Source organism: Xiphophorus hellerii, chromosome 3 (assembly GCF_003331165.1).
Source record: "Xiphophorus hellerii strain 12219 chromosome 3, Xiphophorus_hellerii-4.1, whole genome shotgun sequence".
In the NCBI taxonomy this organism is placed as follows: Eukaryota; Metazoa; Chordata; class Actinopteri; order Cyprinodontiformes; family Poeciliidae; genus Xiphophorus; species Xiphophorus hellerii.
Genome location: NC_045674.1, coordinates 4,932,793 through 4,993,740, shown reverse-complemented (window position 1 = coordinate 4,993,740; position 60,948 = coordinate 4,932,793). Strand labels below are relative to the sequence as shown.

At 36.4% G+C, this 60,948-nt stretch overlaps 1 long non-coding RNA gene across 1 annotated transcript; it reads left to right on the top strand.

The window, feature by feature from the left end:
• Positions 1–23,422: 23,422 nt before the first annotated feature.
• On the top strand, positions 23,423–40,600 carry LOC116715312 (uncharacterized). Its single transcript, XR_004338180.1, has 3 exons — positions 23,423–24,236; positions 27,582–27,586; positions 40,590–40,600. It is a non-coding gene; the product is annotated as an uncharacterized LOC116715312 (long non-coding RNA).
• The last annotated feature ends 20,348 nt before the right edge of the window (positions 40,601–60,948 follow it).

Below are 60,948 nucleotides of genomic sequence, written 5' to 3'. Positions count from 1 at the left end.
AAAGCTATCCTGTCAGATCAATTAGCTGTATTGGTCTTTCTACAGAATGCAGCAGTCAGGATTTCCATTTAATGTGAGCTTTACAAAAAGGGCCCCATTGCTGCAAAATAGCTGAATTACTGCACTGTGTATGTATCGTTTTTTTGTCTTTATTCTCTCAGTATTGCATTCTTAATGTTGTCTTTCATACTCAAATATCTAAAAAATGATTCCAGGTTATTATATGTAGATTATTTAATAATAAATATTAAAGATTTCTGCCATCAGTCACAGCAGGTCTCAATTTAAACAATGCAGAATGAGCTGGAGCATCTGGCCACCAAACACAGTTACATAAATAAGACAGTAAAACAGCAGCTGCAAACATTCCAGGGATGAAGCCCAGACCGAAACCAATATGTTTTATGTTGTCCTGGTTTCGGACACAGTTGACTGCAAAATGTTAATTCACATAGGTGTTTTTTTAGTTTTGTAAAAAACTAGTGTACAGTAAATTATTCAACTTGGGAGAACGAATTGAATGCACATTACTCAGTCCATAAGATATGCAATTGCTCAGGTCCAGCCGTGCATCCACACCGCAGTTGTGTTTTGGCATAATTGATGCACTTTAGCATGTTATTTATTTAGTTTTCATAAAACTAAATAACTTAAATGCAAGTTAAACTTTTGTGTGATAAGTCTAATGCGTAACCACAGCAAATCCAAAAAACGCTGAGAGAGGAAGTTCAAACGGCCACCAGAGCAACAACAGCCCTTGAAGCACCAAATAATTAGTTAGGACTCAGCTTATTTGAATAATTTCCGACACTAACTGCTGAAAACTGTCTATTTATTCTGCTGAATAGTTGTTGGGAAGTTACAATATAGCTGATCAACAAGGCAACAACAATGTATAAAGTTGTTCTCAGCTCTTGTGAAAAATCTTTGAAGTGCCTTATTGAAATGAGTGAGACAGGTCTCAAATACTAAAAGAATCAAACATTAATTTGCAAAGATTTGTAGAAACTCCATCGAAACTACTATATCGTCAAAAGTATGGGGTTAATTGATTTCAGGTGTTACAATCGCTTAAAATTGCCCTCTGATTTGCTGAGAAACAGTGTGTTGAGATCTCCTTATTATGGGTTTCCATGGCTGAGCAACTGCATTCAAGCTTTTATCTTGATGCAAAGCAAAGCGTTGGATGTACTTGGGTCAAAGGCAATGCCACGTTTAATGGTGCAGCAAATCATGCCTCTCTGAGTTCAGCACTAGTCTGGAGAATGACACTTGCCCAATTACACTGTTCAGTGTAAACCTTGGTGCAAAGGGATAACAGTATGAGTTGTTTTTTCATCAGTTGAGTTTCAATGAAAAACCCTCCACATAACGAGATATTTTTGATAATTTTGTGTCCAATAGGATGGGACTAGTTTGGACATGACCCCTTGATGTTCCAACATGACTGCACACCAGTCATGTTGGTGTTAGTGTTATTAACAGCAACATATGTCAATAACACCAACATACTGGCCTCCTTAATGAGAGCAATAAGGACATGATGGATTGGTGAAAATTAAATTAACTAATCTGCACCGAGCCCTGACCTCAACACCTTTGTCATCAAGCCTTCCTATCCAACATTAGTGTCTGACCTCACAAATAAGCTTCTTGGAAGAATGGTCAAAATCTCCATTTTAAAAAGTCTTTTCAAGAGTTGAAGGTGTTTCAATTGCAATCCATGAGTGAAACTCATGGATTAAATGTATCCATGAACACCTGCGGGTTTCAAGAATAATACCCAAGGGAAACTCAAAGATGCTCATCCCTTTTGTATGCATTTAAAAATGCAGTTCCCTACCTCTACCAATTTGACCGCTAATCAAAACTTGGAGTCCAACCAATGCAGTTGGTAAGTGTGCTTAACACCCACATTTTCACTTAGAATTTCTTGATTGCCAAATGAGTGGCCATCCATGTTCTTCATATATCAAGTGTGTAGCTTGCCTTGTGTGACTAATCCACTACAACGTGGCTCTTGCGTAAAACAGCTACACAACAATAAGGACCACTACACAGTCTGCTAAGCCTCTTAAATCTGCAAAAGGTGGTAGGCAAGAGCCAGGATTTTATGGTGCTGTTCATTTATTTAGCAGTGAAATGTAACCATTATGAGCTGGTGACAGGGAATGTTACTGACGAATACATCTGCAGAAGGAATGAGAGAGAAAAGAGACATATTATATTGAACTTGACATTTATTCTTTAGCTTGGCAGTAAATAAAGAAACATCTGCTCTGGGTTCTGATGGCCTTCTTTTGAAGGAATGCACAAATACGTACACCTTTAGAACATGCATTAAAGCTTTGCACGATAAGTTCCCATTTGCCATCTTTACATTAAAAAAGAGAAGACAAGCTCAAAATCAGGCACATAAAAAGATGATGAATGAAGCTTTGTCAAAGCTATCCTTAAAATATTTACAAGATGCCCTAAATAGCTGTTGCCCTGACAGTAGTCAGAAAGCAACAACAAAATGGAAAAATAATTTAAAAAATAAGCAGCACTGTTTATTCATTTCAAAGTAGATGTAAGTAGGATAGAATTAAATCAAGCTCACCTTAGATTAAAAACCAGTCCAAACCAAATTTTCACAGTTGTAATACACATTTCATCTCCCTTTAATTAATCTCATTGTTAAATTAGTAACTTCAATGGTTCAGTTGAATTTAGGAAAACACAGTGCTCTTGTCACAGTAACAAATTGATAGATGTTGTACATGTAGCTCTTGACTCCAGCTGTTTTGGGTTTTAGCCCTTGAATTTCTCTTTAAAGTTGTGGAAAAAAGACTTCGGCACGCAACCTTCACAGGGGAAAACAACTCCAGGCAACTCCAACAGAAAGGTTCTGGCAGTGCTTCTGTTTGTGTATTAACAGAAACGTGTCCATCTCTAGAAATGTAATAGATTAGGCTGCAGGGGTGGCCAAAGTCGGTCTTCAAGGGCCAGCATCCTGCATGCTTTAGTTCTCTCCCTGGTGGTAGTAACAACCTTTTCAGCATGTCAGTGTACTTCTTAGGCCTTCTAACAAGCCATCATTGGATCCAGGTGCGTTAAACCAGGGAGAGAACTAAAACATGCAGGATGCTGGCCCTTGAGGACCGGCTTTGGGTCCTCAAGGGCTTTCCACTTTCACCCGGACTCTTTTTTTGGGAGGGATAGTCTTAACTAACAAAGAAAATGGAGTTAAAAATCAGGTGCGCTGTGGTGGCGCACACAACCCATGTATTGAGGCCTTCATCCTCAACACAGAAGTTGCAGGTTCAAATCCTGGCCTGATGACCTTTGCTGCATGTCTTTCTCTCCATTTGCTCTCCAAAGGTTTGAGCCCAAAATAACTTTTAAAAAATCAACAATCCAATTTATTAAAGCAAAAATATGTAAGAATGTACAGAAACAGAGAAATAGTTTACCATTGACCACCACGAGTCTTTAAGGGAGCAATCACAAAGTGGCCCTGGACATTACTGTTCAATTCCTTTTCGCTGTTAGATAAGCTATGGCCAGAAGAGGGATAGCTGTGAAGTCATTTCCTTAACCTTATGTGTATTTGCGTGCACAGATAAAAACAAAAACTTTCAAAATAAACACATAACACATTAAATCAATAAAAAGCAATTCTGATTAAAACAAAAAAAAGTAAAAACCTTAACATGCAAATGCAATCTTATAACAAAACAACTAAAAAAGGCACATGAACACTAAAGTGAAGCTCTTGCAGCTCACACATTTCACTATATCAAATGGATGCAAACAAGTGCAGACACATTGAGTTCTTAACTGTAGAAAAACTTTCCATGACATAAAAACCCGTTACAATGTTCCTTTGTTGCAGTGAGGTGGTTGGGCCATTCTAGCAGCTTTATTTTATTTTTCTGAAACCAATAGTGGCTATGTGTTTGGGATCATTGTTTTGCTGACACACCTCCACTCTGGTTTCATAATCTTTCTGGTAGATGGCAGCAGATTTTTATTGAGCGTACATTTGTTTATTCACTCTTTCCACTTTCGACAAATGGGCTTGACGGTGCCTTCAGTAGTTTGGGAGATCTTCTGTAGCCAGTGTCATAAATGTGTATTCCAACAATTATGCTGCAAAGGTCTTGTGAGAGGCTTTTTGTGTGACACCTTGGTAGTGAAAGAGCTTTTTTGTTACCCAATGCTTTGGTTCTGGACCAGCTGATATCAATTCAGACTAAGTGGTGGGATTGCTTCCTAATTACTGACAGATTTCAGCTGGTGTCATGACTTTCCATGCATTTTATACCTCCCTTTCCCTTTTTTTGCAGAGTAGCCTGGATGAGTTTTTATTAATATTTGAAGAGAATTTCATGTAAACGACATAAGAAATATTTTTACTTAGAAGAAAGTAAATAGTAAAATCAGCCAATAGGCACAAATAGGTTTGGACAATGATCCTTAGCATACCACCATGCAAAGGTATTCAAGGACAACAAAGCCGTTTCTTTCCTTTTTTTTCTGGAGTGGAGATTACAAACCACATATTGCAGTCCAATAGAAATTTTGGGGGCGGAGCTAAAAATGGTGTGAGAAAGGTAGCTTACAAACATCACTAAGTTAAATCACTTCTGTGGAAGAAAACCCAAAACTTTTAACAATTCAAAGAAGTTAAATGTCAATTTGACCAAATATGAATAGAATTTCAGTAAACTTAAAGTATTTTAAAAATGTTGAAATGGCCCAATATTTTTACACATTGGAAACAGAAATATTTTTTTGCCCCGAAACAGGAACAGTTTGAATTAATTTAATACCACGCAGCAAGAAAAATAATAATAAGACATTGTATGCTTCTAATTATTCAAGCATATTTTTCTTTCTTCCCCTCAGTGTAACTGTACCAAGAAGGAAAACTTCAATAACAAAAAATATATTAAAACAACTATTTTCAGTTTATTACTGTCAAATATTTATTTAAAAAGCCCATCAAACTTCCCAGTTCCTTATTTATTCTTCAATTTTTAATCAGAGTTTGGGGCATCTCTGTCTCACTACACAACGGTGCTGATGATAAATTGTGAAGTTTGTAAAAGAACATCAAGTGTTCCAACTTAATGTCATACTTAGACTGTTGAATTGATGAATAACTAAGAAGTTTGCCATTATCCAATGGACCCTGTTGACTTTGCAACAAATAGCAACATAAAATGTAAAAAAATCCATTTGGTAGGAACTGTCCCAGATTTGCATAAAACTCTGAAATACACTAAACATCTTCTGTGTTTATGTCATATGGATGTGGTCGCTTTTGCCCACCCACACACTGGCTGCAATTTCACAAATGATGTTCTGCCTCCACTGTGTTGTTTATGTCCTAACCTGCAGGTTCTGCCAAACTGAAGTGTCTCTTTTTATGGGCAGAAAACAATGTACAGTCAGCTGTTTTCAAAAGCAGCAAGTGTTTATGCCTTTATTGTTCAGGCTTTGATGTCATGTCAGCATGATGAACACATAGTGTTGCAAGCACTCATGAAAGAGAACGAGAGAAGGAAAGCACAAGAGACAGAGGAAATCACGTTGTAATGTATGTGGACGGCGTAAATAGATTTTTATGAGTGAGGTAGCAGGAAGAAATGCACATAGACAATGACAGAGGTCTAAGGCAACATAGGGGATGCCAAAGAAAGCAATCACAAGTAAACACATAAAAGTGACAGTCGATAACTGGAAGCATTGTTTCTATTTCATAAAAAAAAGGTATTACTTTACAAATAGAAAACAAGGTTGCATGAACCACAATTTACCTTAATATCTCAAATGACTGTAGTAGCTCAGACTAATCAATGGCATGTCTCTGAAATGCAATGGATATGATGTTGGAGAAATATCCTTCATCTTCTGCTTATTTATGATTTAAACAGGTGCTTCTACTTCTAGGTGAGCAAAGCAAAATGGACAAAAGCAGACTCAAAGAACATGAGACAAGATTGTCTACACGTACAATTAGGTGCCAATAAACTATAAATCGCATCTTTTTTGTGTGTGTTTATTTTAAATGGTGGAAAATATAAAGCATTAACAGACTGATTCAGACATCGTTATGTAGTCATGTGGTCAATTATGACTCTATTGTTTGTAAATTCACTTTGGTTTACTGATAAGTTGTTCAGTGCGATTTCAAAGTATTCACACCACTTCACTTTTTCCACATTTTGTTGTTACAGCCCTATTGTAATTGTACTACGTCAATCTCTTTTCTGAAAGTTCAAGACAAAAGCTCTATTCTGACTTTGTGGAAAAAGATTTTTGAGATTTTTGCTAATTTATTGCATTCACTCATGCACACATTCAGACATCGGATACTTACTATTTCATAAGGCATGTATTAGTTTACAAATAAGATGGAGTAAGATGGGGTATGAGGGCATTTCTTTGCAGTGGATTTTATGCAGGACTTTAAGAGTAAAGGGGGATACATAAGACCCCTTTTGGATATTGCATTTATAAAACACTTTGGAAATAGTTATTTTTTCTTCTTCTGGTTCACACTTACTGTATGCAATACTTTTTTGTCATAAACAATCCTTTTTGTCATAAACAATTCTTAATTTATGCTTGATTGTAATGAGACCAATTGTGAAAAAGTCTAGAGGGAACAAACTTTCAAAGACAAGTTGTCTTCATTATTTGTTTTGCCTATTCTTCTTTGATGGATAGCATCATTTACTGTGAAAAATATAGTCTTTCATCTGCTTCATTTTTTCAACGACTTTGTCTGAATAGAGTAAACTAAAGTGGAAAATCTTGGTAAAGCCAAATGAGAGAAAAAAGAATCGGCGAGTTATGTAATCATGCTATATCATATGGGCGCCACAATATTGCTCCTTTTTTTGTTGAAAACAAAAACCATAACTATACTCAAGCAAATGTCAGGAATAAGTTGCGTGGTGGGATGATGCAAAGTAACGTGTGGGTCCAGGGTTGGGTTGCAGAGGTAGCCTGAGGTTTTTGTTATGATTTAAATGAACTGAGAGGCTTTGGGAAAAGAACAAAGCCAAATGCCAGAGTGGAATATTTTGACATTTTCACACATATCACCAACTTCAAGGCAGGCTGGTTTTATTCACTGGGATATTTAAAGTGTTTTGGCTTAAAGCAAGAGATTATTGTAAAGGCTGTGTAATTCCCCAAACTACGACCCTGAACTAAGCCAGTCTGATCCAGTGTCAAAGGACAATTAGTATACAGCAGCATAGCCATAAAAAGATTTCCTTCTTTTCTATACATAGATCATTTGAAAGCTTGCAAGATGAACATTTTAGTGGTTGGTTGTTTACAGGAGATGAACATCATATTAGAGCCAAAGCTTAAAGTTTACAAATAAATTGAGTAGGGAATTAAAAGTGGTAGGAAATCTAAAAATTATTTATAACTTTTTCAATGTTTCACTTTTGTAGTTTTTATGAATCAAACTATGATCAGTGCTGTATATTTCATCTTTTCTTTAACAAATTCTTGACTGAATGAAAATGATTTTAACTAACGTTGCCAGGTGTATGAATAGTTTTGAACCAAGCTATTCAATGTTGATCATGTAGTTGACATAATTTTCATAAATTTAAAATTTAAAAAGAAGATTGCAAAGCTGGTTAAGTGCCCCTTAAGTTGCACTTTACACAAACTGGACCTCTAGATGCAGTAGCAAAGAGTAATTTGTTAAAATCATTAGTGTTAATGACATTAATGATTTTTGTTAACACTGCAAAAACAAGCAATTTTTCTTTAGGCAATAAATGAGTTGTGTTCAGTTCTGTTCATTTTAATTCAGTTGAAACTGAGCAACCTGCAGCTGCTAGATTATGTATTGATTTATGCAGATTTTCATTCTGACTCACTAACATTGCATAAAGAGAGAAAAAAAGTAACAAGTTGATTTGTTTCAAGTGCCTGCTGTCAAACAGTCGAGTCTACATGCTGGACATTTGTGGAGTTAATCTATAACCCAAGGAACGGTCAATATTTGTGAGGCTTGAAAAGAAGTTGTCTAATTTTTATAACACAATCTGTTGGTACATCAGTGTACTACACACAGCAAAGCTTTTGTAAAGTGTATGCTTTATTCCGTCACATCATTGTGACGGTATAAAGCAACTCATGCAGATTTTACTGTAAGTTTCTGAGTTATCCTGTCTTACTTTGAAATTTAATATTAGTACAAGATATCAGCTGATATGGAAGTGGAGTACAAACTGATTTTATGTAGTTAAAAAAAAACATTTCCAAAACTATTGCTTGAAGGAAATGTGTCACATTGGTTAGGGCCTGGCTGCTTTGGAGAACAAATTCTTTGCAGCAATGCCTCCAGTACTTCCTCTCTAACTGAACTTTTTGTGACCGTATACAGAAGGACACAGTTGTGCCTCCAGATGGAAAGTCTAAAAATACTCATTCTGAACACATCTTTATGTATGTAAGACACTGCAGGGGAGTGGAGTGTTGGTGGGAAACTTCCACACTATCTAGTTAAAAGTCGTACCGCTCACTGCACCAAAGAAATGACAACCTTCCCGTGAAATCTCACTGCAGTTCGATGCACCCCTGGTAAGAATTTAAAACTACTGCTTCTTGACCCAAGAAACTTTTTTCCCCCAAATCTGATGCATAAAATTAGACTGCAAGGTGGGATTTTCACTTAAATATCTTTTAGCAAACAACTGACATACAGAATATGGTGTACAAGTAAAACTAGTCCTACCAAGGATCCTTTTCCAAGGCCTCAACAAAGATTATGAAAGGTTTCTAATAAATATCCCTCCACTCAAATAAGACAAAATTCAAAGCAACAGGTTGACGATTGATAAACCTCTTCAGATTGAGCTTTGATTGCTATTCAGAACAATATTTGGTTGTTGTAGAAGTCTAACTAAGCATCTTCTATTGTCAAAAGTGGGTTCAAATGAGCATACACATTTAGCTTTTTCTAAAAATACTCATTCCACTTCAGTTTATTTCAAAGTTTTGTGAAGTTTTTAATCAGAAACCAATATTTTACCAGGTGTTGTGATATGGATGTTTAAATCTTGGAGATCTGAGTCTTGGGACTGAGATGAGGATGGAAAGGGACTGAGTCTGTGTTTGGTGAAATATTTTTGTTGATTTGCCCTATTGTTTTGGACCAAATATGGCAAATGCCCTTGGATTTTTATTTAAAATATCCTGGTATATGACAGCATGTACTCTACTGTAACAGGGCTCCCTGGGCATCTGACTGAGAAATAAGACCACGGCATCAGGGGTCTTTCACTGTACTTAGTGAATACTTTTACTTGTTTCTCCTTTGTTTTTCACAAGATCCTTCTGACAATACTGACAATCTGGACAGGATTGCCAGTATTTACAATAAACTTGTCTATCATTGTTGACTCCATATCTTATCTCTCACTGATGCTTGTATTGATGTACAAAGAATCTTGCTCAAATTTGCCAATAAAAATAAAAATAAAATAAAATAATATTTTGATAACTGAAAACACATTTAAATAATTTCTTGGAGGCAATGTTAGTAACATAAAATATTTATAGAATTGTGACTACTGGCTTTAGGAAAGTATATTCAACTCCTTTAAGCACAGCGGTATATTTCTAAACTGTTTGTGTGCTTTTCAAAATGGCATGGGAGTCTTGTAACAGCAACAAACTTTAAAAGTTCTGATTTTATATTCATTTTTTGGCAAGGTTTACAAACACTTTAAATTGCTGAATGCTTTTTAAACAAACCCTCCTGTCTAAATGGGTTAAGGTTGTTACAGATCATTATTCAAAGCTTCAAAAAGCAATACTGCATTTACATAATGTCACTTCATTGCATCTTCCATTAGACTCTCCCTTCATCACAAATGTGTTATTCCTCTAAACCCCTCTCATGGTTTGTAACATTAAAGACTCAACATCAAACAGTCAAAATGCACCAATAATAACAAATGAACATGGATAAATTACAAGGAGTAAGGAGAAAAGGTTTGTTGTGCCATTTAATAGTCTTTGCTGCTCTTTTAAAAAGCTTCTGTAACATTCTGAAGAGCAGCCAACGTCTGGTTATCCTGAGGCTTGCTGACTATGACAGTGCTGCTGCTGATTCTTAATTAGATTATATAAAGTGTTATATGTAGAAAAAGGCATTAAAAATATCCTGATTTGGGTCTTAAATGACTCATGCTGGGACCACCATGGAGCAAGGGGGGCTTTCTAGTGATGCCATCGCCTCCTGTGGTTCTTATATTGGAAGTCCTTGGCTGTAGTTATTGAAGGGAAACCAGAATAGCACCACTGACATGGTTTGTACAGGAATTAATGGTTAAGTGATATAAAAATATCAAAAATATTTCATCACCTTCAACAAATTTTGGGACACTGAGTTTTTCTCGTTTCAGTTTTCGCTTTTCATAGGAAATGTGAAGTTGACATGGATTTAGTGAGTTAAGTCAGAATATAAATCTTATAGATTTTCACTTCTGTATTTAACATACAGCTGAAAGTTGACATTTACAGTGTATAAAGACATTTTTTTCAGTCTTCAATTAAGTCAGACAAAGTTTTTCCAGTATTAGGTCTGTTCAGATGACCAACATTTCTGTTTTTCTAAATTTCTGAATAAGTATTTTTTTCAGATTTGTTAAAAGCTGACACTAGCTTCATAAGGTTCTGAAAGGTACCAACAACAATTGAGCTAAACACGGATGTTTTAGAGCACATCTCAAACTGCACTGCGAAGACATGACATCATAGATACTCTAGAAGCAATCTCACCCACCCTGAAGACATTCAGACATTTGCCCCATGTTATAAGCGAAAAAAAATCAACCATGGGGAACTAGTACTTTTTCATCAATGTTAAGGAAATATTTACCTAAGCCCAGCTCCAACATTGCTGAAAAGTTACTTGTAAGTCAGTTTTGTCTTATTTCAAGTGTAAGATATTTGCACCATAAACTAGACCAGATTTTATAGACCAGTAAGATTTTGCTTGCAGTGCACTTTATTATAGACAGGGCATCGGTTCTTCAAGAAAACAGACCCAAACACATTTCAATTGTGTCTTGAATTTTACCTCCACTGCACCAAAGTGCTGCTGTCTGAAATGTGCTCTGTAATAATGTTTTTGAAGTGTTATGGTTTTGGACCTTATACAAGTCACAGCATAGTAGTTTCATTTTAATTAGCAGCATTGCACAACATCTGCAAGTTAATTTGCTTCAATAATTCAGCTCTAGAACTGGAACTCATATACACTCTATAATGTACATTCATTACTCACAGCTATGTAGTGATATGCAATAAATTGGAATATTATTGAAAAATTAATTCATTTCAGTGACTTGTTTACACACAAGCTGATGTTTTCATGCCTTACTTTGTTAATTATACTGGTTTTCTGCTTACACCTCATGAAAACACATTTACGATTAGACTATTACATCAGGTCTATAAGAAAAAACATCTTATTTATTTATTTACCAATAAATGCGGGCTTAATGATAAGATGTGTAATGCTTTAAATGATAATGATATCACTGTCTGATTGGCCAGCAAACTAAAGACACTCAACAGAACATTTGCTTTACGGTCAAAAGGAAGATGAGCCACCCAGGCCAACATCACAGGCAGGATGAAGGATGTCACCACAGCGACTTGTGCTTTACTTTCATGACATAACACAATGATGCAGTTATTCATACAAAAGGAGCCCCAACTAAGTATTGACTCAATTAGTACTGCAGTGCATTGACAATTGTTGCATTAAAAATGCTTAAAAAGAAAAGTCAGCTATTTATGAGAAACTGAATTTGGGGTGTTTCATCTTTTCCAAGCCTCAATCATCAAACTTATTAGAACAAATACATAAAACTTGTCATGCTGGGTAATAAATCTACATAATTCAAGAGTTGCACTTTTGGATTTCAAATGACTTAAACAAATAGGGTGCTTTTTAGATGCATCTATGTAGTCTCAATTGGATGACCACTCCCATATTTACTGCAAACAAAACCTGAAATCTATGTTGGGTAAAAAATATCATCAGTGACTCAGGAACCAGAACATTTTCACAATTAACACTTGGAACAATTTGTCTGCCATGAAAGCTATTAAAACCATAAACTTGACTTTCAGTTGATGTACACAACTATCTGAGAACAAAGTTAATTAAAGCTGTTTTTTATTGTGTCTAAAATGACATTTGGGAAACAGGATGCCCTCCTATAGTGGTGGATAAGCTCTATAAATCACCTTTCTGCCCACAGAAGTGTAGATGAAGCTGATAACTCATGAGCTGTTAAACCAGTGGTGGGAAAAGACAAGACAAATTGTCACACAGAGGTCTTCACGTTGCAAACCTATCAAACTATTGGATCAGCATGCTATTTTAGGAAAAAGACAACAAAACAAACCCTGCATTGGATACAATTAATATTGTCCAATCATTCACCTCAATATTTAAAGGAGCAGCATTATGCAAAATCAACTTTCCTGAGCTTTACATCATGTTATTATGTTGTCCCCTCATCAAAAACATACCTTGAGTGTTGCTTTGATTCTTTCATGCATGTTTGAAAATTCTATAAATCCCCATGACAACCATTCAGCTGTGCAAAACGCCCAGGTTAATCTAGCAGGATGAAACTCCTTATCTGAGCTGGAATTTTAAAAGCTTCCTAGTTTCTGCCTCTCAGAGCAGCCTTGCCCTGCAACTCCGTCACTCAGCTCCTTCAGACTAGTCAGCAAAGATTAGCAAACACTTGGCGGAACTGCACATTTGCTGAGCTCATTAAATAAACTATTTCTCAGTGCAATGTTCCTAAAAACATTGGTAAAAGGGTAATAGAAGGGCGTTGTGATGATTTCCTGGAGGTGAAGTTTCAGAAAGAGCAGGAGTTTTTAAAGACACAGAGACCCAATTTCAATTAAATTTTTAAATTAAGGAACTAATATTAGTGGTTCAGCCAAAATTTTAGAAATAAATACTTTGTCTTGTATATGTCCAAGCTGTTTTCCTCTGTTTTGTTATATCAACACTCTTGCTGCCCTTTGGCTGTCCATACAAGCACCAGTCAGCACGATCAGTTTGCCGAAAAGTTTCTGCGCCTCATTGCACTCAAGGAGCTTATTCCCCACCGGGAGGCAGCTGTAGAATCTGCTCTCTAATAACAGAAGTGGTGACGCAGCATGCTGGCTTGATTCCAGAGCGGCAAATCAGCGTGACAGCTTCTTTAAGCGGCACATCACTGCTTCTGGCCCTGTTCCGCCATTGCCCGTGTTGTGCCATGTTTGTGAGGGGAATGTGAAGTGTATTAGGATTCCTTAAAATGCTGTAATATACGACATGACTGAGCCACCCAGTTTGAGAGAATTAGAGCCGTGGGCAGATGGTGGTGAGACTTTTGGAATGAATTAATGAATGTGGAATAGAAACTAGGAAACACTGTCAGATTTCATGAAACTTTCAAGACTTTGGCTCTAAAATTGGGTCAGAGCAATGGATAGCACAGAAAAATGGAAAGTAATTTATTGCTGAAGGTTATAGGCAGGAGCCTGAATAGTTCTAATAATCATTGAATTGTTAGTGTCTCTGACGATTCAGTTTTATTTGAAAGGCATCTTTCTGACAAAACTGAAATAAAGAAAAAAAAAACAACAAAAAAAAACAACAATGAGAAATTGTAAAATAACAGTAAAAATTTGATGGAAATAAAGTAAAATGTGAGAACAGCAGGAGGTGGCAAGACTTTCTAGGACAATGTTACAATTAATTTACAACTATTTAATTGTATATAATGTCAATTATCATATTAAATTCACTACCACAGAACCAATGTAAGCAACTGTAAAACTTGCTCAAATTTGTAAACATTTTATATGATATAATAATTATCCTTCAATATTCTGAAAAGACAAAGACCCTAATTTATCAAATGTGGGATTCTTCAGAAAAATGGGTCATTTTCCCTTTCATTTCAGAATGCATTAACTTGAATCTGAATGTAGGGTGCGATCAAAGCCCTCGACAGCTCTCATATAATGAATGCAGATTTTTGTAAGTGCAGACTTACGGTGCAAGATAGGAAATAAAGCTATGTTTATTGGGGGACATTTCTTATTAATGACTTGACTGATTTGTTATGTAGATCAGAGAGGCTGGCTGCATAAATGTTGCATAGGTCGCATAACGTTGTGACATTGCAGTAGTCTAAATATTATGAGAGGCTTCAACAGAAAATATTAAACTTATACAGTTGCCTACTTATCTGACAAGATGGAGAAAAGTAGGGTGGAAAAAATAAACTTAAGTTTTCTAAAATGCAAAGTATTTTAAGACAACAGTGACTGAGCTTAAAGTTTCTCAGGAGAGTGGCTGTTGTACCTAAGACAGAGTAACAGTAGGGATCTGGACTGTGTGTAAGATTAAGTGCTGACTGTTTGCTCAGAACTTAAATTTCACAAGAAGATGCCAACATGTCTGTGACTGTGAATCTCTGGGGTATATTTATACAGAGGAGAAAATTGTTTCCTAACTTGGCCATAAACTATTTAGGTGTTTTCCATTTTGAGTTTTATGGACACCAGGACCTGTAAGCAGTCTGGTACATTTAGCCTTAATTTGGTGCTCTGCACTGCAGCGTTATGAACTAATATGAGTTGGAGGTCTTTCTTTCAGATGGACACAAAACTTCTAAAATTTGACTTACTTTCTGGATCTATTTGATTGAAATAGCAAAAAAACACACAACAATTGTCGAGACATTATTTGCATAAGAAGTTGCATTTAATGTTCTGTTTGTGTCTTTTACTTTTCCATAAATGCTCTGCTATGTTGCTGTCATTTCAAAATATACCGACTTAGCTGTGTTACTAATTCTCTAACTAATTCTCTATTAAAAGCATAAATAAGACAGGGTACGACAATTGTTTCCAGTTTTAAATGAATGAGGTTCAATATGTTTCCTTGAGTTTGGAACAGCACATCTTGTCCACACCTGTAAAACCTCAGCAAAGTTTTTCATCTGTTCCTAAATGGATTACCTCAATTGATTTTATTCACTGCAAGCCATTAGAACAGATTTATGCAGTGGTGATAGACACATTTCTTTTTTTTTCTGAACAGATGGCAGTAGCTTCTGATGTTGGTGTAGTTCCACAACACAAAAGGCTATATGATCTAAAACTCAAATTACAAAGTGCTTTATTTTTTCTAAGATAACAAAGTCAACAGGTGATCGATAGTTCCAGGTCACAAAAACATGTGGTCAACATTTCTGTCACTGAATGGAAGCTGTCATCATCTGAAGGAGAAACCTTTGTTAGCCGCTTTTGAAGAAATCTCGAAAGAACTCCAAAAGTACCACCATCTTCTTATATTTACTGGCAAATAGACAAGGAAAGAAAAGTTTCCATCCAATGAAAGCACAAATTCAGTTTAATAATTGCATACATGCAGTTTATGTAGCTTATCCAAACCTATCAGTCCTTATTGCATCATAAAATCTGGTCTGAGGTGATTAAAATTGGCAACTGAACAATGAAACTTTCCAAAACACTGCAAGTGGATGACCGAGTTTACATTTTCCATTGCCTTTGTGCATCTAATTTGCAAGGAGCTTAGCTTCTCTCCATGGTCATAAACCCATCACTCAATTACTAAAACTTCTCCAACCTTAAAAGGCACAGTGCATTATTACCAGATGAAAGGAAGCGTGGCAAAAGCAAAACAAAGTTAACAAGAATTTTTGTCTGGAGACACCAAAATTATTAGAGAAATGACATGTTTCTTACAGAAAATGGCTTGAGATAATGCAAAGGTCATTGTTTAACAAGCAAGAGATGTCAGACAAACACACCTGTCCATAACGTTTAAAAGTTTCACTCCATCACCAAGGTTTTGTGAATACTATTGTTTTAATGATAGTGTCACAAAACAAGGAAGAAAAGTCTGACAGATGCAAGTAGAAAACTCAGGGGAAGTGGGTCACCCACAAATGTTTAAGGTATGATAAATAAGATAGCAAACTTTTTAGCAGCAAACAGGACAAGTGAGTCCAGTGTGAAACAAAGAATAAATATGTGATTAGAAACCTCATACCTACTGCTAACCATCGAAGAAAATAAACAAAAAAAGATTAAAATAAAGAAAACACATCTACTTTTCTAATCATCTTTACATTGTTCAATTTTCACTTAAATCAGAAAAGGACCTTTGGTTTAAAGAGGTATTTACCTCATTATTATCCAATCACATGCACAAGTGATTCCAAGTTAAGTTTACTATTGAGCTATATTGCTTCTAACTTGTTTACACACCTACACAAAACTAAACTACATGATCAGAACAAAACAGGGGGACATAATTAAAACAAATCCTAACACTTGTGTTTGCGGACCTTATGCTGCTGATCATTATCAAAAACAGGGAGAGTGGTTGGGATGACACGTCTTTTATCATGCGTGTGAGTCAGCCTCAAAATGTGATGATACGATTGTGAGGCAAAGGGGTAATTAAGCTCAAAGCTGACAGAGTAAAAACACTCCAGCTTGACCTCTTGCCTCTTGGCTGACTGGAGGTAACAACCTTCAAATCCCAGTAGGGAATTCCAGTTTAAAACGGGTGAGATTGCAAAAATAAATACACAGCAGCTGTCTACACAATATGTTCCCTGTGGCACCAGTCTAAGAAAATCTGGTCTTTGCATGGTGTAATATGCCTTACTTAGAGGTCTACAATGTTTGTAAGGACATGTATAGAGTTTACACAAAATAATTAAGCTAGATGATCTAAAGAGGTTTGTTTGGAAGTGTGCAGGTAACACATCAAAATAGCCCACCAAACAAAAGTGTGTTTAACAACCGACAGACTTCACAATCAAAATGTGGAAAACTAAACAAGGATGAAGACTCCAAGACCAATGGTTGAAAGAAATAAAGAGTAATGATGGTTGGATAGAGGGCTCAAAAGTTTACATAAATTGTAGTAGGGCAGGGTGATATATCACCAACATTCTGCATAATCGTGCTTTGTTTCAAGTGTAAGATCTATAATGACAAACCAACCAACCATCTGGAGAGGCATATGGAACATATAACCATTCATTTAGACACTGACTCCGAAGAGCAATTCAGAGAGTCCAGTTATCTAAACACTCATGTTTTTGAACTGTGAAAGACAACCAGAGTACAGAGAGAGAACCACCAGATGGACAAGGAGAAAATGTCAACCCTATGCCTGAGGAACCCAGGCTCAGACCAAACCCAGAATGTTTCTGCTGCAAGACAACACTGCTAATACTGCTCCACCATGAAGCCAGTAGATGATTATCAAGTATACATTTCAATGTCACAGGTTGTCCTTTTGTATTTGGTTTGTTGGACACTTCTGATGTCTATCAAAAGCATAAGGACACCATTACAAACATTGACAAGGCAACAAGGGTTGCAAGTTGTCAGCGTTGTAGATGTTAAATCAATAGACAACTGGGTTATTAAACAGCATTTTTCCTTGTTTTACAGAGAAGGAATTATTAACGGAAAACAGACTGCATAATGAACTTCATTATTACTCCATTCATTGAAGAGTGGGTAATTTAGTCCTTGGTAATTTGCTCAGCTGGGTAAAAATGATTTTTTTCTCATTTTGTGTTTGTTATCGAGTCTTTGACTTCACTGTAAGGACTTGTTACATGACTTATTTAGAAGACTCGGTCACACTGTAGGTATAGTGTTTATTGTAAATACTGCTTTAAAGAAAGCAGTATTTATTTATAATATCTCATAATGCCTTAATTATCAATAAACCAAGGTTACATGATATAGTATCTAACAACTGTGTTTGAAAGGATGCTCTTCCAGTCATTAGTCACAGAATAAGCAATTGATATTTTAATGCTTGGGTCCTCTGATGCCAAATTATCAGCTGTTTTTTCCTAACTTTTGTATACAAAGGGATTTGGTTTTGTCTCAAATCATAAGTAATGGTTTCATTTTATAGATGCGTTCACAAATCCATTGTAGCTTTTTTGAAGTAAGCAGCTAGATTACCACTTAACTTTTGGTTTGGAACTGGTTAATCATGTCTGCTAAAGTATGTGGAAAGGAAAAACATCTTTTTTCCTACTGTTGGAAGAAAGTTTAAAGTCGGCATCCATTTTTACCATTGCATAACATTATTGGGAAGATTTGTGTATCACATATTAAGATAAATCTAGACTATATTGCAAAACTGATTTTAGGCAATATCACCCAGTATTAATGTGTCATGCTGTATAAATTCATTGTACAAGTAGTTAAAAGTTTAGTTCACTTCCCTCAATTCAACAAATTTAATTCACAGATCCCCACATGAACCTGTTAATTTTTGTATTTAACAAAAATAATCTACAACATCTATTTGATCTATCCCTGCTCAATGAGTTCACATATAATGCATTTTGATGTTTGGTACATTACCACCCAGTACAAGCATCAAATATTTGTATCCAAGAAGAACATTTAAGGCAATCCTGGAACCAGTTTGGAAATGCTAAAGCACACCTGTAGATTTCAAACGTACAATAAAACTAACAAAAACGAATACGAAGCTGCAGTGCTAGGAATCTTTATGAATTTTCTAAATGAAGGTTTAAATTAACAGTAAATTTTACGGAGGAGGACTGTTGATGCTGTCACATTTGGAGAGTGGAACCAAATAGCAGCAGCACAGAGGTAGACACATGATGGAAATTATATTTAATGATGAACTAAGAACTCAGAGCATGAGGGAACAACAAGGAACTAGGGAAACTGTTGAACCCAGCAGTGAGTCAAAGAAACCAAGGAGATTATATACTGTGTGAATGTGGCATGGAGAGCAGGTGAGTATATTTAACAGAACACAGAGCAGCTGGATGAGAATCTATGCAGGGAACAGAAGGGAGGCAGAATAATGGATGTGGGGGAAACTGAATGGAAACACAGAGGATCTAATTAACCAAAAGCTAAGGAGTAATTCTAACCTAAGAGACTAAACCAAAAAGCACAGAATAAAATGCAAGAACAACCAAAGAAACTCAGTGAAATAGAAGGAACTAATATCAAGAGACTAGTAACATTAAATTACCTAATAAGAAACAAAACACAAACACTCAAATCGTGACAGATGTATGCTTTTCTCCAGATGAGTAAAGCTCAACATTTCCTCCTCACCAGCAGGTACTCTGAAATCCAAATGAGGTGGCAAATAATAAAAATAAAACTGCAGTCAATCTGATGTGGATGCTCATTCTCAACACATTCAGCGTTGACTCCCAGAGAGACTTAATCTACCCCTACCTCAGCTCCCTCACCTCATCTCAACCCAAAAACCCTCCTCTTTTACTCTCACCTACAGACTGAGTCCTATTAAACAGCAGGTGATGTAGGAGGTTACTGGATAGCTGCAGGCTCATCAGTGAGTGGTTTGATTTAATGAAGAACATATGGTTCAGTTTGAAGCGTGTGTGTGTGTGTGTGTGAACCTAGAGGTGGTTCCTGCTCAGTAGGTTCATCGCTATAGAAATTCAGCTTGTTCTTTTTGGGAGGCAGAAATCTATAGGGATGAATGCTTAAATAAAACAAGCAGTGTGGGAGTGAACTTGTTCAGAAGTTTAGCAGAGAAAAGATCGTCTTTTATGTGATGACAAGACAAGATGGAGTCTATTATACCTTCATGTTCAAAATAATTGCAGCTTGTCCTCAGAGGCATCATTTTGATGTTAGATAGATGTCAAAATTATGGTTATTAGAATATAGATTTCTTTCAATTCAAGGGTTTTGCATAGACGAAGACAATAAAAAAATTGTCTGTTGTTTCAAGTGGTAAAATTGTTTAAATTAAATTGTACAAAACCAGAATGCCAACAAAAACAAAACTGTGAAGGTTCTGTGAAGTACACCTATCCGACTTATTTTGATTGAGTATAATCTATGAGAGATAGTACACATTTTATGCACCCAATAATCTTTATTCAGCCTACTGTCCTTGTATTAATTTCCTTATAACAGATCTAGTAAAGAAATGGTAAAGATATGAGTAGATGCTGCAAAACAATAAATGTAAAATGTACCTACTTACTTTTGTGGATAGTTTAGACTAGATAATTGTGACACAAAGAACAAATCATAAATATAAACATTCATAATGTGTAAAGTTTTAGATACTGTAGTGTGAAATGCATAACTTATATTCTGGATGAGTCAGCTGGGTATTCAATAAGCACTAGCTTCTTGCTGCTACTGTCTGAAACAAATATGAAACTTTTGTTTTATGTTTAATATTATTCTTAATTTTATTCTTAAAATTCTGCTGAAATTTGTTGTTGATATGTTTAAAATAAAGATTTAATTAATGTATTCGCAGCAATTTAAGGTTGAGTGAGAACGGTTATTCACATTAGTGGAACGCCTAGAAAAGTTGTTTCTCAGGCATGAATTTCCCTGTAAGTTTACCTTAACACCACCAGGAGCAAGAGCCAGAAATAAAATATGAGGTACATCAGCACTAACACCTCACACCTGTCAGGCATGGTGTGGAGAGGTGATCTTGGAGTCATTGAGTCTAATCCTAAAACTAAAGAACTATAAAACTATAGAATCAAAATTAAGTCCATCAATCAGACAGCTGAAGTGCTGCCAAAACTGGGTCACCAATATAGGAATGATCTCAAATGCAGCTGCAAACCTGAAATAGAATAACTAAAGAAGAAAACAATGATGGTGCTTTAACAACCCAGTTAAAATCAAGCCTGCAATTGAGGATTTATTAGCTTTGATCTCTCTAATACAACTTTAGAACTTATTTTAAGACAAAAGTTTAACATTTTTGCCAAGATTTTGATCTTTTTAACATAAAATTAAGAGGCATACATTATGAATTTTTCATTTGTGAGGGTCGTATATAAAATACTTATGTACTAGTTAATGCACAGCAGAGTTGTTGTTTCAGCAGTCATTGTACAAGAGGCAAGAAACACCCCGGACATGTTGCCAGTTCATCACGGGGCAACACAAGACAAACGACCATGAATGCCCACACATACCTAAGGGGAAATTAGAGAGACCAATTAACTTTAAACACACATTGTTGGGTTGTGGGAAAGCTGTAACACCCAGAGAGAAAGACCCCAGGCCAGGATTTGAACCATAAACCTTCTTACTGGAAGTCAGCAGTGCTACCAATTGCTCCACTGTGCAGCCACTATAAAATCCTTCCGATATACAAGCACTGCTTCTCAACATAAGCCTCTAAAATCTTACCGTCTTACAGAGCTGATATGTTTTGGGGGAGTCATGATTATTTTTGGCTTGTTTTATGATTCAGCATCTGGAGGTGGTGTTAGCATACCTATTTGCAGGGTAGTGTGTTAACAGCCTTGACCATTCCATTTAACACTGGTTTCAGCATTCTGCCTGAAAGAGGGAACAGTGAAAGCTTTTCGTGTCTGAACTGCCAACGAGGGAGATGTAAGTATTTGAGAATAAAACTGCCAGCAAAGTAATCAATTCAGTAAATGCTGGTGTGGGTTTTCTGTATGTTCTCTTGTACTTCAGAGGTTATCAGGTGGCGCTTTCACTAAAGAAGGCAGAAGCTGTTAAGCGGAAAGAGGGAACTGTTTCTTCCAGGTGATTAGATTGGCAGCAAAAGCGGCATGAAAAACCAAGTATACCCTTAGAGCTTCTGCAAGAGACAAGAGCATAATTCAACCAACTTGATTAACTGATCATCACAAACTACAGCATGTGTATAAAAACCTAAGGGGGAAATTCACAAAGCAGTACAACATCACGTTTGGTCTGTTTGCATGTGCTTTATTTTAGCAATTGAATCACAAATTAACTGATCAAATGATCAACAATATGAACAATTTGCACCTACTTTTGCATCTGTTCACAGCTAAGTCACAAACAGAAGATGAGAAGATAGACTAACCAATATGTCTAACCAGACATATTGGATTAGAACTGCATTTCTAAATGAATAACAGATTCTGCAGAATTGAAAAAAAAGTTCAAATATATTATATTGTAAAATTGCAATATATTCTTCATGCAAAACCATTGTAACTTCTAATTGTATTAGAATAAGAAAACATTAATTATATCCGGGTACGCTGGCGTCTTTTTTCTCTCCACCTCCTGCATCCCTGTCCCTCATCTGACACCCGGAACAACCCCTTAACCCTCCTGTTATGTTCTTTTCTGAGGTACAGCAAAAATGTTCATGGGTCAATTTGACCCGGGGAGTGTTTAATCATGCAGTAGTGTCAGAAACCAAAAAATTCCTCCAAAACATTTTTGTATATGATTATTAACTCCAATACTAACCATTTCAATCAATATTTGTGCAATGATGTTTTTTTATTTCTCACAAGTTAAGGATACTTTATGTATGCGGTACTTTTAAAAGCTATGCTGACCAAAGTCATTTACAAAAACAAACAAATAAAAAAACAAAACTAAAGATAACAAAATAAAAGATACACAAATATAGAAACAGAAAAACTGACTAAGAAAAGTGTTTAAAAACAAATAAAGCAAGTATGGCCTCATACTTATGAGTGCATGACATCAGATATAAAATGGGGCACAACGCAGCAGGGGGAGCTTACACACTGGCCACAGGTTCTGGGTGTTTTTACCTTTCCTTGCCATGGTTACAAGTTTTTTTCTTTGTTTGCCTTACTTATACATAAACGGCTTCTTATGTCAAAGCATCAGTATTCTAGCATCCCGTTAATTGCAAATCAGTGCTTCAATGTGACTTTAATCTTATTGTGTTTACTGTTTACTGACAAGTCACAGGTGCTGCAGTCCACACAGTTTGAATTTGCTATATACTTGACCTTAACTTTTTTTATCAAATTTTTGAAGTATCCTCATTCTGAGCTTTCTAATCACGGTCAAATGGAAAACACATCCTCGTCTTTTTATATTGATAAAACTCCTCAAAGACCCCTGTCGTTTTACTGTGGCCTATTTTTCTGCCCCCATCACCCTTAAAGCTTTCTTCCAATATAAATATATGTGATAAGGCAATTTTATGCAGAGGTAGAGATAAAGTTCTGAATTTTCTCTATGTTTTTTTTTTCTGTTTAAATTTATTGCGAAGAAGCAGCTACACATGGGAGAAAAAGATATAGCCACTCAGAAATGTGGAATATAAAGATTGGAAGGTAGTGAGTGTGTTATTGTCTTGCAATATTTTTTTGGAACTGGAGATAGGAGCAGTGACGTGCGGTCAGGGGAGGCAGGTGAGGCAGTGCCTCACCAGCCATCATGGAAAGAAAGAAAATATATAATCATAAAGTAATTTAAATTGTTATATTCATCCGGTGGTTTGTACTAAAAAATATTTATTTTTCATGTAGCTTCACCAATTTCGATTTTTATTTGTTCAAAATCGCTGAATTTTCTTATTTTCCCATTCAAATGCTTGGAAGCGATGCCGGTGAGGCAGCAGCGAGCGCTGCCTCACCTTGGATTGCGCAACCCCTGGCTCTGCGCTGGCTGCTAAGCGGAGAGAGCATGTTGCTGTACGGCGTCAATAAAATGGTTTAAACAAATTTAATATGTGAACTTATTTCCAATAATTTAGCTTATGTATATAATGTACAGTGCTTTTTGTCACCAACTGTGTTTGTGTAACGTGTTTCGTGTAATGAGCGATTATAAACGGCAGAGAACAGGTTCGAGGTGAGGCAGGCAGTTCTCTTGCCTCATGGCAGGGGGCGCTCAAGATCCCAGACGTTCGTCTTGTTCACTCCTCAACTGCCGAGTAAGTGACAGCGAGCTAGGCTAAACGATTCGGGAAGCAAGTCAAGTGCAGCGATAGATTATAATAGAGATAGTGATTTTTTTCCTCTCGCTTATCCCGACTTTCGACATGGATGACTACATTACAACACTAAAAAGGTTTTCTCAAGTGGACTTTCAATCGAAGCAGGTAAGACAGTAATGTTATTACTGTCTTACAGGGGTAAGACAGTAATAACATTTATTTTGTTTTGTTTTTTAAGGAAATGTGTGTTTTGTGAGCTACAGTTTGTATGTATAAGGATGCAGAAGTGAAACATAACCTGTAAACTGCTGTCAATCTATGCATCTATTTGCAAATCTGATTCTGATGACGTCAGTGCCTCACCAGCTATGAACCTCACCGCACGTCACTGGATAGGAGGGTATTCATAGTAGTGATTTGGGTCACTTTGACTGCAGCTTGTTGGATATAAAAGAAAATTATTAAATGAAAATATAAGAATAACTTTACAAGTAAAAAGCAAAACTATAGTCAGGGTAATCAGTTAAAAGTTGAACAGAGTAGGAAATGTGACAAGAAGGATGGACAATATTAAAAATGAAGATCATTATATGCTAGCTTTGGACAAAACGTTTGGCTCTTTTCCTCTTTAATCTTGCCCGGGATCTTCCGAGTCCTTGGCGAGTGACGCTCTCCGTGCAGCGACGTGCAGCGACCGCGTGCTGGTAAAACGAAACAACAACAAAGCGTGTTGACGTCACAGATCACAGAGTTTAATCTCATACAAAGCAATGAACAACAAAGCTGCAGAGGAACAGAGATATGCATTTTTCATAAGAATTAAGACACACAAGGGAAGACAAACGAACACATAAGACAGACAAAGGCGCCCACGTGGAGAAAAGATGGTAAAAAAACTCTCTCTCTTTTTCTTAACACGGAATCTTAAAGTAAAAAGGTGTTTCCCTATTTAATATATGCAGGCAAGGCGTTCCGTTCTTTGACCAATCAGAAACTCCCTCAACACCCAGAGATCCTGGGACTCCCCCTATCTCAGCTCCGATGTCTGGCTTTTATCTAAGTCAAAGGGCGGACGACTTCGTCCTGGGCCGCGCCAGGTACGGGGAGAGGCGCCAAAGAGTCTGTAACTCCTATCAGAGTGTAAATTTTATAGCTTTGTGTCTGTCAGCGGGGGAGGAAAAAAGGCCCTGCTTTGGCCTGCTTCTTCAGCTGAATTCCCAAATGTTCAACAGAAAACTATTCCAAATTAAAGTGTTGGCTATACCTTTACACATGTCGTGGATTAGCTATATTAAGCACCAAACAATAATTATTTTCTTTACAGTTCCCCCTTTTGAGGTCTTCAAAAAGACCTCAATAAAAATTGATTAAGCCTTCTAATGCAGAACCAAAACTATGTATTAAAAAAATAAAACAAAACAAAAAATAGAAAACAAAAGGTTGACGTAGCCTAATTATATACAGTTCCCCCTTTTCAAACAAAACCCAAGGGTAAAAACGACTCATCCTTACAGAAATATAAAATCATAAAACAAAAACACAGGATAAACAAAACCCAAAGTGCACAATGAAAAATGAAAAAATAAAACAGGGACATACATAGTAAAATTAGTAAGAAATGCTCTGCAACTTAAAAGACAACATTCACCACCCAAGTACAACCTGTCCAATGAGAAAGACACAAAATTACAATCTGTTGCTCGTCTTTTTCTGTTTTTTTTTTTTTTTTTTAAATGTCCATCGACAGTCTCTTAAAAAATATGAAGTCTTCGTCAGGAAATGTTCAAAAAATGCGCGCAAAAAACGAAACGAAAGTCCTTTTCAAAGTTCCCAACGAACGAAAAAGACGCAATAAAAATTAATGTCGATGATGATCCTCTTGTAGCCTGATCTTCTTCGACTGGAAACCTCAAGAAACGACCTGTCACAGGTCATTAAACAGACATTTTGTGTTCAACATGAATTTCATTAGCCTCAGAAACACAATTACCACATTCTTTAATATCATCTTCATTACAGTCAGCATAATCAAACGATGGTTTCACCTAAAAATAAATTTGTTTTGTTATTTTCCATCCAGGGAAATTATTTTAATCCTTTTTATCAAAGAACGCAGACTTTGAAGGAGACCACATCCGCAGGGCACCAGGAAACCAGCTGCAAAACTATAATGACAAAACAGAGATCAGATTTATGCAAAGGCATCATTCATTTGTGTAATTCAACACAAACATCTTCAATTCACTTTGTGTTCAAGTGAATCCTCCAACGCTCGTGGCTCTGTGGCTGTTATCTTCGAAATAAGTGTGAAGCCGCTTCTCCAAGCAGCCCCACCCCCGCCTCGCATGACACAGCTTGTATGACAGAGTCCAGAGTCCTGGAGCTCCGAGCTCCAGGGCAGTCTGTGTGTAAAACCATGAGCAACACATCACGTGAAACCTTATCTCCTACTCTGTCCAGTTCTGTTCATCAAATGGTGGATGTGATCCCTTCAATTTACGTTTCTATTATAATATACTATAGCTCCTAACCGATGGAAAACACCAAAACCCTGTAATCATTTGCTTCAAAAGACATGTTTCCAAAGTAACATGTTCCCAGAATGTTAAACATATGCAGATCTTTTCTTAAACCAATCTTGTAAAAATAGGATTAAACAAACGAAACAAAACAATCACAAAAACTTAAAAATGTAGTTGTAAAGCTTACATGTACCACCAAAAAATGAATAACAATGTGAATTAAACAGTCCAGTTTAAATTACTTTCATAGAACAAACTAGATCTTATTGGTTATCTGTGTAAATCATTTTACATGCGTTCCTTAAACAAAATTCAAAAGTTAGACTTGGAGAAATTATAATGAAACAAATCCAGACATTTTCAAAATACACCAATTGTACCTAGGCTTATACTTGTCGTCGAATTTAAAGTTTTATTCAAAATCGTTTTAAATGGATGTAAATCAAAACAAAAATCAAGTTTAGAAAAATCATTATAATCCCACCTGTGTACGTTTACTGATTAGTGATAACTTTAATCAAGAACAGATTCTTCAAAACATTTCTTAAAACATTCATGCTCCATTAAATTAATGCTCTGAAAATGGCTGACACAATAATATTTTAATTTCTATAATTATTTTCCCAAGTTAATTAACCAAAATATGCTCCATTATCACTATAAATTTATCTATTGTATCAACATACCTTAGCCCATTGTCAGAAAATCTTTTAATGGAGAACAACTCAAATCCATTTAAAATAAGCACATATCAGACATATTCTTCAAAAGTTTTGTTTAAGTAATATAAGTGTTTCAGTAATCTAATTAAGTAATATAAAAATAACCCATAACATATTCTCCCTCTGTATGATACATTACTGGCTAATGTATCATCAGTACCTAATATGTTAACTAACGATGTTGATTAAACGGGGTCATTATTTTACTGAGAAATTCTACCCAATACCGCCCCGTCCTAACAGGCAAACTGTCAAAACAAATAGAACAATTTATTATAGCATGCTTTAAACCTTCAAGATTACTATTTTCAAAAAAAAAACATTTCACATTACAGTTTTAAAGCTCAGTATTCAATTTCACTCTCATGTTATCAAATAATTCGTCGTAGAAACTTCTCAAAAATTTTCAGCAATGTTTGACAAAACGTGTATACCAATTAAAAACTCAGTGAAGGTTATGCATAAACCAGCCAGAGAGACGTTGAAAGAGAAAAAATATAGTCTTAGTTAAGAAAATCTAAAAATGATAAATTTCGAAAAATACTGGTCAGAATATAACCAAATCTACAAATGAAAGAAATTAAACTAAAGACCAAAGTTCCCTATCCCCTGGTGAAGGGTCCAGAGGAAACTGATAACTCAAAAGAAAGAAAGTAATTTGTTATATTTAACAAAATAGACAAAGAACTGACACAAATAGCCAAATAAAAAGTCAGAGTAATGAAAACAAAGTTAAAGATAAAAATCTAAACTACTCACTACTCACTATATAAAGTAATATGAAAAGAAACCAGAAAATCATTACCAACATTACCTGCGTGTGACAGTCAGGACAGCCGTCACAGACTCAGTGTTGTGATGCTAAAAACTTATATTTAACATTTTCCACATTATGTCGTCGTGCACTATGTAGTTGCATGCTTAAACTATCTACAATAAAAGAAAATGTTTCACTAAATCTAGGAAACCAAACTACATCAAAATCCTGCCCAATGCAATGAAAAACACTCACTACAACTTCCTATAATCTACAGTGGTATGCAAAGAGGCTCCACATGTTAATCAGTTGAATCTAGTGGGGTAGCAGTTACAGCCCAGCCCTGTGGCCCTCCTGCTGCAAGGGGGGCTGCAAGTCCCCTTACAGCTAGAGCGTGTTTCTCCAAAGATCTTTGTTTTATCTGTATCCTCTACCCATTGAAAAGGTCCTATTTTAACTCATTGTATTTTATCCTATTTTTCTGCTACCTTCTCAGCGTAGAAGGAATAATTAACATTTTATCCACAATTTTAGTTCTCAATTCTATACACAGTTTTATTTTATTTATTTCTCTACCTAATCAGTCATGTATTTAGCCATTTATTCATTCAGCATATTTATGTATTTAACTATTAATTTGCCAAGACAGCATTTCTAGAATCCTCTGTGACCTAATTTTCTTGGCTTATTCTTTCTTTCTTTATTTATTTATTCATTTATTTAACCGTAGAACCCATATTGTAATTACAATTTGTTCAGATAATGTATTTTATCAAGATTCTATCCTTTAATCACCTTCCAAACTGTACACTGCAGGTCACACTTACTGCTGTTATTGTTTAATTTTAAGAAGTTAGTTCAATTTAACACAGAGGATGTTTGTAAAAACTAGAAATTTTGCACCATCAAACAGCACTGAGAAAAATTCAGTATTTATATGACATAAAATACCAAATGGTATTTTATCTCCAATCACACACTCTGTCAAACCAACATGAATTATAACACAAACAAAAACACACAACACATTACAGAAAACACAAAACACACACATCTGGCCAGGTTTTATAGTCAGTCAAAATTTCATCAGTCCCCAAGTGTCAGTCTGTGGTCATTATTCTATCAAATTTAACTGTAATTTATATCAAATTTACTGAAGTTTATATCAAATTTACTGAAGCTTCAGGAATTGTCCAATGTTTTATTAACATATTTTCATGTGTCAATTTAATTAATTTTAAAGTCCAATCGTCAGGAACCTTTTAATTCCCCGTGCACGTTTAAAAAGAGAGACATCTCAAAGTTATGTAAAAATCAAACCACAACCAATAATTTTGTTTTCTGGTACCAGTGTTATGTACTGAACTCCTATTTATTTTATTTAGTTATTTATGTTTTAAACTAAACGACCACGTTTTCGCCATCGTTCTACTTTCCCCGTTAAGACGAACCCCGACCATAAAATAGCGTATAGCACGTGTCGCAACTCAGTGTCCATAATAACTTCACAATAAAACGCAGCAAAATCAACTCAAATTCACACACGCAGCGCTTTACAAACACAGCGTTCCGCACAGACAATTAGCGCATACACACGCACACATACACACAGACACCCACAAAACTCTGGAGGACAAACAGCGCACTTCCACGGCAGCCGGCACACAAATCAGTACACACAGAGAAATACAGAGACACAAACGGTTTCAGACGAACGTAAAAGACAGACGGGGAAGAAATAAAATAAAATAAAATGCCGGCTAAAAACTGCATTAATTTCCAAACTTATAAACTTAGTCCTATATTCTCCGCGAGTGATGCAACTCGGCCCAATCCTGTGAATTTTCCAACTTGTAAACTGAGTCCTCCGAGTGATACAACTCAAAAGCCAATATAAGTCCAATAGAGCGATTCAGCTCGAGTCCAATATAAGTCCTGTTTAAAGAGTGATTCAACTCAAAACCCAATATAAGTCCAAAAAAGCGATTCAGCTCGATTCCAATATAAGTCCTGTTTTAAGAGCGATTCAACTCCTTTTCAATGTTTCACCAGAGAAAAATTAATTTAACATACTTTTCAATCCTTAAATTCCATCCCAGACCGGTGATTTAACCGAGGTAGGTCAATATAAGTCCGCTGGAGCTGAGTCAAATCTCCGGGCCGATTCAAGCCCACACTAAATTTCATGCACTTAAAAATTCATTATTTCAGAGGCACAAGAACGAATCCTCAGGGCTAAAGAAGACAATTAACAAACCCAGCAATTCCGACAGAGGCTACGTAAACTCCTACTGTCTCGACCAGCCACGATCACTTGTAGTGTGCACGTTCCGTCCAATTAGTAAACAACAGACTCTTTTAAAAACAATCTGTATTCTCCTGCAGCTGCGAGACTCTGCGTGGCTGCGCACAACAAAAGAGTAATTAAAAAACGTCTTACCGCACGAGCCGAACGGATCGATCGGGGAGAGACCGCCACCCGCCAAGATTCCAGAACCGGACGAAGCCCCCAAATATTAAAAATGAGGATCATTATATGCTAGCTTTGGACAAAACGTTTGGCTCTTTTCCTCTTTAATCTTGCCCGGGATCTTCCGAGTCCTTGGCGAGTGACGCTCTCCGTGCAGCGACGTGCAGCGACCGCGTGCTGGTAAAACGAAACAACAACAAAGCGTGTTGACGTCACAGATCACAGAGTTTAATCTCATACAAAGCAATGAACAACAAAGCTGCAGAGGAACAGAGATATGCATTTTTCATAAGAATTAAGACACACAAGGGAAGACAAACGAACACATAAGACAGACAAAGGCGCCCACGTGGAGAAAAGATGGTAAAAAAACTCTCTCTCTTTTTCTTAACACGGAATCTTAAAGTAAAAAGGTGTTTCCCTATTTAATATATGCAGGCAAGGCGTTCCGTTCTTTGACCAATCAGAAACTCCCTCAACACCCAGAGATCCTGGGACTCCCCCTATCTCAGCTCCGATGTCTGGCTTTTATCTAAGTCAAAGGGCGGACGACTTCGTCCTGGGCCGCGCCAGGTACGGGGAGAGGCGCCAAAGAGTCTGTAACTCCTATCAGAGTGTAAATTTTATAGCTTTGTGTCTGTCAGCGGGGGAGGAAAAAAGGCCCTGCTTTGGCCTGCTTCTTCAGCTGAATTCCCAAATGTTCAACAGAAAACTATTCCAAATTAAAGTGTTGGCTATACCTTTACACATGTCGTGGATTAGCTATATTAAGCACCAAACAATAATTATTTTCTTTACAACAAGTACCTACGTTTGTCAACAATCACAGTAAATAGGATGGTAGGGCAGTAAATCAATCTACAAAGAACAGTAGAAAACGTTTTCAAACATTATGTCTTAAATGATTGATTTTATTTTTTATTTTAAAGCTTTTTAAGCATCTTTACCAGAACTGCAGCCTTTGCAAGTTACTAAGTTTCTAAATTCCAAGCAGATATATTTTCTTACACATGACTTATTAAATTGGTCCTTACCTACTTCATGGTATTTTGGAAAAACTGAGATAAATTAATCTCATCTCTCCAAGTACTTCTAAGAAAAATATACAATCTGTTGGTAGAAAAGGACACATTTGAACAAGAATTTATTCTATTTTTACAAATATGTGCCTCTTTACTGTAGCACAAAATGACCGTGTAATACACCTGCAGGAGGTTGATAAAGCTGTAATCACTTCAAGTGAATGAGCTATTAAGTCAATCAGACCTCACATGTAGGGTTGCAGGAAGAAAAGGGGACAGGCAGGAACGCAGAAAAGAGCAGACAGGACTGTGCAGTAACAAAATCATTGTTTAAATAATCTGTTGAACAATCTGTTAAAATATATCAAATCTGTCTGAAGCAGAAATCTAGAATATTTTTCTAACATCTTTTTGCATTTCTATGGATGTCTATCTACTTTTTTCCTTCTGCTAAGTTGTAAATATAAAATCAGAGAAATTTCAACAAAAAATATTTATAATTATTTTATCATCTCACAATACGCACACAGAGAATAGTTCTATCGTTTTTCTTTAAGATGTTTAAGATGTCAATTTCATCAACAGAAGATGTCAGTTTCTTCTGTTCATTCTTCTATAGGCTTGTTCATCTGTTCATGAACAGAATCTGTTCATTTTACTGGAACAGTTCTGGTTTTTACATTGTTGGAGTATTATTGTTTTTAATTATCTGGTTTAATGTTTTTAATTTAATTTGGCTTTGAATGAGATATTAACTTAATCATGTTTTTTTGTGAAAACAAATTGTGAACTCATTTTAGGATTGTCTTGTATAGCTTAAAAGTGAAAAAGGACTACAAGAACTTTGTTATTGTGCACTTTTGCAATGAATTTTACTAATCTTTAGCATGAAATAGGAAACATTTTTCTGGCTTAATACTAAAATTGTTAAGCATTACATTCAAACTTCTGCTTGCAGCTGGAGGTGTTTAGGCCTGCTGTTTATATTTCCAGAACGCCTCACTTCCGTCTGCCACATTTTCCATTAGTTTTAAGCATTGTTCAAAACCTGTCCCAGCTTTTAGAAAAGCAAAATCCTTAAACAATTGATTATAAAAAAAACCTCAAAACAAATATCAACTTAACTTAAGCAGCTGATATCCAATATCATCCCAGCTGTTGTATCAGCACCTTGCCATATTGTAAATTTGAGATAAACTACAACATCCTGTTGATCATCTGCAGCTCACTGCATGACCTTCTTCTCATTCTGCTCTGATCGGATGCCTTTGTTCCTCTCTTCACTTTTAGCCCACTCATATCCTCATCTCAGCCTTGCATCGATCCCCCACTCCAGCGGAACATCCCGGGCTATAGTACTTTTTGCTGTTTTAGCGCCAACCATCTGGGATTATCTTGGCCTAAATCTAAACCCCACCTTGATGGAAAAGGCTTTTTATAGACCTCAATCCCAGTTGCACATTTCTCTTCAACAGGCTCAGTCTGACTCTCAGTCTTTTCAACCTCAAACACTGTTGCATTTCTATTTGTTCGTGTAAAGGTGCAGCACATCTGGACTTCAGGCTGGGACAAATTATTTTATAATGACATTTTCTGATCTTGTCACTAAATTAAGAAATGGGGCTCAGAATTGAGACACAGTCCAGAGTCACAGTAACAGAAAACAAAGGTATTGAATTTAGCTGAGGCATAAAACCACAAACTAACCCAAGGACAAAGCAAACAAGGGCAAAGAAAGGTAAAACAATGAATACAGATCAGACTGTTACAACTGAGCACCTGTATTTTAACTACAAATAACACAAATATAATCTTCCCACGCATACAAAACATCAATCTAGTTAAATATGATTATTAATCTTTGGTGCATTATTGATTCATCTAAACTGTGAATGATGAACTGACTTCCTGTGTTGTTCTGTTTTATCAGCCGGTAATTTGCTCTTCAGTTGCATTCACCCGACACCACAGGTGCTAATCTGATGAAGTGGCCAAAATGACAAAAACAGCAGGGGTCTGAATGCTAAAGAACCCTCTGACACCTGCTCAGATGAAAATGCATGAAATGTGGGAAAATAATCAATGCTGCACTGAACTGAATGTGATAAGGACACTGCACTGTGCCGGTGCACCTCAGTCCATCTCAATTAGTGGAGTTAATCACCTGGAAGCATGTAAATTCATGTGTGGTGTTGGAGGTTATTTCCCAATGTCTGACTGGAGATAGGTAATGAAGAAGATAACTAATCCAGCTTCATGGCATGCCAGGCTGGACACATTTATTGGCAACATGGGCATGGATGTGACGAGGACCTAAGCCCACGCCATCACACAAAGTAATGATGATGTAAAGGAGCTTTGAAATAAACAAGAAATTCAAAGCTGCCTCTTAATGATCTGCACCAAGAGTGAGACATGTGTGTGTTTGTGTTGCTGAATTTGTGAGTGTTCTATTTTGGAGTGAATGAATAAAAAAGATTAATTCCACAATAACGCAGACTCTGGTCTGTAAACAGAGTTGGAGTCTGTTTGCCGAGTGCTGACAGCAGTAAGACTGAGGAGCTTTGTGATTGTGAGAACCTCTGATGAGGGGAGCTGACAGACCAGTAATGAAAACTCATCAAGTTCCTACAAATCAGGAAAAATACTGTAGCTTCTCATAGCAAAGAGTTCCATCATTTATCCATCCGCTTTCCTTACCCTGAACAAGCCTATAGAGAATCTCAGAGGCTTAGAAGTTGGAAGTTTTCTTGCCTTGCTTTCAGAGTTTTATATATTTGCTAAATGTAATACTGGGAGTTACTTCAATTGAATGTCAGTGTTCCTGTCAACAACAGCAGATGAAGTCTTGCTAAAAGACATCAAGTTTAATAAAAATATATACACCAAACTGTCTCACATGCCATCAGTGGGTGTCTGCTGGCATTCATCTTTGGCTTCAGAGGGAACCTTGCCTAAGAGAATATTCAAAAATACACTTTCCAATAAACAGATATTTGAATGCCAAGTCATGAAAACATTATGGTTTGCATCTGTCCAGTTTGATGATGAATTCTTTACTGCACAATTATCAGGTGAAATAAATTACTTACCACTTCAGAATTATTTGTTTTTAACAAATCGAAAGCATATTAATAACCTATTGTTTGATAATACTCAGTTTTATCTGAAATGTATAATTTTAATAAAATAAATTTCCCAAATGTTGCTTAATTCTGTGTGTAGTGGATTTAAGTTCCTCTGTGAAGGATTTTGATGCGGTAGGATGCTTTATTTTATCTTTCTTTCTTCATTGAGGTTATGCAGAGTCCTTCAATGCATGTAATAAAAAACTGATTTGCATGGACATTCTGCATTTTTACAAGTCATCTTATTCATTCATTGTCACAGTTCTGGAAGAATCTGTTTCATACATCACCCTCATTTGGAAAGCTCGATGAAGCTCTCTGGTAATCACAATAGCCTAGAGAAGAACTATTGAGACTCACAAATTACATTATCAACCATTAAAGGTGCCCTATTATGCCTCCTTGAGCAGAATAGGTTAGGATAGGACTTAATCTTACTGATTTTGCTCATTCTTCAGTCAGTTCTGGCAATTTTGTGGTCTATTCAGAGCGAGATGTTTAGGACCTTTTGTTCTTTAAATCCAAGTTGCTGCTGGCCACGCCTCCCAACTCAACCTTTAACACTTGCAGGTGAAAATGGCTGCAAACAGCAATTTGCAAACAACCGTACATCTTTGAAAAGTAGAAATAGAGCCTCTGGCACAACCAGCAAGAAGACGGCAAGTATTTTTGTTGGAATAACAACAAAACATATCCCTTCCGGCAGCCACCGTACAGCGCATTTACAGCGTAAATCATCTGACCAAACCTGAAATGGTAAATTGTCCAGACACCAAAAGCAATAACTTATTGGCAAAAACCAAATGGGTGTTTTTTTAAGGACTGTAGCTGTTTTTAGAAGCAGTAGAAAACAAAATGGAAGAAGAAAAATGTGGAAAATGTAATTTCTGCATAATAAATCCCCCTTAAAAATGGATTTGATGAGTTTCTCTGGTCAGTTATTCATCATGGTCATTTTGATTCAGTATTCTTTACCTTGGTCTTCACTATACTTTCTGCTTAAATCTGTGTTTTACAATATAAATGATGAAAGGTTCTAAAATTGTTAAGTCTATACTCAGTAAATCAAAATTGAAATCAAATTCACAACTTTCCGCTTGCAATACAACTACTCATCAGCTGAGCCACAGTAATCCCACTAAGTTACATTATTTTAGCAGGAGTCAGATTAATTTATTGACTCATGGTTTAAGCATTATACATTTACAAGTAAATTTTTGTGTACAAGCAGAGAGAACATGAACCAGTGGTATTTTTAATCGAGGCATGACATTAAAAACACTGACCCAAGTTTGGATAATATCCAACATAACTGAATGTGGTGAACACAGAGAAGATACTTTTCAGCAAGAATTCTTTGCATACCAGCCTCATCGAATCATTACTTCTATGAATTGGATTTAGACATGAATAAAAAAATGACAGCTTTAAGACAAATCAAACACTGAAAGTATCAGATAGTGAAAAATTATTCAGCACATTAAATTATGACCAGATTACCTGTGAAGAGACTTCTGTTAGGTTGTTGCATTAAATACAAAACCAACTTTATCACCTCACCAATTCAATTTCCTATTAAATGTATTAAATAAAAAAGGTTTCTAAAAAATATCTGACTTTTTCGAGTCACTATTTAAACATCTGTTGAACAAATGTACATGCAGAGAAAGTGATGGAGCATTCTGTGAACTAAAAGCTTCCCAAAGTGTTTATATCAAGCTTAACATTAGTTTGCACTGCCAGCTCTCCCTCTGCGTATACTGATGCACATCATTATTGAAGTACCTTTTAGACCGGGTCCCGTTGTGCATTAGCTGTCCATTTATTTAACAAATGCAAAGCTATAGCGGTACAGTATTTTGCTTTTTCACAAAGCTTTACATTTACCATTAATGCAGCTCTCTGATCACTGGAAGAGGCTTTTAGGGAGCTAGTCTGTGTCCAGAAATAACCAAATGTAAATTTTTAAACCACATAAAAACTACTGTTTTCTGCAATATAATGTTATTTAATGAGTGTCTCAGCTTTCAAACTCTGCTTTTAACTGAGATCAGGGTAAGCTTTACTAAGACATTTAGGAGAAGCGTCAACAAAGTATAAATTCTTGCTTCTTTCTTTACAATAAAGAACCTCTCAGAAGGTCTTTTGACTGTACCATGCCATGAGAACCCTTGAATCTCTTTTTATTAAAGTAAAAACAGGAGCAGCTAAAGACAGCTTAAAGTGTTAACCTTGCTATATAAAATACTCTTTGGAAGAAAATGTGTAAAGCAAAAGAAAGACTAGATTATCCCAATATGCACGCTGCTCATCTTCATGTCAAAATATAGCTTGGGTAAGTGTTAAAAACTGTCTGGAAAGCTTAAAAAAAAGAAAAAAATTCATGACACGATGGCAGCAATCTACATACATGTAAGTGTCATAATTTGTACATATAGAGGACACAAGCACAGAGAAGCTTGCAGAGGAGAATCTTTTAATAGGAATTAACAATGGGTGACTTACAGCATCAATGTGGGAAGATACAAGACATGAAACAAAAACCTGGAAACAGGCTATGCACTGGAAGAAGCCAGTGAGAACAGACAAGCTTATATGTTGAAGGAGAGGTTCAACTGACAAAGCAACAAGGAGGACTAATCAGAAGAGCATGGGAAACAGCTGGGAAGACGAGCAAACTGATCGGCAGAGGAAAATGAAACACTAAGAGCAGAGACACAAAGGAATAATACAGCATAAATCCAGTGAATGACAATTCCATGGCAAAAGAGGTGAAATAAGAGAATAAATTAACTAACATAACAAAAAGTTGTAATAAATAAACAAAAAAGAAGTTATCAAAACAGAAACACAATGAAATTCAAACTGCTTTTTTTCTTTATCAGATGTAGTGATTGACTATGAATTCATGTTGGTGGCTATTTTTCCTTTAGAAATAGCCACTAAGGGCGTGCTGTGGTGGCGTAGGGGTTAGCGCGACCCACGTTTGGAGGCCTTGAGTCCTCGACGTGGCCGTCACGGATTTGATTCCCGGACCCGGCGACATTTGCCGCATGTCTTTCCCCCTTTCCTGTCAGCCTACTTTCATATAAGGGACTCTAGAGCCACAAAAAGACCCCCTGGAGGGGAGAAAAAAAAAATAGCCACTAAAAATTCCAGAGTTTCGAATGAACGATCCCAAACAGCACTGTGGGGGTGATGGAAGTGCTTTGTTTTGTATTCTTCCATTTTGTTTTTCTATTTTTTTTCCAGTGAGATTCAAGCAGACTGAGTAAGAGAGGAAAATATTGGAAAGGGTTTAGTCATACTCAAAGAGTGAAAGTTGACAACCCTGGAAGTAGTGGGGCAAGAAAGGGGTCAAAAAGGACAAATAAATTAGTTCAATGGAATAAATGGATGAATGGATAAGAGAAAGATTTAATAAAAGAGAAATATTGAGGAAAAAAATAGATAATGGGTAGAGATGGGTCAAGAGCACAAATCCAAGTGTGTATGGATGAGTCGCATATAAACAGAACAGAGAATAATTAGAGGTGTGTTACAGCTCCTGCTCCTGAACTTAACTCCTTAACAACTTGTGATTAAAGAGCTGTTCTCCTAAATAAACGGTTACAATCTCTTTTAACATAAGAATTCACAATTTAGGAAGTAGATTCTACAAGGTGTACACATCTCTTTAAATCAGTGACAAAAAAAACTAATGTTTTCCCAGAATTTACACAGAAAATAAATGAAAACCATTTGGGGAGGCTGACAAGATTCTTCCTTCTAAATAAAACATTGAGGTCAGGCTCCTCATACCTTGTGAGACACAATAGTGTGGTTTTCAATGAACCACACTATTGGGGACACATAATTAAACCGTATATGATTGGCACAGAAACATTGTTGCACTAACTACCACAGCAACATGGTGATGGCAGCATTTTTTTCAGCAGTTTTTCAGCAGTTTGAGGTAGAGCTGATGTTTGAGGAAAGGTGGAGAACATTTTGAACAGTTCCAAATTCTGGTCAGTTTAGAACCAAACTCATTTTCATCTTTCAGCATCACCTTGAGTACAAATACATAAAGGAATGGCTTTACATGACAAAAGTATTTACATGGTCTTCCATAGACCAGAACAAATCTTAGAAAAAATCTGTGCAAAGCCAAAAACCAACTGTGAACAAGAGATGGATTTACAGATCTTAATGCCTATTTACCGTGAGATAGCAGTGAAGAAAGATGACTGATCATTAAAATTAAGTCACCTTTGTTTCAACAAAGTAGTTTAATGATGTTTAACTTATGCAGCCAGGTTGTTGAAGCTTTACTTAATTATTTTTACATTATTGTCTCTAAAAGTTGTGCAGAAATTATCACACTAAAGGTGGACAATTGTCAAATATCAGAAACATTAGAATTTAACTGGGCCTGCACACTTTTAAGAGCCACTCTATGTCAAATTCACAAAAAAATACAGTGTACACATTGCTTACATTTTGAATAAACGATGACCTTCACTGACATGTTTTGATTGTAGGAACTATAAACCAGGTACAGATTTTCTGAGGTTATAGTGTCAAATCATGTATCAGTATCCAAGGTTTAATTTACTTTTGTACTACACCACCATCTTGTTTATTTAATTGCATACCCTTCCTGCTGTGTAGCCTTTAGCCAATTCTAAAGAATAAAAAGTTAGAGGTTAGTGGCTGGTTCCTGTTGTGATTAATTCAATGTCAAAAACATATTTATGGCCATGACTGGGCTGAGTAGTATAAACAAATATATTATAAAACCTACAATTTAATAAATGCATGTTGGAGATAGTATAGATGCTTTAAAATCTGCACTTAATTATTAACATTTTAAAACATTTATTGATCTGGCTAAAAATTAACCCACCTGTTTAGTCCAGAAAAAATTAGGATGTTTGTCAAATCTTTGCCTAAGGAAATTTTGCCACCCTTTCTTAGTCCCTTGTCACATCCTCCTGAATGACAGAAGCCATTAGAATCCCAGAGACGACGGCTGAGCGAAAGCACCAGGAAGAGCAAGACAGAGATTAAAGAGACAGGAGAGTGAAAAAGACAGGGAGAGGAGAGGCGGAACAGGGGTTGGCAAGAGGACAGGGTGACGAGAGTTACAAAGTGATAAACTGATGACTGCAAACAAGACAAAAAGCTTTTCTATGACTTGGCCAATCTCAGCATCTCACAGATTTCAATCAGGTTGAATTTTGGTTTTGCATAAATATCTGCACATATAATCCAACTTATAGTATATTGTATTGTCATTTTTGGTGTTTTTAAGGAATAACCAGAGTGGAGAGCTGACTTAAAACTTGCTGGATTTCAGTGGAACAGAAAGATAACTTACTGGTCTTGGAGAGAGACAAAAACAGTAGGGATAACTGGTATAACACGGAGCTCGAAACAGAGCAATAATGACAAGGAAAACAAGAAAATATGGAAAATGGATGGAGGACCCAGTGAAGAACAATGCAGACAGTAGAACTTAAATACTGAGGGATATATAGAAGTGGCCAAGGAATAAGAAGAGCTAATCAGGGAGAAGTGGAAGCAGCTGAGGGAAAGTTCAGGCAGGGGAGAGACGAGAAACAAATTTAAATGAATGAGATCTGCATCGAAACTGCCAAACTTTCTGCTGGTGCAGTGGTTAAGATGGTGCTTATATCCAGTGGTCTGTTATGAACCACTGGTTCATGCAATGGTCCCATTGCATCACAGGGTAACACAGAGACACACAGGAAAAACAACAAAGCATACACACACACACCCACCTGTGGACAATTTAGAGAAGCAATCAAATTTTTGGACTATGGGAGGAAGCTGGAGTACCTGGAGAGAACCTATTCACGCATGGGGAAAACATGCAAACTTCAAGCAGGAAGACCCCAGGATTCAAACCCGGGATCCTTTTTCTGCAAGGCAACAGCGTACACACCACTACACAACATTCCCAAAATATATAGTTTACTTGTTTGGATTCTGCTGCAAAGAAGAAGAGGAATGGCCACAATTATTGCCTCAGCATCTTTGAGAAAAAACTATTATTTTTATTTGTGTGCTGAAATGGATGAAGGCCCGTGTCATATTGTATGCAGTGTTGAGCTGAAACAGCTGGAGTTGCTGCTGTCCTTCAACTGCTCTAACCCAATTATTTTCCAACCTAATACAATTTTTCTGCACTTTCATTTGATTAGTAGGTACTGTGCGTGTATTCCCTCTTCATCCCGTGGAGCCGTTGATCATTTGCTTCTGTTTGTGAGGAACATTTCTTAAAGGTCACCCTTCCATTGTGAAAGATAGAGTTGCTCCAAAGAGGCTGCACCTATGTTTATACATTGATTCTTATCTCGTTCATCCACCTGACTGCAGTACGTGTGACAAATTATGTGGGATTAATTGCCTTTGTTTGCAGTTTTCATGGCCAGCAGTGCTGCATGCGTGCCTCGATGGATGCTTGCAGATTATTTGTATGCAAAGGTAAAAATAGCCCAGCATGTGTTTACTCAGTCAGTGAGAGGACAAGGCGTTGTGTGCTTCACCTAGCTTTTTCTTCCACTGATCACTGCTTATTGATCACATGCCTGCTTAATCAATAATTGCTATGCATGGCATTTCTATCTTCCATCAACATCTCAAGCCATTGGTGATGATCCTCAGGGAAACGGATTATTTGTCCAAACAGATGGTGACATTGGGAGAGTAAATTTGTATAAGGAATCATTCCCCTCCTCTGCAGCACAGGCAATATGTCTGCCTGCAGGCTGACTTTTTAATATTTGCAGCAACACTGAAATGGGGGTTATAAAAATATGAGCGATGATTTTATGACATTATTCAACATGCTTTATTAACATTCTGGTGGCGGTGTGTGCACACTGCCACAGCCGGTGACTCAAACAGCCATTTGAGAGACAAAGAGAGGGATAAAGTCAGAAACTTCATTTAGTACAGTATAAGGCAGTGAACACAGATGAACAGCAGGGGAAAAGTATGAGTGAGGATTGTTGAAATACTGTCCTGAGGGAAAGTCATTTAAGTTTGTTCTCTGCCACAGTTTCTTTCCAGAGTGGTTCTCTATGGGCACCAAAGGAAAAATAATTAGTTCATAAACCCTTTAAGTACTGCAGCTCTTTGGCTGTAATTCACAATTATTCATTTCCAGTCGTTGAGTTTGAATGGGTGCATGGTGTGACTAAAGCACACATTGTGTGTTCATGCAGTGTGAATGACACAGAGGCCAACATTTGCAGTGTTCCTTCATAAGGTTTATCTTTAAGCCTTTAGAGAAAACCAATCAGAAAAAGAGGAGCTATCATATAAAGAAATTAAAGTCCATTATAAATCAGCTTGAAATGATTCAACACTTTAACTAAAACTAAGCATTTTATTCAGACATAGCGTTAGAGTTACTGCAAAGTGCAGAACACGACTGTGTTTGAAGATTTTTCTTTAACATACTGCATAAAACTGGCTGACAAAATGTTACAATATTGCTCTAGAATTTGCATATATCTAATGCATATATCTAAGATGGGCAAGATATTTCCATCCAACAAACTGAAAACAAATTGTCAAAACAATTCCTGGTAAAGGGGAGTTTTCTTTTTGCTATCAACAGATGCATATCAGCATGAGGGATTGCTGCAGAGTTAAAGACTCAATGCAAGCGACAGTCCATTGTCTACAAATTTGAGGGCTAAATCAGATCAAATTAGAATATTGTACTCACTTTGAAAATTGTGCATTAAACCTTTAAAATGTAAATTTATATCACCTTGGCCAAGTTCAATGCAATTTTATGATACAATTTTATGGAATGGCAGAGGGGAGACAGATTAATTAAGAGCAGCAGGAGAGAGAAAGCATCACCTTGGTATAACTTAATGGTAACTTTTACAACTGGCTCAGATTTGCCCAGCAGAATTATCTTTCACATTGCCATTGAGCTCACTATGAAGGTCGACCTTCACAGCCAGTTCAATGAAGTGTCCTATTGGTACCTTACAGTTCCAACAACTCCAGGTTTATTACCATATCTGTGTGTAAGCAGCTTAATGTTTGGAGTTGTTGTGTTTGCTGTTTGACACATGCCTTTGAAAACAAATTAGTGTATACAGAAAACATTTCTTATGACCAAAGGATGCTGAAAAAACTTTTTTTTTTCCCTGCCACTTGCATTTTATTAATTGTAAGATTATGGATATGCAGTTAAACTGAACTCTCCACAGCAATATTACATTCCACTATTCTTTTCTGCAAGCTGGTAAAAAACCTCTAGTGAAAACTTCAGCCTGTTTCTCCATGAAAATAAATATTGTTTACCTGTTAAAAAGAAACAACTCAAACAATTTCCACCCCTGGTCTATATTAAATAGGTTTTCATTCAGTAAGAGTCAACAACAATAACAGACAAAAATCCTTAATGATGAGTAATCGCATCAAAAAACGCATATCAGTTACCTCCCAAATGAGTCAACAAAGCAAATCTCCCAAATAACAAATGGTGGCATGCCACTAATCGTTAAGCTATTATAAGCGGATGGGCTAATTACTGTACATCTGCAGGGAGCAGGGGAGGTTGCAGTTATTGCAGATGATTTCCCACCGCTGTCAGTCTACCTAATGGGAACCTGCTCCACAGTCTCCCAAACTTGGTGCTCATTTAATCTCCTGATTAAGTACTTCTTGACCCTCACTTGGAAAACTATATTAGGAAAAAGAACTTTTCTAATTTCTTTCTGTTGTTTTGCTTCTCAGTTAGACGCCTGACAGCCTGATATAATTCACAGGTCTCATGCAGTGCATAAGTGAGAGGCTCATTACTAATCTAACAGGGAGCAGATGCCATAAATTTACACTGCAAACATTCAGCTAATGATTTTACTCAGCGTATACAAAATGACAGAGTAAGAAGGATGTACTCTCAACAGAAGCCATCCAGCTGTGTACCAGTTAGCAATAGCAGTAGTGACAAATATTTCATTTCCACCCCATTTAAGACTTAATCACTCATTTCAGATTTACTGATATTTTTAAAGGGGCAGTACATTATGTATTTTCCAGGCATGTAGTAGCATTTTATAGCCCAACCATGTTACTATGTTACCTTCAGTTGTTATAAAAATGCTGTATATATCAAATATGACTTAAACGCAACTTGACTTTATAATTTAACACCCTGAAAGTGGGCTTCTGTCTCTTTAAAAACTTCTGCTCTTTCTGAATCTCTGCCTTCTGGAAGTTATCATAATATCACTCCTTTTTTTAACCCTTTAACATCCCTTTGATAATGTTTTACCAGTGTTGCACTGAAAAGTAGATAATAATGACCTCAGCAGATGTACAATTCCACCAGGCATTTGCTAATTTCGGCTGGCTAGTCTCAAGGAGCTGTGTGGAGGAGTCATAGCTCCTTGCTTGGTTGCTCTTGGAGGCAGAAGCTCAGTAGCTTGGACACTGTAGCTCTGAGGAGAAGCTGCGCCTCAGTCCTTCCAGGCATTTTGCACCCCTGAATGGTTCCCGTGGAGATTAACACTCCAGGTATGGTTTTGATGAGGGAATAATGTTATAAAATGATGTAATTATGGATTTTTTTAAATATAAGTGATTTTAAGTGTGAATGTAATATGACGGTTATAGTTTTGGAATTTGCAGCGCCTAGTGTTTGTCCTTAGAACAATAAAGTTCATCTTATTTTATCTTAGGACATCCTATACGCCATATAGGACTCAAACATGGACTGCTGCTACTGAGCTGATGAAAGTGCTACTCAATGAACCAATAATAACACTACTTATTTTTTCCTGCACCAATATGGATTCACTGATCTCATCATTATAGACCATATACACCTCTGAACTTTGATGCCTTCCCATTAAAGGCAGTTGAATCAGTAAGAATTATGGAAATAAATGACATGGTGACATGGCAGAAATGATATTATCTGTTGATAATGTAGAACAATACATTTTACACCTTTCACCCTAAAATAAACATAATATGCAACATGACAGTGCATTGAAAGTGAGGTAATTCACACATGACTGCAACAAAAGTTCCACATGCATATGATTCACTTCTTTGCATCTAGACATGTTTAGATTTTTACTTTTGTTACATTGCTGTTCCAAATGTGGTTCCAAATTTCTATACATACACTGCTTTTAAATTTACAACAAATGTGACCTTCAGTGTGACTGAACCCGTTTGAATGATAGCATTCAGGGTTCTTATACATTTTTTATTTTTTTTAAATCCCATTATAAAGCTCCACAATTCTTATTTTCATATATAAGGATAGGTTGTTTACTGATGTCAAACTGAGAGGCCTTCAGTCTGGCTGCCCTAGGGTGAGTTACATAACCTCATTCCTCCTGTAATAAATCATATTATCATCACATTATTCAAATAATTGGATAACTCATTTCACTGAATGTCATGAGTTATTATCATGTGCATATGCTTACTGAAAAGAATTGAAAAAGTAGGACTCAAAGTTACATAATGCTGCTAGCATACTTTTGTATGACAGGAAGCAATGAAAGCATTAATTATTGAAGGAAGGTAAATACAATTTTTTTATGAATAACAGAGAGCAGGTACTCAGTTTGATCTTGAAAGCACTCTTTGTACAATATCACACCAAAAATATACAAATGAGATGAGAAAAATCTGTTCACATGGCTCTCTATCCACTTGTCACAATCTGTTTTACTTAAAAAGTGTCAAAACCTTCACCAACCATGTGGACAGTACAACAGAAAGCTTCCCAACATAACATACAAAGAAAGACTTCAATAAAAAGTAGAACATGAAGCATCATTATGCTGTGGTGACTCATGGGAATGTGTGACTCTGTAATTAAAAGTACAATGCATTGATTCGTAAACCCCCAGCCACTGTCAGGAAAACATCCCACCGTTCTGCTAAAGCTTTAATTTAAGACCGCTGTAGATTATGGCAGCTATAATTGGTCTTTCCAAAAAGTGTTAGCTCTGCACTTTGCTTTGACCTGTTTCATTGTGAGAGGTGCCACTGCTTCACATGTTGAACATCAGAGTTTCAGGGAAGAAAGGACGAGTTTTTTTTTAAACATCTTCCATTTAAGCTCCTTTAAATTGCAGCCAATCTGGGAAGGATTAAAACTTTTTGCAAATGAGCGCAAAAAAAGCATATATGCTCTACTTTTGACAGAAGAGACACTGTACTCAGCAATTGGGTGCTTTCTGTAGATAAAAGAGCACAGTCTGAAAGGAGCTGACAGAGTAGATGTGATTTGACTGACTGATCAGTCATCGTAGTTCACACTTCTTCAATCACTGTCTGACTCTTCAGATTTATTGTCTACGCATCACCAGGCATCACAGAATGTCCCTAAGCATGATCACAGACACAAGACAATGGTGCTGACTTCACATTTGTTCCTGGGCTCCTGATCTAATACATGACGAATGAAATAGAGAATTTACCTGAACAGTGATTTATTAAGTCTTTATATATTGGATATCTAAATGCTCTGAGGAGGAAAAAAAGTCCTTTAAAAGATTTATTTCTCAATAAAGGGTAAGGAAGAACTGCCAAACAAAAAAACTTCAACAGTTAGTTGGGTAAGTCACTAAAGTTGATTAAATTGTATCAATTTAACATGCATGTTTATGATTTATTTTATATTTAAGGTATGAGTAAAACTAAAAGCCAGACTACAAAACTACAAACAAAACAATGTAATTTCCATTTCATGTGTGCGTCCTCCAAGAAATGTAAGCTTACCTAATAACATGTTACTTTCTTTAGGCAAAACTTCTGTTGAACTCAAACTAACCTTAGCTGTTGGAGCATGATTAGCTCCCAACATGGTCGACAATTATGTAGATCTGCAGAATTGTTTTATGGTCACGTTTTCCAGGAAGCAGTAGGAAAAAACTTTGCCTTCAGAATAAAAGCGTGCTTGATCCCTTAAAAATACCTAGCTGAAAGTTGGATTCAGAAAGGATTTTCAACACTACAATGATCCCAAACAAGCATCAAAACCATAATTGTTGATTAGAAGGGAGTTGGAAAAGGTAAGAAGTTACCTGTCTTCATTATTTCACCGTCTTTGTGCAATTGTCCTTCTCTGTTGGTTTTTGTTTCAGATTCTTTTTTTAACCATATTTCCTGCCTTCTTAAGATGAGCAATTTTGGTCAGATGGTTTCACCTTAATGCAGCTTTGCACTCCAGTTTTGTATGCTGAGTCATCATTGTATGATGGAAAAGAACAGCTTAGGTAAATCATTAAAATCTTAATATAAATTCCACAATGACTGAAACAAAACTTCTGACTTGAAATGTATGTTAAAGTAAATGCATGAGCACAAGCAAAGATATTAGAAACGCTTCAGAAATGAAAATAAGGAAGCTTTTTGTCTGTGGCTCTGTTTCCATACATGTATGGAAGCCTGTGTGGTCCTGTGCTTGTGTGAGCGTGTTTATGCGCGCTTGGCTCATTTGCTTCCTTTGTGTGATGCCAGTGACAGGGGCCATAACCCTGTGCCGTAGACTGCTACCAGCAGCTGAGGCAGTGCCAGGGGGATGGAAGCACCAGCTGGAGGTAGCGGATGTTAGAAATACCCTTCAAAGTTGGAACGATGATACAGCCAAGCAAAGCCTCTCAACACTTTGTCTTTGCACTTCTCATTATGTCTCAGGAATCAGTTGTGCAGATGGGGGTGATAAACAATGACCATCACTCACCCTGAAACCAAACAAGTGTGAATTTAAACGCTGCCTGTCAGATGCTCGGTCTGGTCTGTGTAACCACTTCTCACTGTGCTACAGTGCAGAGTGTTTCCATGAAGGTTGCATTCATCCAAAGAGGAACAAACATCTTCCCAGTTTCTCTGGCTCATGTTTTATCACAAAGGTCCAGGTTGTGCTGGTCTGTGGGAGACAAGGCAAGCAATGCAAAAAAGATAGATGGCCCTCTTTGTCTGGTTGTCATTTTTATTTTCTGGGAGTGAGCCTCTAAAGAGAAATAATGTTGAGCTGCTTGTACACATTGTTATATGCATAAAGAAAAACAAGCAAAAACAAAAAACAATGCAGGTAAAGCTGGAGCCTCAGCTACATTTTCTCTGCTGTTGATGGGTGGATACAGAAATACTTTTTACAGTCTGAGCCATTACTGAGAAAGTTCAATTAAGAAGACAGTTACACTTACAAAAAAAAAAAACTCATGATGTCTCAATGACATTGTTAAATATAGCCTAATTAAAAAAAACACTGGAGTGGTTGGGTTGTGTTATGCAAGTAATCAAATGAGCCACTAAATCAAATCAAAACTAAGCACCCAGTCTAGAAGGTAATAATTGCACAGGAAGGTTAAGAGTGCAGCTCAGAAGAAAGCAGATTTCAACTTTGTGAAGTCTGTTTTTTATGTGATCAGTACAAATTTCTGAGTGTAGCGCCAGCCAATGGACACCACTCCAACTTTGCAATTAGTATTTACAAAAAGAAGACAAAACAGACATTTTTTTCTGTTTTGTGAGTTAGGTTGTTCCACACATTTGTTGGATTATGTCTTAATTAGTTGTGTCAGTTTTTCTACATAGTGTACTTCTGTCATGTTGCCACCCAGAGGGCTCCATGCATTAAATGCTTTTCCTCTAGCAATATTTGCAACTTGTCTTTTAGTTTCTTTTTGTAGTAATGACCTCTTCCTTCCTGAGTGACCTCTGAGCCCATGTTGGTGTGTGAATTATCCCCCTTGTGTAATGATATTCTCCATGTGAAGCTAGCATTTTTGCAAAGTTGTACTTGTGTTCATCATCAGGTAGATTATTAAGTTATTTATTAATTCTATAATTAATTACTTCTACCTTTGATATGACAGTTTATTTAATGACCTGAAAAATTGGAAAAGTAGACAAAAACTGTACATATTTTCCAAGTATGGCTTTTTTATGAAAGAATGTTACTAACCAAAACTGCAGTATTTTTTCACATCTACTTAATCAACTTTGACGTACGACATAGTCCGATGGGACAGTGACCCATCTTGATTTGATCACAATAAACAGAAAAATCAGCTACTTCAGTATGACAGAGCTAGCGGTCATATGGAAACAAGAAAAGCTCTTGTGGCTCTTGTGACTCTGACAGGTATGAAGGCCCCCAGGCTGAGTTGGCTACTCACAGCAGGAAGAAAGTTGAGTCAAAATAAACAAAACTCTCTGCAGACAGAAGGCAAAAAAACTTAATAAATTCCAAGGTGACTTCAGGCAAACAGTAGACAGGCAGCACGTGTCGCGGTCATCAGGCATCGTCACCTGAACAGCTGCCGAATCTGCCTCAGAACAGGAATCGATTAATTGATGCTCTCACAATGTTTCATGGCTTCTAAAGGTCGGCACACACTTCTTTTCCTACTCTTGAAAATCGGATTTGCATTTTGCAGAGACAATGGCGCCCAGTGTGTGAGAAGTGTGTAATGTATTTGATCAGATTGGGAGCCAGTTGCCTGAGTAACCACCCTGCTGCACAGCAGCGCCTCAGCGGACTCTCATAGGACGACACCGTGTGCCTCTTTGCTATGCGTTCACTCTTCAGCCAACCATAAAAGCACTTTAATGTCATTTCATTAACGTGAACTAAACCAACAGACTGTCACACAGGCCTGCATCATCTGCGTGATAATTTAAAACTAGCAGAGCAGTGCAATGTGACAGTTGAAAATCACAGAGGTTTCTCAAGAATACAGAGGAAAGGATTAATTTTTCTCTTTTGGGTAAAGAATTTATTTATTTATTTTCCTTTTTATTTTGCCCTCTCAGGAAAGAAAGCAAGATGAAGTGATGCAGAGAAAAACCTCCTCATTCATCCAAAAATATTATCGGAGTAAGGGAAATGAGATTGTGCCTGAGATAAGAAGATCTAAGCAATTATACACAGGGATACGCTATCTTCTTTGTGATTTTGGCCAAATCCCTTATGTGTGTCTTGGTAGGTGCTTAGTGAATGTAATCTGTGCTTCATGCACACCTTGGAAGTGATGCTGGAACTTTCTGTGGTTTAAGTGGAAATTGGAGGCAATGTGAGATGGTGTATTTTTTGAGAACACAACCTGTTAAAATGTGTAAAAGTATCACTCTGGAAGGTTTAATCGTTTCAGTATTACATATATTGATATATTTCTCAACATAAAAATTCTGCTTAAAAATTTTCCTTATTGATATATACCAACAAAGGTAATACCAGTTTTCTATTTTGCTCATACAATGCTCTGCCTATGCTGAGCTTATCTTACAAGCTACTTCTCACTTCACGGCATAATGGAGGAGCATTGTTATAATGGTGATGGGAGGAGTGTGGGGAAGGGTTGGAGACAGGAAAATTTTAATCAGATGGAAAGTCAGATTTATTTTGTTATTTTTAATGTAAACAGAATTTTTATAACAACTGAAGGTAATAGATAATTACTTGACTTTGCTACAAAATGGCCTAATGTGAGTGGAAAATGCATATTATCCCCTGTTTAACACTAAATCTGAGACAATACACCTAAAGCACCAATTGGGAGTTGAGTGTAGTAAGCAATATTGACATCAATAGCTAAAAAATGCTGTGATCAGGAATCGAAAGAGTTGCGAAACAAATCGCAACATCCCTAGTTTCTGTTTCTTTTATACAGATTTTTGGATCTTCTCCTTTTTTTGTTTCTTCAGCTTCAGCGACAAAGACTGCTGATATGCATGTGGGAAAGAAGGAAAGGGGGAAAAAAAATCCCAACAACATCAACGATTCAAATCTGCTGACAGAGTCAGTTCCATGAAAGTGTTTGTATACTGATGCTAAACTTATTCAGGGTGAAAGGTTGAATGTATCAGCCGCCTGTTGAAATATGTGAGGGGGAGAAATGAAAGAAACAGATGACGGTAGGTGTTTGTCGTCCTGTTTTGGCTGTTTACAATTTAATCATGAGCTATATTCAAAGCTGAAGTACACTCTGTGGCAAATGCAACCTCATCTCCTAATTAAATCTGTGCTTTTAGTACTGGCAAATAAAGCTTTCTGAAGATTTTATGTTCCAGCTTCCACTTATTGTAAATTGAGGTGTTGGATGTTTGTGTCTTTTTGGTTTTTCAGCTTTAGCCTCCCAACAGAAAATATAGGCAATTTTGATGTTATTAAAGCTGGAAAATTCATAAGCAACATTAACTAGAAGAGTAGCCAGCATGTGAGATGTGACCTCATTTATGTATAAACCACAAGTCCATCAACAGTGGCTTAAAGGCCCAAACCCAGCTGCAGTGAAAAACATGTCTTTCACCACTAATATAAGATAGGATTCTGCACTTCCCTTTACCCCAAAATTCAACCTAAATCAGTGGAGAAAATTTGAGGATTTATATCAAGTGTAAAAAAAAAAAGAGAAATAACAGTCGGATTACAACCTCTAAAACGTTGGACCTCTAAAACGTTTTGCGGTCCAGCTGTGGTTGGCTGGTTTAGAACTTAAGAGTCTGGAAATCACTTCAGGCTGGACGAGAAGCAGTAAGTTTCTGCTGAAATGAATCATAGAGGCAGGACAAAACAAAGTCAAAGTGAAAGTTAATACCAGAGCCATACTGACTTAAAAAAAGCAAATCATATTTATGATGTTTAATACAGATTTTTGCATGATAAAAGTTTAACTACAGTATGTCTGGATCACCTTCAGATTTGATTTCACCACACATTTGCTGTTGGATTATTATTATTATTATTATTATTATTATTTGCTTACGTAATGGAAAATCATTGACTTCTATTTAAAGTTTTATTTAAAGTTTTGGTTAAGGAGGGGTCAGTGAGCCTGATGTTTAAACCGCTGTATCAGAATTTTAGACCAAACAATTTTGATATTTTCATCAAGCTCTGCTTCGTCCTGTTACAGATCACATGCTTATTATGCATTATTTTTAATTATCATTTAAAAAACATGTTTTATATGTTCATGTGTGTCCTTTCTATGACTTTAAAGTACCGTATTAGGTTCAAGAAAAAAAATTACTATTACAATCAGAATTTATATCCGACATTATCATGTAGTATCTTGAGGTTGTGAGTATTTTATCCACATAATATTGCCGAATGTGACTTTATACCACGGCTGGCCTGAAATGAGTGTACAGCAGGAAACAGGCCTGATTGCTGCATTAAAGAAGATAATTTTCTTCTTACAGCCGTCAATCTGGAACACAAAGAATCTTAACTTAAAACAGATCAGATGACTTATTTTGCTTCTCGATTGAAGGACTTTGCAATGACTTCAGGCTTACTCAAAATTTCCTTCAAACATTTCCAGCTAAATACACTGATCAGACATAATATGACCACTCAGATGTAAAGTGAGTAACACTGATTATCTCTCTATTATAGGTGGGTTACATTAGCCAGTAACATTTTGTCTTTAGGTAATTTAAAGGATTTAAGCAAGTGTGATGAGGGTGAAACTGTGATGGTTGGATCAGGACCAGGTAGAGCATAATTCAAAACTACAGATTTGGTGGGATCTGGTGTTTGGGTTTCATGTGTATAGCCAGACATTCTTTAAGGCTGCAGTATGTAACTTTTATAAATAAAAAATATTTTTTACAAATTTGTTGAAACTGTCCCTATGTTGTGACAGTATGTTACGAGACAGATCTGAAAAGAGCCAAGCTCTTGTGCCTTTCCCCAGTGCTAACTAGAAACAACCAATCAGAAGCAAGAGGAGGGTCATAACGCTGTCAATCATTCTTGTGTATGCTCTGTTCAACTCCCACCCCTTGCTCTCTCCTAAGCTACAGCTGGCATAGTCTACCAGGAATGCTCAGGCTACTTAGCTTAGCCACCGATGACTGTGAATAAATGGTTTTTCAGGAACTGTAAGTTGTTTCTCTCCCACTAGCACTTGAGTAGCACATACATAACTTGATGGACAGCACTAAGACCTTCCTCCTTGCTCTGATAGGTAGTATTGACCATGGAGTGGCTCATTTCTTAAGATAACAATAGTAGCACTGGGACGAGGGGAAGGAACTCGATCTTTTCACTGATTATCCATCTCATACCGTCTTGAGGTATGAGATGGTATGTATTTAACGCTTGCTTGTTTGCCTTTAAAGTTTTTGGTAATGCACACGTTATTATTTATTGGTTGAGAAATATTCTTTGAATTCTCTGAATTCTTGTTTTTCCTCACTTATCCTCTTTTTTTTACAGTAGTAAAACATGCAGATTCAGATGGAAATTAACATAAATTTGCATATTTCAAAACCAAATAAACAATCAGAGGATTAATCTTTCTTTCAGTCTTAATAGGTGCAAATAATTATTTGGGAAATGAGATATGCAGCCCCAGCGGTAATGCTGCTAATGAGTTATCTGTTCTCTGTATTTCCTTGATTGGGAACCATAGGGAGGCACAGTGGGGGACGGCCGGCTGTCAAAGAGGCATGCAGTGCAGTGCTTCCACTGTGTCCCATGCAGCCATGATGAAGTGGCTCTATCCATCTTGTTGGCTCCCAGTAAAGAACAGGCTCATTTGGCCACTGAACTGATGACAGATGGGAAGCACTGCAAGCTTTTCTGTCCAAAAGGGCGGGACCCCTGACTCTCAGAGTCTGTAGATTGAACTCCCAGTGTCTAGAGTAACACAACCATAGAGAGTTTGTATTAACGGAAAGAATGATGTCATCCAGTATGGTCTGTGATTGCCTAAAGTAATTTAAAATTGTACTTTTACTGAAACCTATTGAGAACTTAAACCATAATCTGTAATATTTGATGCTATAAACAGCCCAAGAAACTGCAATAAATGTCTTTAATTTAAATAAACATGAAGATGCCAGCCACAGCTGCAGATAGAAATATGTTTTAGGTAAACATGAAGATGTTTTCCACAGGTTACAAAAGTTTAGGTTAATAGTAAAAGGTTTTGATATATAAGAAATATAAAATTTTAAAACCTGAGGTTATTAAATATAATGTTTTTCCTGCAAAAATGTATATCTAAAAAAGAGGCAGGTTGGGATGAAGCAATACGAGTGTGCCACACTTCACAAAGAAAGGTAGTCCTACTCATACAGACTAATGGTAGAAACAGCATTCACACAGATGACTAATTATGGTCAGTTTTTGCATTTATCACTCTGTAAAGGGCAACATTATTTCTAAAGAAATTATGGACAAAGAAAGCATCTTTGGGTGCAAAGAGCAGAAAACAGACTCACAGATAGGTTGACTAAATAAGAACCATATTAGCTTTTCAGACTCAAAAAATTACTTTAGAATAACCAAAGAAAAATTGGAAACAAATCTATTTCATGATTTTCTAATTCTGACTAACAGCCCTTTTTGTCTCTCATGACCTTAAAAGTTATTGGCAGTTGCTAAACAACAAAACAAGGTAATCAGAAAGAAAATCTAAGATTGTTTTTTTTTTTTTACTCTTTCTTGTGTACAAAAATGTTTCTTACTTACTTTTAGGTAATAGCAAGAGTAGAGTTTCAAATCTGATCCTGGGAGGTTTTTCACTTGTTCTTCAGAGATCTCATGCCAAACAGCTAATAACAATATTTTTGCAACATTTTTTATTTTGTCTTTTCATCCTTGTGCATCATTGTTTTTTTTTCTTTAAAGAAAACCCAAGATGGTTTAAAATGACCAATAGCTCCCTGGTATTTTAAGCTCTTTCAAAAATATAGCTCAAGATTTAAGTAAATTAGGATGTCAAAGTTGATCTTCAAAGTGCAGAATATAATAAATGTTTCAGATTAAATTTCTTAAATTATCTAATTAGCGCTATAAATGAGTTTTACACACATAGGTGGAACATTCATAATTCACCCTTATCATTCACACATTTAAGCATCAAAATCAAAATAACTATAAATATTCTTCACATTATAGCTTTAATACTAATATTTTTACCTAATTATTATCATCAATGACAGTCGTACACATAGATTTTAAGGTATAAGACAAATAATGTAACCTTTTTTGGTGTATATAGAGAGATATGCAATGGTATTCTTGCTTACAACTATAATAGATTCATGATATTTTCTATTCCTACTTCAAATTACCCTTGTTGGTTAAAAAAATAATCATTTTTACAAATAAAGGCGGAAGGGTCTTCAGTAATGTTAACAAAGCACCAATCTACATTCACTTAAACACTTTATCAGTTGATTTATGTTATTGGATGTATGCTCTCCACAGCAAACTATGCCTGAGTCTTCAGTCTGCTCTTTTCTCTGCATCATTACCCTGATGTTGCAGTAAAAATTGAGCAAAGTACTAATTAAAAACAGGGATGGGTAATGGCACCAACTTGTATAGTAGACATTCATAGCTGTCACAAACTTCATCTGCGTAATTACACCTCTCAGCTCAATAATGCAGGGAGTCTGGCACTAATTGCTTTCTGTGTGATTGTGTTACTTTTCAATGGGTGTCCTTTTTTTCCCCCAACTGAGGAGATAATAAAAGGTTAGCGCTGACCACCTGCACAATGCAGACAAGCCCAAATCAGCACCTACACTAGTAGTAGTTTGAAGTGTGTGTGAAAAGTTGCTAGTCAATAATCATTTTTTAAATGCAGTGAGTTGTGGCTAGATTACATACTGCATCATTTTTTTAACTGTAGAAATTACATTATACTTGATGGATGTCAAGTCCTTGTTGCACCCTATGCTGAAACACACAAATTCTCATACACAAACATCTATGAGTAATTTATCTTTCAAGAAAGGGTCATAATTTGCATTAATTAGAAGTTTATTTTGTAAAGAGCTTTCCAAAATCATGATCAGGCTATTAATGTTTACAAAGTGTATGATCACCAACATTTGATTCACATATTTTACTGTAAAACATCACAGAAACAAGATGTAGGTCTCTGTGTTTGTTTCCTGCTGAGTGTAAGGAAGGGATGGTGGAAAACAATAAATACACTGGACGTAACACTAAAGTCACAACGGCAGGTGGTCTCATTATGTGGTTGTTACACTTTGTGTGTCCTCCAGAACACAACAGTCCAGCAGGCTCTGCACAGCGGAAATGTCACAGCCAGGAGATGAGAGAGGAGAGCAGAAATTGACCCTCCTTTTGTTGTGAACATGCAGACATAATTTATATTGGAAAATGACAAATGATTTGTATGTGTAGCTTTTTAAAAAAAATAAAAGCTTGTTATTAAAAAAAGAGGAACTCTGGGTTATCTTTTTGAGTCTGTGTTCTGCTGAGATTTGTTTCTACACAAAACGTTGGAACTGAACAATTTTACGCTAAAGTTTCAAACAAAGATCTGACAGCACAGCTTTCTTTATGTGGTACTTCATAATGACACATTTTCCCTTAAACTGATCCCAGGGTGGCAGCCCTTATTCTTAAAACATCTATATGTTCCAATAGGCCATTAGTAGAAAACAGTCAAAGCCCGTCAGTCTGTACCTTTTGTTTCAACCACAGCACAGAGGCTGCGTGGACAAATCTGGAAGGTGAAATTTTACTCCTACAGCTACATGGTGCTTGGTGACCTGTTAAGGTCACCACTTTGGTCACCTTAATAGTTGTGAAGATTTAGCAGTCACTTATTTTATGTTTCTCATATTTTTAGTTTATTGTCATTATTGTGTAAAGATCTGTTTTGAAATTAAATGTATTTTTTGTCATTTTGTTTTTGCCAAAAAAGCCAACTTTTGTTGATTATTAACAATTTGTAAAAGCAATAAGAGGATGAAACATCCAAGTGGGTGATTGTAAAACAAAGTTCTGTCCAGAGGATAAACACAGAGCAGACATAACAATTAGTAGTGACACATTACTAGAATTAAACAGACAAAAAATATATTCATAATAAAATGATGAAAAATTAAAAGTGAGAGAGATCAATTGTCAAACATTTGATGATTTTACAAGGCATCCAGTGTGTCTATTGACCTTCAATCATTACAGATGCCACCACATCCGATATCATCAAATTGTTACCTCGATTCATTTACACATATACTCACTGCTTGTGTAATTTATATTCAATCTAATTGTGGTTAAGTTCACCAGGAATAAATATATTGCAGATTTTTATGCTAATACCCAGCAAACAATCTTAGGGTTGTCAAGTAGATGACTGATGTTTGCTCTGGACTTTAAAATGTGGCACATTTCCAGCCCGGAATGTTATTATTCAGATTGTAGCTTCACACCGAGACTCGTTGCAGTCACACTTTAGAGGTTGGTTCTCCTTTATGACAACGGCTCATGTACCTTGTCTCTGGTTTAATGTACCTCAGCGTTGTATGGCACAGATCACTGAACTCCCAATGGCCAGCATGAGCCACATATTTTCTGAAGGTCGCACATTATGAACATAAATACTTTCTCTGCCAAGTCATAACTGCCGACTAAATTTTCTGGGTCTGCCCACTGCCAGCATTTGTTGCAGTGGTGATTGCACAGATGTGTTAACAAGTTGCTTGTTGCATGGCAAAAATAGAAGATTATAGCCTCATACTCATCATTGTGGGTCTCTAAATGACAATTGAGGTAATGCATCCTGATTTACAGTTCCACGATAAAGATGGTGCAGGCAGCCATCAGAATCTGATGTGTCTCATAAAAGTAATTTCTGCTTCCCACAGAAAAGCAATAGTGTTGAGAACACCAAATAATTAAGCTCACAGAAAATATTGCCAGAAGCAAGAAGCAAAGGCTATAACCCCAATATATATGAAATGATACGATCCTCTGTTTCTAAAGAAAAGGCTTCAGGACATAATGAAATTAAGTCCAACATTTTAGACAAAATTGCTCACAAAGAACACATAAAAAGATATATTTACACACTCTATGAAAAGACACCTAACCTCACTTATTCACTGAAATTAAATTAAACTAAAGTTTTCTTGTTTTAGGTTAGCTCAGATTTCTAAAATGTTTTATATTTGCTACATAGGAAAATAATGAGAAACAGACAATGTTTTATAGTATTTTCTTTTTTTTATTTGTTTCATTAGACCACAAGACATGAGCCCAAAAATTGTTGTGCTATGTGCTTGTTTGATATTGTGTTAGCTTTAGATCCTTCCACCACAGTGCCTTCATTTCACTAAAATGTTTTATTATCTTAGCCTTGACATCACATCATCATTTGGGCTTTTCCAAATTATTTAACAACATAGGAATATTTATGTATGTGAAAAATAACTAACAATGCCATAAAAACTCACACATTTTTCAGGAATTACGCTCAACTCATCTAAAAACTGAAACAGTTTAGTCAGATTTATTATCTTATAGTGAAGAAATGGTTATGTGTAATTTCATACAGTGTATTTAAAATCTGGCTTAAACAGTATAAATGATTTAAATTTGGACAGATTTTATGCATAAGCAGGGCATTTTTTTTAATCCAACAGATTAATAAACTAACATAGAAACAGCCTGACTGTATGGACTGTCCAAAATAATAACCGCAGTATGCAATTTGACTTTGACAAATGTGAACATGACAAAAATCATTCAGACCTCTCATTTAGTTCAGCCTATGCATCATGTTTGCCTCAGTTTTTCTGGGAATGTTGCTGTTGAGGTGAGTGCAGGCGGCAAGAAGGCGTCAATACACCACCTCACAAAGGATTAGCCATTTTAATTACTTCCACCTCTCAGCTTGCACCATCTGCTTTGAGCCTGCATGGGCTTCCTTAAGCAACATGCTATTCAAATCATTTGCAGCAATCTGCCCAATATTCATGCGATAAGCCATGCTGAGGTATTTTCTGGCCTTTGTAATCCAGTTTGCATTGAGCAGATAAGGTTTATTACATCCTGCAGTAATCTGTCTGTGTTTGACAACCCTCCAACTAACTTATTCAAGGGAGGGAGGAGCTATTGTAAAAAAGCCAACATATTTAAATATAATGACTCTCAGTGTTGCCAATTTTTTATAAATGTTTGCAGATTTAATAAGGTGTCCTAAAGCATTTGCTTAAGTGATTAAGATTTTATCTTTTAGTGTGTTGCTCCTGATAATTTCTACATAAAAAAGTTTGCTTCTTTTCTTGGTGACTCATTTTTGATATTGATTATTTAAAGTTGTGCTTTATCGAGATTCAGTTTCCTGCTCAACGTGATATATAGTGGCAGGTAATACATGAGTCAAATAGGGTGTAATACATGCTTGTTGATGGAAAAAAATAAGATGTTGAGATGGGGAATGCCACAAACAATCAATGGCTTTGTGGAGAGCGTGATGGTTTTGAATCAGTAGTTATCAGAGAATTAAGCTGTACAATATATTCATATAGAAGTGCAACTTCTAGCAAGGTTTGGCACAATCAATAGTCCTGAAACAGTAATTGCTAACAGAAAAGGCTCAAAAATCCATCATCTGCAATGTTTAGCTGATCCCATTAATTCAACTCTAATGAGTATAAGTGTGAGTCATGGTGAAAGTGTGTGACAGCCTCTCAGACAAATGACCTCTGAACCGCAAAAAGATCCAGCCTGGAGGAAAGAGGAGAGCCTGGTCGGTGTACAGGGAAAATAAGGGATGAAGGGCTCATTATTGGCTTTTTACTGTCAGTCTCTGTGGCATCGATGACACAGAGGATCTGGTAATTCCTACTGAGTTTCCCCCCTCAGCTTTCATTGCTAAGTACAAGGCAGACAAAATGGAGAGAGAAGATTAGGGAGAGCTGGGCAGACAAAAACAGGATCAGGCGAGAGAAGCCAATGGTCGTAGAGGCAAAGACAACAAAAACACACACTTTAGGACAACATGATGAGACGCAGGCCATCTTGACACATTGTTAATGTGAGTTTAGGTTAAACAGGCACCATTAGAGACTCTAAACAGGGTTAGGTTTTGTGTTGCTAATTTGTATCCTCAGTGCTGGTGGCTGCATTAGTCCATAGATAGTCTAAATTAAGATGGAGACAGGTTTAATTGAGCCTCCCAATGCAGCACAATGAGATATTCTCCTCTGGTTAGACTGGGTCAGACACTCAGCTTTTACGCTCAAAACACAGCTTAATTTGACTTAACAGTCCAGCACCAACTTTATGCTGCTGCACATATAGCATTGATGCATCACAGGTAAATTGTTGTTGACTGACTTCTTTTTTTTTTAACAATGAATCAGTGAAGCTGACAGTCAGGGTTAAACATTTAAGTACATTATAATCAGAGCATATGAAACACATTACCAAAGAAATGAACAGGCTTTTTCTCTGTCTTTATTATAGTTGTTTAGAAACGTAAAACCATTGGGTATTATTAAGAAACTAAAACATAACCCTGTGGAAAATGTACGTATCCAATTATTACTGTCTCATGTTCTGTAATTGATATAATTTGTGCTTTGCCAATGCAATAAGAAAGTTACTTTAATAGCATAAATTAATCATATACAGTAGAAAACTAAAACTTTTTTTGTATCACCTTCTGGATCTGTATGATTTAACAATTTTGGTCACTTTGCAATGGATTAAGAACCAAAATAGCTGCAATCAGTGGTCATAATTCTTTGTAGTAAAAATATCACTTGAATAGTAACTTATTCCTGTAGAAATCGGCATAATGAAGAAGCAATTAAATTGCATGCTTCTAACATTAGAGAAGAGAATACAAGGACAGTGTCAGAATAGTTCTCCTTTTTTCTCCATCCCAGCTTGGCTACATATTTCTAAAGCACCTGGCATGAGCACAGCAGCAGAGATCCCCACAGTTACCCCCCGCTGTGAGGATGCAGGGACACTGCAGGGGACACTTGTCTTGGTGAAGCATGCATGATTAAAGCAGCAATGTGGAAAGACTAAAGAGAGCATTACTATGACCACAAAGGTTAAATAAATTCATAGTCTTGACTGGAGTTTGGCTTCAGAAGCTGGTATATTTCATAAGCAGTTGCTCTCCTTTTTCAAGTGCGCAGTCCAATGTTTATGTAATCATGACTTTTACATATAATGGCTCTGATTGTTAGTAATTAATGATGACTTCACTCAGCATTAATTAGTAAATGCCTCCACTTGTGACATTGAGCTTCAGAAAGAAATTAATCTATTCTTTAATCAATCAAAGTGCTTAATGATGTAAAAAATAAATGCCACCGAAATGCCAAGAGATTTAATAGTTGCTGTGGCTCATGGATGACTCAGATGTAATTTATAGATTAATAGGAGCTTTTATTCTAAAAGAAGGTTCTATAAGTTTGTCTAATTTTAGTAGTTTTTTAAAACTTTTATATGATGCCTGTCAAAAAAGCAGAATTACATTTAAAGATGTACAGGATTTCTTCACAGACCAGGATGTGAATTGCACAATGGACCGGAGAGCTTAGAGCTACAGCAAGAATAAAAAAAAACTACATTAATGTGGTAACATACTTCATTTACAACTTATTCTGCACTTTAAAAGTGTTTAATATCAAAACAAAGAGTGGAAACAAATTTTTCACCATAACTAGAACCTAC